Below are 72089 nucleotides of genomic sequence, written 5' to 3'. Positions count from 1 at the left end.
AGGAGTTTAGTGTTGGATTTGTGAAGGGGGTTTGAGATGAGTTTGAAGTAGATCTAGAATGAGAGGGTTCTCTCTAGGGTTTAAAAGGGATGGTGACTCTAGAAAGGCCGCGGGAATGAAAAGAGGAAGAACATCATCTCCTCAATGTGGTACGAATCTTGATTACATATGAGAATAAGAAAACTTACAATATTTTAGTGAAGTCTGCATCGAATATAAACTTAGAAAGAATTAAACAATCAAACTCAACCCTATTTAAGAGTCAGAGTTCAACAATACTAGAAACTATTTGAAGTAGAAAAATATACTAAAAATAATCTAATTTAATCATACAAGACGATTTCTATCATGGTTAGAAGTAATTTCTAAAAAGAAACAAAATACTAAAACTCAAATATGGAAAAAAATACACTTAGTTCATTGGCAACCCACAGGGCATCAATCTTCATCTGTTAACTGATGTTATGGGTATACCAGAAATTTCAAGGAGGCTATTCCATGAAACTAGGCATTTTGGCATATTTTGTAGGTTAAGAGATTTCTACGTGTATAGAAAATTCTAGAGTGGTAAAAGAATATATTGTAGAGACTACGTAGGATTATCTAGATGGTTTCTAAAGTTTTCTCAGCCGCAGGATGACATCGTAAGCCTTATCTTACCTATCCATGTAAGGTACCTAAAAGGATTTTAGGTCTACACAAGGAAGATGAGTCCTCATTTATAACTAACCAAATAAACCGCATTCTTCAGTTCTAGTATAACAAATTCGCTTACCTTGAAGGCTCTCTTATGTTACTCTCCTCTCCAAAATAGCATGACTACACTATGGTGGTAGGCTGATTCATTTGCAACAAGGGTGTGTGCGAATGCTTCATAGTCTGCACTTAGGGAAGTATTCAAGATATGACACACTAGGATCCAGGAGTCGGCCATGGCGGAGCCTCACATTGACTACCATCGCATCTTGACATGGTCCCATCTAGTGCTAAACCCAACACAACTATTACATGTACACCTCAAATGGTAAAGCCGAGCAAGCAAATTAGGCGATAGAGTCAAACAAGTTATATCATGTATATACAAATATATATTTTAAATCTCACTTTCTTTACAGTAGGTTTTAATCAACGAAGTATAATTAACCCCATTCGGCAAAATACCATTCTCACCCATTAACAGCAAAATGTCTAATGCAACTTCTGTCTTACCCAACTCACACCATCCATCAATCAATGAATTTACAAGTAACCACATTTTAGCTCAAATCCCTTATCTTCTACACCTACAACAAAGTCAGCTGGCCTATGCATCATCCTATTCTTAAAGCAAACATTCACCATCGTTGTAAAAGTGAAAAGATCAGGCATGATGCCAACTCAAATTATTTGATCATACACATGAATCGCTACAAGTGCTTCACGGCTCCTAACCAAACTATTGAAGAGACTGTTATAGGATCTCAAAATAGGCGTCATCTACACCTCTCCATATTATGGAACATGTAGAGTGCATTCTTTGACATGCCATTTTCCACATATACCTCAAAAATGTTTTTAGTGGTGGGAGTTCAGTCCTCACTTTGTGGTTCACTTCGGCCGTCTATTTGTTTGGCTCATACCCTAAAATAATTCTGAAAAACTGAATGAATGGCATGGATACAATCCATATATGACATTGGCCCCACAAAGCCCTTGGATTTGAGAGAGGTGAGTGAAATAAGGAGGAAATGGGTTGGGATTTGGAAGCATAAGGGCTTGTTTGGTTAGTGGAATTGAATGGTGTTGAATTGTATTAGATGAGATTAACATCATTATTTCACAATGATTGCATGTCTGGAAATACCATGGTATTGCAGCCATCCAATCCCATGTTTGGGACAAAAAAAATTTTTGCCACGGAAAACACCGGATTAAGCTAAATCATGTTTGGTGGACCATGAAATTTGTAATCAGCAGACCAAATTCACAACGGATGTCGTTCATTTGTACACGTATATAATCAGAATGTCACATGTAAATGGTGCATATGGATGGATGGCATGGTTTAACACATGCCTCAATATAGGGCCTACATGTGTAGTAGACTTCAAAATCCATGGAATTCATGCATGGGATCAAATGCAATTTCATGGAACTAAATGCAATTCCATCCCACCTAATCTTACCCTTTCCATCCTCTTCAATGTTGGATGTAATTACACAGACCAAATGCAATTTCATTCCACCTAATCCTATCAAATACCATGTGTTAAACACCCCTTAAGGGTTTGTTTGGTCAGTAGAATTAGAGCCCCCTGGATTTATAACCACCAGGATTCTCCCAATGTGTTTGGACAGTGGTATTAAGTAGTATCAAATGGGATTGCATTACTAATCCCACTTTAAAATTGGAAATGACATGTTTGGAAGGAGTTTGAGATGAGATTAAAATTAACTTTCTAGGCTGTGGAAAATGAGCCTTGTGTTAGAAAGTGTGAGATGGGATTACCAATCCCATGGATGATGGATTTTTGCTTCATCTAGTTCAATTCAAGTGCTATTTAAAAGTAAATCCTTGCCACTTTAGCTACTAAATTATTATTATTATTTTTTTTATAATTTTTATAGTGATTCATTAATAATTTAAATTTTGTTCTACAAAATTTTATTTTTATTTCAAGCTTCATAAAAATCATGAAAATTCTAGAAGTATCAGTCATCCAATACCAATGATTTTCTATTTGTTTCTAAAATACCTCTATTTCTGGTAATGTCTTTCATATTTATAGTAACTAAACTAGTTTCTAAATTTTTATAATAAGTTATCAGTAAGTTTACTCACATATTACAAAATTTCATCTCATTTTGAGTTATAGAAAAATTATTAAAACCCTAAAATTGACATTTGTCTAAAACTAACAATTTTTTGTATGATTGCAAAAATGTCTCTATTTCTTACAAGGTTTCTTATATTTTAACTAACTAAATTATTTTAAATTTTTTTATAATATTTTATCATTAAGTTTAAAGATAACTCAAAAGATTTTAGCTCATTTGGAGTTGTAAATAAATTATTAAAATTTAAGGAGCAACAACTGTCCGAAATTAATATTTTTTTGGATAGTTGACAGAACATCTTAATTTTAACTACATAATAATTTTTTTTTATTTTTTCTTATTTTTCTATAAAATCATACTCATCAAGCTTTAATTTGGTTTTTGAATCATTTAAATTGAAGTTGTAACGAAGGAGATATGAATTTTTGAAGTTAACCCAAATTTGTAGGAATTTCAGTGGGGGCAACGCGAGTGGGCGGGGGCCACGCGGACGGGCGGCGGGGAGCCTGTGGACGGGCAACGGGGAGCCTGCGACTTGCTGGAAGGTCGGCGGGGAGCCCGCGGATGGGCGGCGGGGAGCCCGCGGACGGGTGGCGGGGAGCTCGCGGGTAGGTAGGGGCTGTGGCGGGGGTACTTTGCAACGGGCATATCTCGCAAACCAGAATGAGTTACGCGATGTGCCATATATGAATTTGGGGTAAGATGATCTGATCTACGCAATGAGCCTATTTATTTCATAAAATTCCTCCCTATTAAGGGCCAAAATCATATTTTTCATCAGTTTCACTATTTTTGGTGAATTTTCGTTCACCCCTAACCCTTTACCCCCAAATGGGTCAAAACTATCAAATATGGCCCAATGCTCACTCATTTGATCTAGGACGATGGTTTTGACCGTCAAATCGTTCAGTCTACGGCTCGTTTCTATCAACGTCCTGGAAAGACTAAAGGATAGAGTGATGGTAAGTGAAGATTTTAAGGGAATAGGTTGGGGAGAGGAATTTGGACTTAAGCCAGTTTGGCCAGTGATATTAAGCTGTACTATCTGGGGTTACAATGTCAATCCCAGCTCAAGATTGGGAATGACATGTCTGGAACGAGTACGGGATGGGACTCAAATTTATTTCACAGGCTTTGCTAAATGAGCCATGCGTTGGAAGGTGTAATGTAGAATTTTCAACTCCCAAGATGATGAATTTCTAAGTATAGTTGGGAAGGAAGACCCGGGGTTTACCCTTAATTGAATACATTCCAACGGGGCATTATAGAACATGGCATGCACTCATCCCAGGGACAATACCTTACATGTGCATTTATCATTACTCTAAAATTCATTTCACCCTAATCCCACCTATTTCAGTTGGCCCAACGGGCCCTAGGAATTTGGTGGATTAAACTAGCTAAATCTCCTTGTCAATCATATCGAGTCTTGCTGTCAGGTTTCCAATTTCTTGCCTGAGAATGAGTCGTGGCACTGTAAGACTCTCGGATCTCCTTCTCTAGCGTCACTATTCCCTCTCTCGCTACCCATTCCTAACTCCTTGGAAGTCCTACCCTCCGTCTACAATTATTGGTTCAGGGTCTGAGATGCTTCCTAGCGTTCTAAGTCCCTGTTGTGTTTTCTAATACGTATCCTCTCAAGTCAGCGGACGCGTTAGTGAGTTCATGACTCATGGCCCAAGGAATTCCAAACTATTGCTCTGATACCAACTTGTAATGCCCTGAAATTTGGGGGTTGCGCATACGCTCGACTCCCGAGTTCCCGAGAGTCACTTTTAACTGATTTCATTAATGCATTTAATCAGGTTTAGTTGCGCAGCCTGGAAGTTCTGGAGCATGAAACATAACCACGCTAGTCTACTGAAATGAGCGAAAAACAAACTTACATTCATATACATGTCCAAAAGTATGAAAGGGTGCATATGATGCTACTCTACAAAATTTCAAAAGAATGACAAGCCCAAAAGAATAGAACTGAGCCCCCTGCTCAGTGATCCAATCCCGCCTCTCAAGCTGGCGGTGAACCCTCCATCAATTGGAAGTAGGATAGCTCGTCCTCCTCGTCGAAGTTCGCCTCACCAGGCTCCTCTGCCCCTGAGTCACCTGCATCTATAAACGGGTCTGGTTGGTGTTTTAAAACACCGTCCCAGAGTGGGAGTGAGTGATCAAATTAGTGGGTGCTATTAACCTCAAGTTATCACAGGCATCAATTATAATATGATCTTAATGAAAAGCAGACAATCACATACGTCTAAGTAATCTTATTAATGCGCATGTATGCAGCATGACATGATGCATGCCCTCACCACAACGCTCCCTTGAGCGACACCATTTAACGATCGCAAATGACAACACTCCCTCAGTGCGACCTCGACTGCCGAGTCGCAACCCTAACTAGTGCGATGCAATGCGATCATGTTAGCCGAGTTATTAGTTAGGTCCATTCATCCAGCAGATTTGAAAATCTGGTACACCCCACGTATGAATGCCCTAAACAGGTTGCAAGGCCAAGACCTCCCAATGCGTGAGGCCGAGACCCCGTGGTCCGTGATCCCGTCGGGTTCCTCATCCCTGACTTCAAGCACATGAGGAGTGCCGTGAGAAATGGATCGCTCGCGGTCACTACGGTAGGCGCGGTACCCCAGCATAGGCCGACAGGTTGGACACAGTGTCTCATTCCACCATGCCCGGCTCACGAGGCTGTGGATCAATTTCAAGTGGGTTATTGATGGGCTACCACGGTTGTAGGGTATTCCAGGTTCCAAACATGTGTGAGCAAACAGGGTTATCAATCAAGGTTTGTCAGACGGTAGGTTAGACTTCACGAGTCAGGCGAGCGTGAGGCGTGTGACATCGGGCACGAGGGTCCCATGTAGTCGAACTACAGCCACCCGATCACACCCACCCCAACCTACAAGTCTAGCCATAGCGTAGTCCTACCGATGGGACTACCGTCTCTCCTCAAGTTCCTGACCAACTCAAGGGTAGGAATAGTGATTCATAGCATGCCAACAACCAATGCAACATTAAGAAAACTCAACACCATGTTCTCATGTTGCTCATCATACAATTCAAATTTCTCTAACAAGCAACTATTAATATCATGAATAAAGTGTAGGTGTGTGGTGTGGGTTTGTAAGGAAGTTATACACTTCCTCCATCTCAAGAAATCATATGCGCAAGGGTAATAAATCATACACACAATGAAACACCACATGTGAGGAAAAGAATTAAGCAAACATGGGCATACTATCATCCATACATCAAATCATGTGAGAGACAAGATCAACACTATTTGAGAGCTAACATGCACATCCATACAATTCCAATGAACATATAACTCCTAGGGTTTTCTCTAGAGTTTCAAATACAACATCCGAGCAATCAAAATCATTAAGCTCATACTAAAATTGGTACTAGGCCACCTAAGAGTAATAGTCCGCACCTATGGATCGTTGAGATCTTGGAAACGACCTAGGAATGAGGGCTTTTGGGGTCGGACGGCCGGATTCCCTAAAACAACCATTTGCATGTTAGAAATTCATGAAATCCCTTCTCATCACAAGGGTTTTAAGGAAAAAGGGGTGATGGGTCTTACCTAGACGATCAACAAGATGAATGGGAGGTCGTAGAGGAGGGATTCTTCTTGGAGAAGAGGTAGGGAGTTGTTGGGTTTGATTCTTTGGGCCCCACCTCGATCTAGGATCCACCTTCACTCCCTTCTTCACTCTCCCTCTCTCTTTCTCCTCTTTTCTCCTCTTTCTCTCTTTCTCTCCCCTTTGTTCCCTAGGGCAAATTCGTATGGGGGAGGGGGTGCCCCAAATAAGGCCTTTATATAGTACCAGGTTTGGTGTAAATGGCCCTAAGGGATAGGTTTTCACTATACTAGCCCTAGGGGAGTGTGTTTCTACCATTTGGGGGCCACTACGGGGCATAGGAGTCAGCACCCACCGTTGGATAGTTAGCCCTAATGATGATCTATGCATGGATATGATCAGCTCGCCATTTGGATGCGCCGATCGACGGATATGACTAGAAGTCTGTTCAACGGTCACCGGTGGTCGATCGGGGCCGCGGTTATACGGATATTGTAACAACCTTAAATTTTGGTACATTATTAAAAAACTAAATTAAATATTTAAAGATTTTATTTTTAAATAAAAAATAAAAACAAGTCAATAGTTGAGTTGGTAGCGAAATTCTTAGTTGAGAGAGAGGTTTAGGGATCGATTCTTGAAATGGTAATAATAAATTTTTTTATTAAATATCATAAAAAAATTCAAATTCAAGATAAGGGAGGATGTGCTCATCCTATCTTATGAGAATTTTTTTTTAAAAGGGATACGGAAGGTTTCTGCATTAAAAAAAAGGAAATAGGAAGCCCTAAAGTAGAAGGAAGAGAAAATTCTAAGAAGGCTCGATCAGGTAAGTTTTAATCGTTAGATCTTTTTAACTTTTTATTATGTTGTTAATTTCTTCTTAATCTATACAATGGATGGCGTGGATCATCCACACCATCATTGTATAGGTGTGTAGAGTCAATTTTAATAAAGTGATATTTTTATGATTTTGGTCTAATTAGTAATATTTTAGGAATAAATTAAATGGATGGAATCTGATTGTGCTAAGATAGATCTGTACGGATCATATGATCCTTAAGGCCAAAATATACAAGGGCCATAATTTTTAGATCAATCTAACAATCAAATAGGCCACATTAGTCAGATCTAAAAGTGTTTAATAAAGGAATCTTAGATTTTTTGCGCAAGTGTTGGTATCACTTGGCGTAGAAGGTCGAGATGGGCCATCGGTATATGTGTGGTTAGATCCACACCATCCATCTAATGTGTAGAGACAAAACATGATAATACCTCAAGAATCTGAATGATCTGACCATCCGATGGACCACCCCGATCAAGTAATTATCATTCAATTTTATAATCTTAAAAAAAGAGAAAAAAATAGAATAGAAATTTTAATTATTTGATTATTTTGGATCTGGCCACCTAGGATGTTAATCAGAGGTGGGCCCCACCATGTAATAAAAATATATGAATAATAATGTTGTTGATATAACTGATAGGATTTCTGAATTCAAACCAACATAATTACCCTGTGGATTCTACACTACCAGACTCAGGTGAGTAACCCAACTTGTCTCATAATTCATTAAAATTAAAATAAATCATTGTGATTGTTTGATTGATTTACTGGTTTGAATATTTTGATATGATAATTGTACGATAAATTTATATGTGAATATTTTAATCAAGACAACTATGCCAAATATGAAAAATATGCATTTACATATCATCCTTCATTCATTGCATTGCATAATGCATGGTCGATCCTAGGGGCCCTCCTTGGAAGAAATGTCGATCCTGGTAGAGCGTTACCAGATGCGGGTTATGCCCAAGCCTACCGAAAGGTGGAAGCCTACCCAACGGGTGGATGCGGGTTGATGACCTCCAACCCAAGAAGATAGACGATCTTCCCATCTGATGCATTCATATATCATTTTACATTCATATCATTGTATATGTATTTATGTATTATTTTAATTGCTATGATTATGAACCATGATGGGTTATATCACTAAGCCTGGCCAGCTTACATTTTTATTGATGGAAAAACCGTACAGAGAAACCATTAGCAGATGATGTGACGCAAGAACTGGAAGAATCTACTGTACCTGAACACGACCTGCCTGAAACATGGCCATACTTATCCAAGGATGAAGTGGCGACATTAGAAAATTTTTAATTATATGCTTTTTTTTGTTAGCACAGTTTAATTAATGAATAATGCATACTGACATTTATTTTGAGACTTTAAGCAATTATTTAGATTTATTTCTTTGTAATAATGTTAGCATGGAATAAATATCATTATATTATAATGGTATAATAAATGAATGATTTTAAGGTTTATTTTATTTTAAGAGTTGTCAAGATTTATATATGTTTAGTTGATTGATGCTAAGTATTATGCATGTGTAATTGAGATTATGATGGACCTTATATTGAATATAATTATCATCTTTGATTAAACTGATTAATGAATTAAATTAGTACACTTTGTGTACGAGTTACGAACTGAAACTCGGGTCTGAGGGTGCACACTTTGTACCCGAATTTCGGGGCGTGACAGATATGAGCAGGGAAATATCCTTACTCCATGAGTGAAGTTTGGTCGAAAACCGACGGTCCGAAACTCTCAACTTTGCATAAGAGTGGACGACCCAATTCACTTAAGTTTCAGCCTCTTCCTTTAGGGTATTTGCACTTCTCATGCACTCGTCCTTTAGCTTAAGTTGAGCGGTTCTGGACAGTACCCCGGTCCGACTCTCGCGATAGATGTCAAGCCCAGATGGACATTATTCTATAGTTTTGAAACTAGTGGTCCACCAATGAGCGGTCTAGAGCTTGTTTGGAGAATCGGGGTAGTTCTGGTGGCCCTTTGGCCATGAAACTTATAGGATAAGTGCTCCATGTCCCGATGAAGGGTCATGCAAAATTTAGGGATGATCAGATATGGGGTTTGGTCACACGGGTCTGATTCGTGATCAACGGTCACCGTGGCACGATCGGGACCCAGATTTTATGGGCGGGCGTAGAAAAATATATTAGACCTTTACCATAAATTTGAAAGAAATCTGACGGCTGAAATGCCTAAAATCTCAATTTTATTTACCTGTATCAGATTCCAATTATGGCATTGGTGGGGCGCATCTGGCAAGTGCCAGATTCCACTTTTGCATGTCCACTGGGTCCATGGTCGGCGATGGTCCCCAAGCCCAGTGAGATCTATGCTCCCCTAAATTTTTATAATTTTTTGACCTTCCCGTGTCGTAGTATAGCCTGCACAGGCTGTCGCTAGGCGTTACGGCCATCTGGCTTGGAGACCCGCACCAGTTTCTATCAGGACCCGTATGACTTATTCAATTGGGCTAATCTTAGTCTAATTTATTTATGATACCTCACTACGAGTGACTTAAACGAACGGTCGTGTGGCAAATCCTATGTGGACGCCCCAAGACACTGTTCTGGTTGGGCGAGACGTTACACTACACCTAATGTTCAAGTGATCGGGGGGATTCATTGGCTTCCTACGGCTGATTAATTGGACTGGTGCAACTCTTTATTGGTACCACCCCTGTATACACTGACATTGAGTGCTAATAGTTATTAAGTAGTATTTAGGTTAATTAAATAAAATTAAAAAAATAAAAATTGATGGATTTTTGAAAATCCAAAACAGTGAAAACCCAGGATGTTACAATTTAGTATATCCATACTGTTCATCCATTTTGCAACATCATTTTAGATCGTGAGCCTAACAATGAGTCATATCTAAATCTTAAGCGGACCACACCACAAATAGCAACGAGACGATAATTCTTACCATTAAAACATTCGTAGGGTCCACAGTAACATTTATTTTCCATCCAATCTGTTCATAAGATCATACAGACCTGGATGAAGAGGAAAAACAAATATCATACTGATCCAAAACTTTTGTGACCCCCAAAAAGGTTTCAATGGTAGACGTTCAATCCCTCATTGCTTCTTACGGTATGGTCCACTTGATCTTTGGATCTGTCTTATTTTTTGGCTCAAGCCTTATGATGAGCTCGCCAAATGGTTAGATGGTTTGGATATAACACATACATCATGATGGGACCCACAAAACTTGGTGACATCAACACACCAAGTTTGTGGTGTGTGGTACACCAGCCAATCCGCTTCCATATCCAATGGCCCTCATGTGGAGCCCACCTTTGATATGGATTGTCCAATGTATGGGCCCCACTCTTCAATATGGGCCATCCGTCATATGGGGCCCGCTTTGGATGTGGGCCATTCATCATTATAGGACTATCTTTGATGTGGACAATCCATTATGTCGGCTCACCTTGGTGTGGGTCATCCATAATGTGGGTCCCACCTTTGATGTGGACCACCCATCATGTACCTCCTTTGCTATCGACCATCTAGTACATGGAGAGAGAGAGAGAGAGAGAGAGAGAGAGAGAGAGAGAGAGAGAGACGTAAAAAGTCAAAAAGCAAGAAAAAAAAAACTGATTAATAACTTTTATGGCATAAGTTAACTTTTACAATGGTGCTTACCAAACAAACTTAAGTTAAAAAAGTACCTTATTAACCTAGCATAAGAGGTTATTTATTGGTTGGTATCCAAATGGACCCTAAGTTTTTGGTTGGTTAAGTTATATATAAAAATAAATTTTTTTTTTTTAAAAGTACCATATTAACTTAGCATAAGAGGTTATTTATTGGTTGGTATCCAAATGGACCCTAAGTTTTTTTTTTGGGACCATCTTATCTTACATGAGATCATTTTGAATATATTTATTCCTCTTTTGGGTGTCTTTAGACTCTTTGTCAATGAAAATGAATCAAAAGTAGGTGGTGTATTCCCATCTTCCTAAGAAAAGAAATTAGTAGATAATAATGAAGTTAGTACGAATGCTAACGGTGGCTTTCCTCTTCTTTTCAACCTTCTACTTTTCTCCTGTGAGTGTAACCCACTTGATAATTAGATCTACTTCCATTTATTTATTTGCTTAGATCTTTCACATGTTTGCCTCTGTCACCTATTCAATTTTCCTTAGTAGACAATACGCTAAAATGATGATTTTGCGATGGATTTGGTCTGTCGCAAAAAAGGCTTGGTCTGAACTTCGAGGGTTGAGCAAAACTCGACTCCCAAGATTCCGGACATCACTTATGCTTTACGAAAATCAACATCTTGATTTCTTTTACGTTGGACATTTGAGCATGCATAGAATTATACTAAACAACGTATCATACTCTAGGTTTAATGTGATTAAAGCAGATGTGTAAATCAAAACATACATATATTGTGAAGTTTTTTCTAGAATATGGGTCCATGGTTGGGTTTAATGTATATATACAATTCAAAAAAAAAAAAAAAACAAAATGTGGTAATGTAACATTCAGCTAAGCATATATGTCCAGCGCTCCCTGCCTAAAGGTACATGGCCTACATCGGCTCATTCAAGATCTGAAAATAGGAGAACTCCTTATCCATGGATGCCTACTCCAGTGCATCAGCATCAACGGTACCTGCATCTACACTAGCGTCTGGTTGGTGTTTTAAAACACTGTATTAGAGTGGGAGTGAGTGATCAACTTAGTATTTCCATAAAGCAAAGGTTATACATGTTATCAAGTCAATCAATACAGTAATGATAAGGCAATATAAAACAATCACTTCCTAACTACCCTTCTTAATGCGAGAATGAGGTTTATGAAATGATGCATGCTCTCACCAATCGACACTCCCTCAACACGCGACTCCGACCACCTGTTTCACACATGTCAACAATTCCTCAATATACGACTTCAACGCCTGTTTCGTCACTTCTAAACTAATGCAATGTAATGCATGATCATGTTAGCCGAGTGGTTAATTATGTCTATTCATCAAGCAATTTGGGGAAGTTAGTATATATCCCTCTTAAACATCGATCTCAACTGAATCACTAGACATGAGACGACCACAGTGGTCATACGTCTGTGTTCTTGATCCGTTTAGGTTCGTCACTCCTAGATAAATACATATGATAAGCAAGTTGTAAAAAAAATTTAATACTTGCGGTCATTATGGGGAGGCTCGTCACCCCAGCGTAGGCTAACAACACGGATACAGTGTCCCATACCACTATGCCAGGCTCACGAGTCTTGAGGATCGCGGTACCATGGTTAATAATGGATCTTCACAATGGTGAGGAGGTATCCTACATTCAAACAGTCGCAATCATACATGGTGGACATACGATAGGTCAGCCAGTTCTTTAGACAATTTCAGTTATTATAGGTATACACTAACGTAACCAGCATGGAGCGCATGAGGGCCCCGCGTGGCCTAGCCACTGTTGATAGTCAACCTCCGACCCGTATCATTCCAACTTACCTAGGATAGCCAACCTAATTCGGCCACCCAAATGTGAGAATATACCGGCTACCTGGACTACCCTCGTAGTCTTATTCCTATTTAAATTATGTCAATCAATATTTACAATACATGAGTTAACATTTAATAATCAATTTTGATAAACTACTCACTTAGCCATTTTATCAAACACATAGATATCATTTCACTACAACTTGCGATTAATTTAATAGAGATTTAAATATACCTAAGATAACAAGTAAACTCTACATTAGCAATCATAAATTATTAACTGGAATGGTAGTATTGATAAATCGCGACCTAAGTACTCATAATCCGCACCTTTCGGTAGCATGCCTGACTCGGACTCGCTCGTAGGAATATGTTTCTAAGGAAGAATCGTCGGCCGCCTAAACGAGCACACGGGTTAGTTAGGGTTGGAGAAAACTCATTTGAAGACCTACATATATATATATATATATATATATATATATATATATATATATATATATATATATATATATATATAATTTTGTAGTCTTTACCCTAGGTCGTAGTCGAAGAAGTTCCGGTAGAAGAAATGATGGTAGTTAGGTTTGTGAGTCAACGGAAGAGAATCACCCTTCATAGCAAGCACCCCTTCAATCTCTCTCTTCCTTATCTTTCTATTTTCTCTTCTCTTTCTCACCTTAGGGTTCCCAAATTCGTATTTGGAGGAAATGGAGTAAATTGGGAGCTATTTATAGCTTCAGATGGTGTGTAAATGACCTTAGAGCCACTTTATTTGGTATTTATATCCTATGGGCAGTACTGCTTTCTAACTAATGGGGCCCCCAGGAGGGCCCGTAGGCTCATCTATGTCATGGGGTTGGTTCCCTATCAATGGATCAATACTAGGACAATTTCGGCGCAATTGGATAAACAGATCGGCCGTGGGAAGCCTGTGTCAAATCAAAAGTTAGTAATGTTCAATTGGGGCCATGGTTATACGAATGTGTGTGGAGAATTTTCCTTACCATACGTGTGATGTTTGGTCATAAACCGACGGTCTGAAATTCTCAACTTTGGGTAAGTGTGGACGATCCAATTCACTTAAGTTCTAGCTTCTTCTTTTAGGGCATTCGCACTTCTCATGGACCCGTCCTTTGGCTCAAGTTGAGAGGTCCTACACACCATCCAGGCTTGAATCCTGCGATGGTCGTCGAGCCTAGTAAGACGGACATTACTCTATAGTTTCAAGGCTAGCGGACCTCCGATGTGGGGTATAGGTCCTTTACGGAGTTCCAGGGTACTCCGAGAGGAGCGGCTCCTCGGAATTTCACTCAGGTTATCAGATGGTAGGGCGTTAGTGCACTACCCTGGATTACATTTATTAGTAGGAATGGTGGTCCGAACTTAATTTCTCTAATGCTAAGTATTAACGCACACCTAGTCATTGCTTGCTAGTCGAGTATGACCCTCGGACGGTCCTATCCGTGGTTGAACTCGGGTCTTAGTACAAAGTTTTCCAAGTCGTTACAATCATAAGACTATTTATCATTTCGACCACTCATTAGACAGCTATGACTAAATCATCCATCTAGTGTGCTTATCTCAATCATTTCAACCGTCCATTGGACTCTTCCATTTCAACCGTCCTTATAAATGTAAATGGATAATAATTATTTACTTAGGTAATTACCATATCTTTTCCCATGTAACACTTACTGCTTAATTACTTTTTTAACATCAAAACCATTGAAATTGCCAAATAGATGTGGGGCCCGCCGTGATATATGTGGCTTATCCACACCATCCATTTATTATGCTAGATGAATTTAACGCATGAGCCTAAAAACGAGATAGATCCAGAGATCAAGTGGATCACACCACATGAAACTGTGCGAACCGAACGCCTACCATTAAAAACTTTTTGCACTCAAGTTTTGGATCAAGCTGATATTTGTGTTATCTCTTTATTCATGTCTTCGTGACCTTATGATCCTGTTATATGACAATTAAACATCAGTGTAGGCCTAGTGAAGGAAACAACTTTCAACCATGGATGTATTAAGGCCATTGTTTCCTTTCGTGTGGGTCACTTGACCGTTGGATCTGCATCGTTTTTCAGATCATGCCACCAAAGTGTTCTGATAAAACAAATGAACAGCATAGATAAATCATATATATCACAGCGGGGCTCACAAATTTAAGCCAGCACTTTGAAGCAGTTTTTGAAGCAGAATTTCTCACCTATTTTCAGACCATGTGAAAAAATAATTACTTATATATCTACAAGCCATTTACATTAGGCATGGAAATTAAAATCAAATAGGCCTGATTTGAAGGCATGTTTATTAAGTTGGGATATGAATGGCCTGCAATGAGGATGTGTGGGGGATGGAAAAATGCCACTTGTGCCATGAGATGCCGGAGTCCACAGTAAAAACAAGGGCGAAATCGTCTGTGGAACATGCAACTTAAAGGTATATGCTTGCTTTTTCATCGGATCTCATCTCGTCCTATTGCAGGAACCCGGGGCCCCAGTTGCAGCCAATCCATGTCCATTGAAGGACGATCCTACAGTCAGAAGTCAGGTGGGCCCCACCACATTGTATAAAATATAGGAGAGGACAAGGTAGAGCCAATGGATCTAGAAGATGATAGAGACATCTCTCACGGTATAAGTGGCAGTTCGATACGTAATTGGGACCATCCACCTAGTGGGCCCTGTCGATCATAGATGACTCGCGTTTCAAAAATCACACATATTATACAATCCTATCCATCACTTTTCATTTTCAATAACTAAATCTCTACCATTCAGCTGTATTTGTTATCTAGCGTTGCCTTGAAAGCTGCTGAATAGATGGCTAGGATCAACACTTCGTCTATATTCCTAACATTTTTCAATCCATAACAGGGACCACAAATGAACGCTCCCGATGTACATACCACAACGTGAACATCCCACAATGTGAACCATGATATTTTTCTTTCATCAAATCCGTTAATCAAGTGTAACTTACCATTATGAAGTGAATAGTCGAAAATCAACCTGTTTGAAAACTTATGCGAGCCACACTGTATCACTTAGTGGTTTTCAGAGCAAATTTATATTGTTCCCATTGGTGTAGCCCATCAGAGTTTTCAACTGGTGATATGTTGTATTTTTAGTTAAAATAAGGTTTCTCTCACCTGATGGACGGAGTGGATTTACATATACAAGGTGGGACAATTCAGTCCCATGATCAATATGCAAAAGGCACCTTGCTCGCTTGTCCACGTCAATGCGATCAGATCCTGCTTTAATCCTCTATGATTGCGACTATTTCCTAGATTAATTACGGTTGCATTATTGAAGTTGTCCTTTAATCATCTTTGGTTGGGAATGATATCATGTAAGTTGTTCCTGTGAACCATACGAAAATTGAAGTACCACCGTTAAAACCTTCCTAACATTACTGTAATGTTTGTTTGCCATCTAACCTGTTGATCAAACAAAACTTTAGAAGGGAAAACACGAATAGCAACATGATCCAAAACTTTTGTGGCCCTCCAAATTTTTTATCGGCAGGAATTCAATACCAAACGTGTGGTCAACCTGAGATTTGGATTTACCTCATTTTTGGGACCATGTCCTCCAATAAGCTGGTAAAAACAATGGATGGTGTAGATATACAAAACATGCTATAATAATTAGTTGAAGAGATGGATTCTTGTGGTGTCTTGCATGATACATCACTTTAATTGTATCTCAATATTTTATTTACCCATAGCCACTTGGAGAGGTTTGGATGATACATTACTTAAAATGAGTTACTTACGCTACAAGAAACTTACTTTATTTTTTACCTACTAAGCAGATAAGCATATTTGATATGTATGTTTTTTTTTTCTTTTTAAATGATTGTCCTAGATAGCATATTTGATATGTATGTTTTTTAAAACGCTTGCCCCGTTAGCACGTTAGGTAGTTGAAACACGTATTCTAGTAATGCCCTGACATTGGGGCCCACCTTAAAATGTTAATATATCTACTCCATTCATCCATTTTACTAACTCATTTTAAGGTATGGGCCCAAAAATGAGCCAAATCCAAACCTAAAGTGAACCACTCCACAGGAAACCGTGGTCATTGAATTCCTACCATTTAAAACTTCCTAGGGCCCACCACAATGATTGTTTGCCCTCCAACCTGTTGATAAGGTCACATAGACCAGGATGAAAGGAAAACATAAAATATCCACTTGATCCAAAGCTGTTATTGCCCCTGAGAAGTTTTTAATGGCAGGTGTTCAATCTTCATGTTTCCTACGATGTGGTCCACCTGAGATTTGGATATGCTTCATTTTTGAGCTTATGCCCTACAATAAGTTGGCAAAACAGATGGACAACATGGATATTCAACACATACATCAAAGTGGGTCCACCGTCACTGCGTGAGTGAACAGGCTGTTACCCTGGATGAGAATGCTGATACGCCCAATTCCATGTGCCTAGGGCCCACCGTTATGGATCCACCCGGTCCATCCATTTTACCAGATCATGTTAAGAGGTGGGCCCAAAAATAAGGCAGATCCAAAGCTTAAGTTGGCCACATTGAAGGAAATGATGAATATTGAACAACCATCATTGAAATCTTTTCGAGGCCCACCGTGATGATTGTATGCAATCCAAATCGATCATAAGGTCATTCCTACCTCATAATATCATATGAAGAAATAGGTGAACAAGCGGATATTTCAAAAAAAAAAAAGAAAAAAAAGTCAGCTTTTAAGTAAGGTGGGCCACATGAGTGTTGGATCTGCCTCATAATTGGGCCCACGGTCTAAAATAAGCCAATAAAAATGGTAGACAGAATGAATTTCTAAACAACATTACGGTGGAATACTTCAATTTTTTAAACTCCTTTTTTCTAAGGTGAGAGTTTAACAACACCCTTTCAAGCCGTGTAACCGTGAGTCTTGAATGGTCATTATATTCGGATACACCAATTAAAATGAGCCGAAAAAATTGGTGGATTGTAGTATATTTTTCAGAACCGGCATGGTGGGCTACACGACAACGGGCATACTTTCAACAATGGGTGTTCAATACCACTATTACAAATTGTGTGGCCCACTTGAGTATTGGATCTACATCATAATTAGGTCCATCTCCTAAAAATGATACGAATAAAATGGTTGACAGGGTGGCTTTGTCAAAAACATCATGAGATGTATTTCTCAACGTAGCATATCCATTCATCAAGCTCCTGCATATGCACACGCACTACTCACATTTGCCTCGGTATAAGTTGAAAAGTAGAGGTGTACGTACACGAACCGAGATAGCTTGGTTAGCTTGCTCGACTCAACTCAAAAAACCTCGCTTCAACTCAGTTTGAGCCAAGTCGAGCTGATTTTTTGAGCTCGAAAATGAGTGGTACTCTCAGGAGTTTCAACAGGTGCGTGTGTGTAAAAAAAAAAAAATCTAGCATATGACCCCTCAGTGATGTGGGTGCTGGAAAAGCTCTGTGGGCCCCACAATGATGCAATTGTTTTATCCACACCATCCATTAAACCTGAATGAAGGAGAAACACAGATAAGAAGTTTTTAATCATGGTCATTCAATCCCTAATCTGTAGGTCACATGGGCGTTTGGTTCTGCCTAATTTTTAGACTCGTACCCTAAAATGACTTAACAAGATAGACGTGGGCGGATAAAACACACACACCATAGTGGAGCTTACATAGCTTTTCCAGAACCCACCATTAATACTAGCTTAGATAAACGTGTCGATGAAACATTCTCAAAAGGAAGGAGGGAGAGAGAGAGAGAGAGAGAGAGAGAGAGAGAGAGCAGGCTAGATGAGTCGCGCAGACAAACAGTAAGTTTCTGACATGCCAAGTGAAAACTGTTAGAAATGGAACCACGCTAAACAAATTAGGTGAGTCCAGGTAATAGCTTAATTAATAGGTGAGTCCCTAACCGTGGGGCCGACCTTGATATATGTGTTATTTATCCACTCTATCCATCAGTTTTTCTGATCATTTTAGCACATATTTCAAAAATATGAAGCAGATGCAAATCTCAAGTGGACCACACCATAGGAAACAATGTTCTTTAAATGCCCACCATTAAAAAATTCCTAGGGCCCACCATAATTTTTATTTTCCATTCAGCATGTTGATAAGGTCACACAAACCTGGATGAAGGGAAACCACAAATATCAACTTGATCTAAAACTTTTTTGGCACACAAAAGTTTTTAATGATCAATCACTACTTTTCTTGTGATGTAGTCTTCTTGAGATTTAGATCTGCTTCATTTTGGGGATTATGCCTTAAAAAGATGTTAAAAAACAAACTGATGGATGGAGTGAATATAAAACATCTACATCAAGTTGGGCCCCATGGCTAGGGACTCACCTGCTAAGCTATCACGGTTCACCTAAACCAGGCTGGGCCACTAAAAGCATGTTTGAAAGTGGTTTGGATGTCACACGTGGTGCTGGCCCTATCAAACCTTGCCAGGTCAAGGCCTTACAGCATACTGCCACAAAAAATTCAAATGCAATGTACAAAATCATAGACGCCATATATATATATATATATATATATATATATAACATGTTTGAAAGTGGTTTGGATGTCACACATGGGGCTGGCCCTATCAAACCTTGCCAGGTCAAGGCCTTACAGCTTACAGCCACAAAAAATTCAAATGCAATGTACAAAATCATAGCCGCCATATATATATTAAAAGAAAGGCATTACCAAGTCCATGAGAACAATCTTCTCTTTCTTTGATGGGAATGACAAACTACTCATCCACACAATCTACTTCAATGGACCATGCTGAGATTAGGGCTGATGGTTCCCATCTCAATGAGCCACTCCTTAGTACCGAAGAGGGAGAGGTCATGGAGTCCTCCAAACGGGCACAGCCCGGCACCACCTACTTTAGGACTTTGCTCAATGGCCTCAATTCCTTGTCAGGTCTCTCTCTCTCTCTCTCTCTCTCTCTCTCTCTCTCTCTCTCTCTCTCTCTCTCTCTATATATATATATATATATATATAGACACACACACACACACATGCATGTGGTATGTTTTTCTTACTGTTAAACAAAATTCCATAGAAAAAGGAAAGAATTTGTGATCATTATTTAATAATGATATCCCAAGGGATCAAGGATTTTAAGGAATTTTATTTTACTAGTATGTTCAATTTCCAAATGAAAATCTATAACTTATTGTATAACAATAAAAGTCACTATGAATATTATGATCGAAAATTGTAGAATTGAACAGTAAGGTGATTTCATTATAGGGTTCTTGATTTTCTTAACATATCAAGTATTAGGCTTTTTTTTTCTTTTTTCTTTTTTTTAAATTTTATTTTTCGATTTAGTGCAAAGGCTTGGTACCTTGTGAGTATACCTACATGGGGCCATGTGGCCCAACTAGGCCCACCCATGGTCACAATAGACAAATATTAAGGGTTCAGCTTATATAGATAGCCCATATATGCCACTGATGTCATCCTCTTGGGTTGATCCCGGACATTTAAATATGGCTTGACAAATGGATGGTGAAATTTTTTTCCATACTTTTTACTATGTATTTCACAAAGTCCATTCCTCAATCCATTTAGGGTGGATTGCTCCTATAGTCTTTAATTATTCACTTAATCCAACCTTGGAATTTACATTTTGACACGGTCTCAAGAATTTTCTCCCCATCATGGCTCTTGCAGTGTTAAATTAAAACATGAGATTTATGTGCTGGTGGGCTAGAATCCTCTCTAACACCTATTTTACCTGGTTCATGAAACACCCAAGTTTACTCAGCCCCATGTTTAACTATTCACTCCCTCTGCCAGGTCCATTCCTTTGATATTTCAAAGCCATAAGCTAAAAATTAGCTAGACCCATGACTCAGATGGATCACACCACATGGAACAATGGCATGAGATGCCAACTATATAAGCTTGTGTTTGGGCCCACTATGGTGTGTATCCCTCACCAAACCTATTTACGAAGTGCTGAGTAGTGCGACTTTCCATGATGAAGGACAAAGAGAAGATACAAAAATCAGCCTATCAACAGTACTCAAGCACGCTACAACCCAATGGCGTGGCTTGCATGAGCTTTTAATAGGGCTCTACTTCTGTATGTTCAGTCCAAATGATGATTATCATCATTTTGAATTTTAGACCTACAGTAGGGTGGATCAATGGAGTTTGGGTGTTGCGTGGTGTGGAAAACGGGACATAGATTGCCTACTGCTAAAACTCTATATATAGGCCCATGGCCCACAATGATGTATGTATATTATCTATGCTGTCTATCTATTTTATCATATCATTTTACGGCCTCTTCTGGTCCATTGAAACATACTGGTGCGGCTTCAGTGGATCCCCTGATACACTGAGGTGGCCGACCGTGGTGTACATATGTGATCACTTATATCAATGCCATTCATCCAATTTGAAAATGCATTTTAGGTCATGATCTCGTAGACACCCCACCTGGCCAAGCACAACTGGCGGTTGTATGAGAACCGCCGGTATTGGCAAAACCCATGAGTTGACAAAGGCCACCTTGTCTGGCCAGTTGTGATGGGACCCCTTCCCTGTCTCATATCTTGATTCTTGGCACCTTATCTTGCTGATGCCCCATGACCCTAGGCTAGTATACAGAAACCAACAGTTAGCATCTTACCGTAGTTTCATGCTTTAAATACACCCCATTGGAGGAGCCAACCAAGGGAGAGTGTATGGAGAACAGAAGGCCGTGTGTGGAGAATGGAGAGACGAAGTGTGAGATAGAGGTAGAGAATGGAGGTTCACATATCTTAAAATTGAAGCAGATTCAAATCTCAGGTGGATTGTAATAGGTAATTAACCATTAAAAACTTCTACCGAGCCATAAAAGTTTTGGATCAAGTTGATATTAGTGTGGTATTTTCATCCAGATCCTTTTAACCTTATCAGTACGTTGGATGGCAAATAAACATTCCGGTGATTCATGAAATTTAGTGAGGATTCAATTGTGACTGTTTCGTATGGTATGGTCTACTTAAGATTTGAAATTATACCCTAAAATGGGCTTTCAAAATGAATGAACGGTGTGGATGTAAGGCACATGCATCACAGTGGGCTCCAAAATTAGGATCCACAGACATCGGTGAGTCCGGGAATCGACCCCAAACCGCGCCCGTGATTTTCTGGCGGTTGGTGGACTTCTCAGTTGCATCGTCACATGCGAAACGACTTTATTGAGATGGAATGGACTACAATGTCGGACCGTCCATTCATAATCTATCCCATGGAATGGACTTCTCAGTTTTGGATCATGTGAACTTGTCTTCCTCCGTACGTACACTGACCTACAGCAATACGGATCAACCAAAACGTAGACGTCCACCTTTAATTTCTTTATGAAGTGGACCGTGATGATTTTTATGTAATCTATCCCATCCCTCTGTTCACTTCTCTCACTAAAATTATGCCTACGGCTACATTGATTTATTGAAGCAACACCAAGGAAACAGCTCGTAGGGTATATCCCTACATACTGTTTTTACTTGTGTGGTCCAAATAAATCATTAGTGGTTGATTTTTGAACCGTAGGCCAAACATTAGATGACACATGTGATGGATGGAGTGGACTTTACATATACATTACGGTGGCCCATCTGAACCCACCCACACTTTGCTTGCAAGTCACACATCACGTGGTGCTAGAAAGGCTCTGCGGCACTCACCATGATGCATGCGTTTTATCCGCGCCCGTCCATCCATTTTGCCCACGTACCCTAAAATGAGGTAGATCCAAGTTTTCTGCTGGATGTGTGCCACCTTATTGCCTAATCTATTATATTTGAGACCTCTCCCAAACGAACCAAACATGGTCACTAATGAAAAAAATTAAAATCTGTCATGATAACTTTTAATCCTTACCCAAGAAACAGGCATTTCTAGCACGTGTGTTCTGAGGTAAAGACGGCTGCGGACAGTTACATGGCCAAGATGGATCAAAAAAGGCTTGGTCGACTGCAAAAGTGATTAGGACCATCGAACCATCTCACAATCCGGAATGAGTTATCGGACGTAAAATATATGATTTTGGGATAGAACCAACCCCGCTACACTTAGTTACGCAAGCCGGATTTGTGAAATACCACCAAATAGATGGTCATTTCCCTATTTTAATTCTATTTTTATTATAAATAGTAAGTTTAGTTTGATTATAATTCTTCTAAAACGTAATTCCATTGGGCGCAACTCCTAGAGCCCAATGGATAGAGTTATAATTAAACTAAAACTTGCTATTTATAATAAAAAATGGAATTAAAATACGAAAATGATTGGTGGTGGTATTTTGCAAATCCAGCTTGTGTAACCTGGCATAGCGAGGTCGGTTCTATCCCAAAATCATATATTTTACGTCCGATAACCCATTCCAAATTGCAAGATTAGCCTAAAATAAGATTCGATGGTCCGGATCACCTGTGTCGTCGACCGGGCCTTTTCTGATCCATCTTGGTCATGTAACTGTCCACGAACCTCTCTACATCATGTTCCCTGATAGATAATTCCATGTCTACCAAACAGGCCCCTGTACTTTGACTAGTAGCCTGTTTGTTTACTGAATTCAGTCAGCTGACATTTTTTATTTAATCATCTGCTAATCGGACAATTAGGACATTGGATTAGTGCAAGGTTTCATCGATGACCCATCTAATGTGGATCCAGCAGTTTGAGCGGTTTAAATTGTAGAAATTCGGGCCATCTGGAGTGGACACAGATTAGCCAATTTGGGTTAAATCGGGGAAGAAGGAAAGCCGGGTAGGGTTTTCCTAGCACAGTTGATCCAAACCCTAGCAGAGCATGATATTTTATACACACACCCACAAGTCGTACACGTGGCATGATATTTAAATTTTAATTTGTCTTGTATTCTATTGCATTTTGAAAATCTTAACATAGTTTAGAGTCATGCCAAACTGTCTAGAGTAACAAGTCAATTTATTAAGGATTTGTTTGATTTTTCAAATTTATTAGAAATATCTTGTAAATGGGTAATAATTATTCTAGTAAGTAATTTCTACATAATTCACAATGCTTGAGTTGATGGGTTTGCTTTTTGAACCGAGAAGGTACAATTCAAAATAAATGTGGGGCTATCATGAAGTATATGGCTTATCCACAACGTCCATCCATCATGCCAGCTCAATTTATTGCAAGAGCTAAAAACTGAGGCATATCTAAAGTTCAAGTGGACCACACCATAGGAAAAAGAAACTGAACACCCACAGTTAAAAACTTATTGAGACACTATTCCTTCTTGAGTGTTGGATTTATCTTATTTTTCTATTAATGCTTGAAAATGTTATGTTAAAATGGATGGATGGCACAGATATACCGTATATATCAAGGTGGAGCTCATAAATTTAAACCAACCATTTTGGATCCGTTTTCCAAGTGAAAGTACCCGTGTATTTTCAGACGGAATGAAAGTGTAATAATTACTTATTTAAAGGGATTTAGAAAATCAAACACGCCATAAGTTATAGAACACATGGGTACTGGAAAAGAAAAGGTTCTCATATATATCCAAATTGGTTTTCTAATTTCCTAAAAATATGTATTACATGAGTCATTATCATCATTTATGAGTGTTTGTTTAAATACGAATTATGGCTTATGCATCAAGAATTAGATACATTAAAACAAGTGGGTAAACTCTAATTATTACATTTTCACAACATAAAATTTCAATTTTCACGTAAAACAAACAAAGAAGGAAAAACATCATTGCAGTCAAATGTAAGTGCATGTCATCCAACAATTATAAGAGTAAATTACTCATTTACAATTATTTACCGTTATAATTGAGAAACCAAACATGCCCTTAATGGATCTCTATTACACGAGGGGCACATGGATCTATACAGTGGATAAATGATGCCCAAAAACCTTCCAAATTTAATTATTACATCTGTAATGTGTACAACTTGTCACATGGACAGCTGTTTTATTATTTCCCCAACTGTTTCATTAATTGTCCCTTATTATTAACAGTTGAGGATCTAGAATGCATCCGCTGGGGTGAAGTGTCTACTACACCTACATATCTATGATTAAATGAGGCAACTCCATGAAACTTGTTTGGCCCAGAATCAAATAGCAATTTGTAAAGTTGGGGTGACTCATGGTATCAAATTGGATTGGATCTGACCCAATCCAAGCTGATTAGGACAAAACTGATCAGTCCTAAAGCTAAGCTTTCACATGAATTACGTTTTCCACAAGGGTGAGGGTTACTTGGCTGACTGGCTTTCTTGGATTTAAAAGGGTACGAGTCCAGATGATTGATGTTCAGTGAATTGACTAGACGCCTACATGATGATTATACCATCCAAAAATTAAGCTGATCTAATCATCGGGCGTATGTCTACTGACATTTTTGTTTTACCACTATTAATAAACTAATTACGACATTGGATTAGTGCAATTTTTAGTCGATGGCACATCTTGAGCAGTGGATCTTACAATTCGAGCAGTTTAAAATGCAGAAATTTGGGCCATCTCTTATGGACTCAAATTAGCCGATTTGGATTAAATAGGGGAAAAAAGAAATGAGGTAAGGTTTTCACAGCATAGTAAATACGTAGAGATAATGGCATACAGCCATAAAAGTTCTTATATTTTGATTGAATTCCAAAAATTAAAAACTTTATTTCAAAATTGATGTAGGGAGGGTCGTAGACAATTACATGGCCAAGATGGATCAAAAAAGGCCCAGTTGACAAAAGAAGTGATCCGGACTGTCGGACTTTAAATCAGGTGTATCTCACAATCCGAAACGAGTTATCGGACATAAAATATATGATTTTGCCGAATTTGCGAAATACCGCTAGATCGGTGATTGTTTCCATATTTTAATTCCATTTTTACAATAAATAGTAAGTTTTACTTTTATTATAACTCTTCATCTGTTGGGCTTTATGAGTTGCGCCCAATGCGAAGAGAGTAAAGAAAAATTAGGAGAATAGATTAGGAGAGCAGCTTTGTGAAGCCAAATAGGACCGTTACTAAAGTTTATGCCATTGGCCAAAAAACTGCTCACTGTCTCATACATTACATATTCTATGCCTTATTTTTGAAAAGACACTTTTATGATCACATAATCTTGTATGAAGGGAAAACATAAATATAAGCTTGATCCAAAATTTTCGTGGCCCCTAAGAAGTTTTCAACCATTGGTTTTCGGTCCCCACTGCTTCTTGTAGTGTGGTCCAATTAAGCCTTCAATATGCCTTCCTTTTGGGTTCATTTCCTAAAATGATATACAAAAATACATGGACGGCGTGGATAAAGCTTAGACGTCATGGTGGGACCCATAAAGCTCCTTATATGACCGTCCGTCTCTAGCTGCATACCGGTGCGCTCGGTTCCGCACCATATTTCCTGCGAAAAGGCTCCAGCAGGAAGTTACTGCGGCACTTGAATGCTAGGTGGGGCCCACTGTGATGTTTGTGAGTAATTCACTCCGGCCATTCATTTTATGAGCTTATTTTAGGGCATGCGATAAAAAATAATCTAGATCTAAGAGTTCAGTGGACCACAGGAGAGGAAAAAATGGGAAAAGAAATGCCTATCGTTGAAACCTTTCTGGCCCCACCTTGATGTTTATATGCCCTCCAAACCGTTTACAAGGTCATTTCCATTGGATGAACTGTAAATAAATAAATAAATAACCTATTATAATACAAAACTTTTGTGATGATACAAATGTTTCGCAAAGTATTTGTTTAATCCCCAATATTTCCTCTCCTCTTGCCCACTTCAACTCTTGATCCCACTCACACTTCAACTCTAGATCCCACTCACTTTTAGTGAGCTATTCTAAAATGAACTAAAAAAATGAATGAATGGGGCAGATGCACACAAACATCATGGTGGGCCCCGCTTAGCTTGCTTGCCTAGAACTTTCTGCCAAAGGCTTTGGCAGGAAATCTACGCCTGCTGATCCTCCAAAACAAACGGGAGCAGAATAGCGCTTACTCTGTAACAGTTCAGTGGGTGTTGCCCCAACCTTGTGGGTTTACTTGATGTATCTATTATTATTATTATTATTTTTTATATTGACACCATTCATCTGTTTTACCATTTCATTTTAGGATGAGATGGCAAACCTTAAGAATATATAAATCTCAAGGGAACCATACCATTAGAAATAGTGATGAATGACCTTTAAAAACTTTTTACAGGCCACATAAGTTTTGGATCAAGTTAATCTTTATATATATATACTCTTCATCCATGTCTTCTTGACATTATCAATAGATTGGATGGGAAATAAACATTAAGAAAACATTACAATTTCTTCCTTTGAAAATTTTAATGGTGAGTCACTCAATCATCACCGTTTCTTGTATGGTCCACCTGAGATCTTGATCTACTTAATATTTGTTACCACGGCCTTAAATGATATGATATGAAGAAATGGATGAGCAATGTCGATATATAACAAATCATCAAAGTGGGCCCCACGGTAAGGGTAACATACACTAAGGTATTATCTAGATAACACCTAATGCACACCCCAAAAAATCTTCCCAAAATAAATTCATGTGCTCCCCTAGTTTCGGGGTCGAAGCCAGATCCAACAACACTACCATGTGGTGGAAGTTACAAAAGTCGTGGACTCTATCTTGATGTATATGTAGTACATGAATACTATCCATCCATTTTTAGAGGTCATTTTGGAGCATGGCCCCATATATGAGGTGGATTCAAATTTCAAGTGGACCACACCATAAGAAACCAAAGGATTAAATGCCGACTCTTGCTAACTTTTGGGGTGCCAAATATGTTGAATGGAAAAGAAGAATTATGATTGGGCCTTAATTTAGGTCCACATTAGCTTATCAACAGGGTAGATGGTAAAAAAGAATTACAATGGGACATAGAAAAATTTTAATGGTAGAATTTAATTGGCATGGTTAACTATTGTGGGTCCACATGAGCTGATTTGGATCTTTTCATTTTTGAGCTCGTGCCCCAAAATTATAATCAACAAAGTAGGGACAACATGTATCAAACAAACACATCATTGTGGGGCCCATGACATAGTACGCTGCCGGAATCCATTCCGAGAAATTTACAGAATTTTGAAATTTAAGCAGGTTTTAAGAAACAATTTAAAAGCAAACCTTTTTTTTTGTGGGAAATTCAATCGAAACTTAAGACATTGTCTCTAATAGATACTTAGAATTTGTAAACTATGAATGAATTAACTCAAATTAAGTGTTCAAAATAATGTGTCTATTGTAGATACATCAAGATCTGGAGTTGATATTAATTGAATGACACTATTCTTTGATTAATGTCCATTTGTGTTTCCGCTGCCAGGGCCTTCTTTACCATTCTTTGCCTATTTAGGGATTGTGTGCAGTTGCGGGGCTGCAATGTTTTACTTTCTGCTTTTAAAAATAAAAAATTTTAAAAAAAAATTAATTTTTATTTTTAACACCCATGCACTTATGTCATAGTGGGATTTCACCACCTATGGATACTCGAACCCCGGCAGGGTGTTGAAACTCATAAGGGGGTGTTTGGAGCTTGGGATTAGATGGGTTAAAGTGGGATGGAATTACAAAATGTAATGATTACACCGTTTCAAGGATTATCCTCTAATCCCATGGCTTGGACGCCATCCCACTTCATGTTTGGGTAACGGATTGGCCACTCATCTTGCCACTATGTCTCTGTGGGCCCCACCATGATGTATGTGGTTCATCTATGTTGTCCACCCTTTCTTCCATGTCATTATATGGTATGAGCCCGAAAATGAGTTTGATCCAAATCTCAAGTGGGCTACATAATTGGCCCTAGGAGGTTTTTAATGGTGTACTTAAATTACTACTATTTTCGCATGGTGTGGTCTACCTGAACTTTATGTCTACTTTATTTTTAGGATCAAGCCCTAAAATTATATTTCAAAATAGATGAATAGCATGAATAAAACACATGCATCATGGTGGGGTTTACATAATACCCACTACTAGTCACACGAAATCTAAAGTAGGATTGCAAAATCCTTTGCCTTATATTATTTTTAAGAAGAGCTTCACAACCCATACCTCATGTTTGTTTCAAATAAGTCATTACAAGTATCCATGGGATCTTAAAACGTGAACCCATGCACCAAACACTCCCGGGAGTCTAATAAGGATCCGTACTTTCTACTCTTCTAGCCGTGTCTTTTTCTAATTGGTCTCACTGTCTCGGTACTTTCAACTTTTTATAGCCGTTTCTTTTTCTAATTGGTCCGTACTATTTTGTTATGTTTTGTAGCCATCCTCTGTACGTTTTTGCTCCGTGCTAATAAGTTCTCGTTTTTCAAAAAAAAAAAAAAGGATCATCTGCTAGTTGAATTTGGACCATTGCCTACTCGCATCACAATGATGCAAAAAGTGTCTACAAATCATACGGGTAGAAAATCATATCAAACTAGTTTTTAGAGTACGGACAATCTAAATTAGGACCCACAATATGTTAGTTTAATCTTGAGTTAAATATTGCATGTGTTCAATTTTTTTACTGCCTGCCTATCAACCATTGCACTTGAAATTTTATTATTATTATTTTTTAACGAAATTTGTATCCACAAGGGTATCCAAATGGTGCCCGTAAGTTTAGAAATCTAAAGTAGGGTCCACAAGAAGATTATTCAAAGACCCCTAAGTATACAATCACGTGGACCAAGCAGAAAAGTCACAATTGAACGTAACTCTAGTGTATGCGGATTGGTTAGCCGGACTTATTGGATGGCAGGCCCTTGATAGAGATGGGCGCCAGACAGAGTACCCAAGGGAAATGACTTTTAAATGTGCTCCACGTGCCCAGACTGAGTACCCAAGGGAACGACTTTTAAATATGCTCCACGTGAACTTCATTTGTGATAGTGGCATGCTGCCAAGAAAGTCCCCTTAAATTTACGCGGGTGAGCTAAATACCCAATCAGCGTCCAACTCTCACTTACATAAACCCAAAAGGCCACAGAAAACTCCGAAGCAGGGTATAAAAACATAAACAGCCATAGATCTAAAAGAAAGGCATCGCAAAGCTCGTGAGAACCATTCTCTCTTTCTTTGAAGGGAATGGCAAATTTCTCATCCACACATTCTACTTCAACAGACCATGCTGTGGTCAAGGTAGATGGTTGCCATATCAAGGAGCCACTCCTCGGTACCAAAGGGGGAGAGGGCATGGAGTCTCTGAAACACCCACAATCAGGCACCACATTCTTTAGGACTTTGGTCAATGGCCTCAATGCCTTATCAGGTTTCTCTCTCCCCTTCTCTGTCTGTCTGTATGTCTGTCTGTGTTTGGGTGTGCCTTTTAGCATGAGATTGTGATGGCATTGTTTAATGATGATCTCCCAAGGTACTACTAGAAGCATTTTAGGTAATTTCATTTTAAATGGAATATTTGGGTTGCAAGCAAAAAAATTTAATATCTTATTGAAAGGTTTATTTAAATTTTGAGCTCGAAAATTATAAAAGGGAGAAATATAATAAATTCATCGCAGACACTATCATTTTCTTTATAAATCAAGTTAGAATAATGGCATGTCAAAAGAATGTTGGTCTTTTCTTATTTTTACTTTTTGCAATTGTTGAGCTCTTACTGGCTCTTTTTTGTTTTGGTTTTTTTCTGTTCGTGACTTGATGAAGAGGCTTGGTAACTTGTGAGAGACCTACATCGGCCATGGGGCCAAATGGGCCCACCCATGGTCACAATAGACAATTGATATTAGGGTTCACCCTCAATTGGTGGGCACCCATGTTATACTCTTGGATTGATCTCAGACATTCAAATAAGGCTTGTAAAATCGTCTGTGAGATCTTTCTCCTCCTCCTCCCCCTCCTTTTTCTTTTTCTCTTTTTATACTTTTTTATTTTATTTTTTTACCAAGCGGTAATTCACACCTCTTTAATTCTTAGGTCGTGCGCCATTCATCTATCCTCTTATCCTCTTTGTTCAACTAGGCCCCACTTGGGAATTGACATTTTGATACGGCCTCAAGAATTTGTTATCGAGCATGGTTATTCCTTTTCCCTCTATTTTTGATAAAATGCCCCGTTTATCTCTTTCCATTAACGATGCAAGGCAATTATTACAATCTTCCTGCATTTGGTGGGTGAGATTAAAACAGTAGACTTACGTGCTAGTGGACCACCATGTTATCATTGTGAAAAATGCCATCTATTAAGTTCTGCCCTTTGCTATTAGGCACCAAGCCAAAAATTGGCTAGATCCACAACTCACATCACACCACATGGAACAATGGGGATGAAATGCCAATCATGGGCTTGTGTTTGGGCCCACCATGGTCTGTGTATCCCTCACCAAACACGTCAATGTAGTGCGAAAGGTGTGACTAGCTGGGATGAAGAGAAACAAAAATCAGCCTCATGCAACACTCGGGCAATCCACAACGTCTGATCTTAGCCTTTAGTTGGGAATGGTTTTATACTGCTCCCATTGGCATGGCTCATCTGAGCTTTTAATAGGGATCTATTTTTATATGTGGGCCCAAAAATAATAGTTCTCACCTGACGGACGGTGTCAATTTTATATATCACATGGAGCTTGGATGTTACATGGTGCATAAAACAAGTGGCGTAAGCTAATTGGTCCGTTACCTACTTACAGTAGGTGTACTTTCCCCATTGCAGCGGCACATGTGAAATGAGTTTATGGAGATGGAATGGATTACACATTTTGTAATCTATCCATTCAAAATAGCGGTGGCTCATCTTTCTCCCTCGTGACACTGACCTACAACAATCCAGGACGTCCACCGTTGAACTTTTACTGGGCCCACCGATGTTCTTTAATCCACTGCCTCACTACAATTTATGCCTACGGCCACTGTGATTTATGTAAGCAACACCTAGAGATATAGTTTGGACGGTGGTGTCTACTAAAACATTCTTCCCAACCGTTTGTTCCACCCGTATCATGGATTTGATTGATTTTTGGGCCTTGGGCGTAACATAAGCTGACACGTGTGTTGGTTAGATTGGATTTCACATACATATCTTGGTGGAGCCCATCTAAGCCTATCCCCACTTTGTTGTGTGCGCAGAGGGCAATAAGTTCAGTGCTCTAATTTACATTAGGACACTTAGTCCAATCCTCTGGTCTAGACTATTCATTAGGTCCAACCCATATTGAATATGACTACCATGAAAAGATCACACCATTCAGACCAATATAGATAAATGATCAATGGCTAAAAATGTTTACACAAAGATAGGTCAAGTCAATAATTTGATACATTTATTTGTTAGGGCCATCATGAATTGCTTATGATTCCAAAGAATTACTTTCCTTAGGCAATAATAACCATCTGATCCATGGTATGGAAAATTGATAGCTATAAATAATAATGCCAAACATGAATGATTGAACCATCTACTCAGCGCAACAATATCACTGTGAACAATGAAATCTGTCATGAACTTAACAGATTGTTCAGATCAATCGATTGGACTTATAGTGCCCAGAACAGTAGAGCATTCCTCTCTCTCTCTCTCTCTCTCTCTCTCTCTCTCTCTCACACACACACATATATATGGAAAATGGTATTATAAGGTCAGCACACCATGCATTTGATGGGTCCCCTTTAGGTTATGGGATAAATCAGCCGTATATGAAACTCAAGTGGGCCATACCATCTAAAACCATGTGAAGACATGCCTAAAACATATAAAAGTACTTGGTGGGGTCCACCTGAGTTTTAAATTCGGCTGAAATTTGATCTGACCCCTCATCCAAGTGGGACACACACAATGGATGGTCTGGATTTGTGAACCACATCTAGGTGGCCCCGATAAATGATTATGAATGTTTTAATGGGAGGGTAACCCCTCTCAACTATTGCATGTGTTGTGCCCAACCCAAGTCATGAATTGACTTGATTTTTAAGCCTGTGGCCCATCATGGAATGGTGTATCTAATTGATGGGGTAGATGGTCGACGCACATCATTGTGGGGCCCACACATCTCAACCTCATGGGAAAAGGTTCTATGTAGTCGAGCTCATGGGAACTACCCGTGAGGTTGAGATGTGTGGGCCCCACCATGATGTATATCAACACCGTGCATTTGATGGGTCCCCTTTAAATTATGGGATATCCCAAAAATCAGCCGGAACTCAGGTGTGCCATACCATCTAAAATCATGTGAAGACAGGCCTAAAACATATAAAAGCACTTGGTGGGGCTCACTTGAAATTTTGATACATCTGAAACTTGGTCAGACCCCTAATCCAAGTGGGACACACATAATGGATGGTTTGGATTTGTGAACCACATCTCAGTGGGCCCAAAAAATGATTATGAATGTTTTAATGGAGGGTAACACCTCTCAACTTTTGTATGTGGTGTGGCCCACACAAGCCACGGATTGACTTGATTTTTAAGCCCTAGGCCCACTATGGAATGATGCATCTGACTGATAGGGTAGATGTTGGACATACATCATGGTGGGGCCCACGCAACTCAACCTCATGGGGAGTTCCCATGAGCTCGACTGTATAAAACAATTTCCCCTAGAGAGAGAGAGAGAGTCTCATCCAACCGGTTGGACAATAAGTTACTATCCAACCAATAAAATAACTCTCCAACCACACCATGACCATTAGGTTGGCCCCTCTACAAGGATTACTTTGTGCAAAAATCAGCACCATCTACTTAATTGGGTGGATCACATCATAGGTAATAATGTATAGCCAATGATAAATAAAATTACAAGTGTTGTTTTCCTGATGAGTGGATGGAGCAGATTTTAGCACCAGGCGATCTTCATGGTGGGGCAAACCTATTGCATGGGTTAGATTTGACACCACGTGATATATTGAAAGTTTTCAGCCACTTTTATATCTAATTATTGTCTAACCTATTGGTTGTGAGCACTTCTCTTCCAAACGACCCCTGAATGAAAAATGGTACCTAATGAAAAAGTCTATCAAGATAGCTTTCAGTCATTACACAAAAAACAGGCTTTTCTTGCACCTGGTCCCTAATACATAATTCCGTATAAATGAGAGTCAAGGCATTTCTAGCTGTCTGCCAAACAGACCCTAGACTTTGACTAGTAAACTGTTTGTTTACTGAATTCGGTCAGCTGACGTTTTTCATCTAATTATCTACAATTAGGGCATCAGATTAGTGCATTTTTAAAATTTAAAATTTAAATTTAAATTTAAATTTTATTTAATTTTATTTTTTTTTGTGTGGATAACCAATCTAACGTGGATCCTACAGCGTGAGGGGTTTCAATGGTAGACATTCGGGCCATCTTAAGTGGGCTTAGATTAACCAATTTGGGTTAAATCGCGGAAAAAGGAGAGCCGGCAGAGTTGACCAATACTTGATATTTTATACGCACACAATCACAAATCATACATTTGGAATGAATTAACTCAAATTAGATGGTCCAAATTGTGGGTCTATTGTAGATATGTCAAGACCCGCGATCGGTTTTAATCAAAGGATCCCATTCTTTGATTAGCGTCCATTTGTTTGTTGAATTTGAACCATTGACCATACTCATTTCAACTGTCCAAAATGTGTCCACAAATCCTACTTTTAGAAAATCATATCAACCTAAGTTTTAGAGTACAGATCATCTAAATTAGGACCCAAATGGACTGAATTTTCAAATCTCTGAAAATGCCCATTTTAATTCATAAGTTTTACCACACGCCGCCTATGTCAAATGTTTGAAATTGTGCAAATCTTTTTATTATTTAAGATTCCATAAATCGAAATTAGTACCATTTTTTAATTGACCCACCACGATTTAAGGAGTAGCAATTTTTATTTATTATTATTTTTTTTATTGACCTCGATTTAAGGGTGCATACATTAAAATTTGTACCCACGTTTTTGCAAAGAAGGTCTCAAGTCCAATCCATTAGACTGCAAGCTACCGTACACACAGTTAGTAACTTCTAACCTTTAAATGTGCCTGCAAAATCGGACCCATTCAATAGGTTGGGCTCAGCATAAGGATCACCTTGTGCAAAAAATCTGCCACATCAACTCATTGAGTGGTCAGTTTGTATTTTGATATTTATAAATAGCTATATATTTTCTATGGTGCGACTCTATTTGATTTTCGGTAGAGTGTGCTGACTATTTGGATTACGTGATCGTCACCTATTTGGAAGGTTTGGATTTTGTATGCATTTAATAGGTTGGGAGATGGGGCGCGGATTGCGTCCTACCCCTGCCCGTCTTTAGCCACGAACGGGCAGTTAAGCCCACCGTGATGTATATGCTAATCCACGCCGTCCATACCCACTCTCACATCATTTTAAGTCATGTGAACAAAAATGAGGCAGATCCAACGATCAAATGGACCTACCAAATAATAGGCTTGGGTTGCATTAAATGCTTAAAACATCGTAAGGAGGTTGCATCAAATGCAAGAGTCATCTATGGTGTGTTCTACTTGAGTTCTGGATCTGCCACATTTTTGTTTTAATGCCTTAAAATGCTGTGAGAGATGGGATGGACGGCATGGATTAGCAGATACCTCACGGTGGGCCCGCCCACAAAACTGCCCGTTCGCGGTTAGAGACGGGCGGGGGTAGGACGCAATCCGCGTCCTGGGAGATGCCCATAGACGCCATGGATATAAAAAGACAGGCATCACAAGGCTGGTGAGATCTGTCTTCTTTTTCTACGAAGAGAATGGCAATCTACTCATCCGCACAATCTACTTCACCAGACCATGCTGAAATCATGGCATATGGTTGCCATATCAATGAGCCACTCCTCAATCCCAAAGAGGGAGGGCGCATGGTGTCCCCAAAACACCCACAGCCACAGTCAGGCACCACCTTCCTTAGGACTTTGCTCAATGGCCTCAATGCCTTATCAGGTCTCTCTCTCTCTCTCTCTCTCTCTCTCTCTCTCTCTCTCTCTCTCTCTCTCTCTCTCTCTCTCTCTCTCTGTTTTCAAGAGCCTATTTGATTAGTATGATTGCATGAAAAAAACAAAAGAATCTGTAATGATTATTTAATGGTCTCCCAAGGTATTACTTCAAAAGGATTTCAAGGAATTTTATTTATAAGTGAAAATCTCCTATTCATTATATTCAGTGAAGAAGAGTCGTTTTGAATTCATTGCACAAGATTCTTGGGAATTGTAGAAAGGAAATTATGTACAATGGCTTCATCATAAAGTCCATAGTTCATGTCAAAAGAAATGAGCTTCCTTTTCTTTTGTTCCGTTTTGCTACTGATTATTAAAGAAACCCTTTCTTTTATTTTGTTTATTATTATTATTTTTAAAAATTTCGGTCTGTACGAAGTCCTGAACCTCGTGAGAATTCCTACACGGAGCTATGTGGCCCAAGTGGGCCCACTCATGATCAAAATAGATAATTGATATCAGGGATTCACCCCCAGATTGCACATGGCACCAATGTCATCCTCTTGGGTTGATCCCAGTCATCCAAATAAAGCTTGTAAAATTTATTTATTTATTTATTTATTTTTTATAAAAAAAGCTTTCATCACCCACGCAGTTCCCACGCCTTTAATTCTTAGGTCATGCACCATCCATCCATCTTTGTTGGATTTCTCCTATCCGACCGTCTTCGTTCAGTTGGGCCCTCTTTGGAATTTATATTTTGCAGGGTCTCAAGAATTGGCTGCCAATCATGGTTATTCTTTTACTCTTATTTTTTTTGATAAAACGCTCATTTGCTCTTCATAAAAGATGCATGACAATGATTACAATCTTCATGCATTGGGGCGTGGGATTAAAACAGATGGTTTACAACACCAGTGGACCTCTCTGCCAAGTATTTAATTAACCCACTGCTTCCCAAGTAATTTGTGGAGTCCAAGCTTGGAATTAGATTAGATGGAATTGCACTGGGTCCGTGCCAATTCCACTCAATGTTAGCAAGTTGTGTAGGTCCCACCATAATGTGTGGGCTATATCCACACTGTCTACCCTTTTTTCAATATCATTTTAAAGCATAGGCCAAAAAATCAGGTAGATTTAAAGCTCAAGTGGACCCCACCATAGAAAGCAGCAGGGATTGAATACCTACCATTGAAAACTTCTTTGGGGCCACATGAGTTTTGGATCTGCCTCATTTTAATTTAGGCCTGTGCCATAAAATGAGGTTACAAAATAGAAGAACGGTTTGGATATAAGACGTGTTATTCTCAATAGTTTCAAATGATGGTAGGTATATCCCTTCAATGTACCATCATATTACAAACATAGCATGAAATTAAGCTTATCCCATGGTAGCGAGACCGTCCCTGCCATATGTAATAATTATGTTTTTTTTTTTATTTTAATCCCTTCCCACCTAATCCTTCCCAATATCATGTGCCAAACACCCCCTCATGTTGTATATGTAAAAATTTATTTTCTGATTATTAGTTTCTGCCCGTGGGCTAAAAATTAGCTTATAAACTATAACTCAGATGGGCCACATCACATGGAACAGTGAGGATGAAATGCCAATCATAGGGTTGTGTGTGGGCCTATAGGATATGTATCCCACGTTAGAACCGCTAATAAAGCTTGTGTAGTGTGAATCACTAAGGAAGAAGAGAATATACAAAAATCAATTTGATGCACTGATGAGGCAGGTTACACCATGGGAACTTGCTTCTTTTGGGAATAATTTTACATTGCTCCCATTGGAGTGGATCATATAATCTTCCAGTAGAGATAAACTTTAGCTTGTCAGTCCAAAAAATAATTCTCACCTACTGTGAGTGCTATTCCAATCCCCAGCCATCTTAAGTGGACTTTTTACATTGCAGTCCCACGCGTGAAAACGACTTTACAGACGTGGAGTGGACTGCACATGCTATAGTCATCTTTCTTCTAAAAAGGGAGTTGGCTTGGGTACTGCTTCTGCCAGTAATGAGCTCGGCACAGGACTCGGTGAATCCAGATCCACCAGGGTGGGTGGATCTTGACTGTGGAGCCCACCATGACGTATTTTATATACATCTGACACCTTCCATACGTTTTTAAAGATCAATTTAGGTCATAAAACAAAAAATGAATCAAATCCAAATATTATGTGGACCACACCATAGGAACCAGTGGTGATTGAATACCCACCATTAAAAACTTCTTAGGGTCCATTGGAATGTTTATTTACCGTCCAACCTATTGATAAAGTCAGAAATATATGGATGAAGTGACCAAACAAATATCAGCTTGATCATAAATTTTGTGCCCACATTAAGTTTTTAATAATTAATAACAACTTTTTCCTGTAGTGTGGTCCGCCTAAGATATAAATCTGGTTCATTTTTGGGGCATTGAGATAAAATAATCTTTCAAAATGTATGAACGGCATGGATGTAAGGAAAATACATCAAGGTGACCCCACAGTCGGGGATCCCCCCACCTTGGACCCACCTGAGCACAGGTATATGACGTGGTGGGATGTAATTGGACAGTAGTTGTTGTCGGGTCTATTCCAAATCCCACCGCATCGTACCTGTTCCGAGGGGCAATACCCAATTTGAGTCCTTGTAAAATATTCATGCCTTATCTTATCTCTGTACAGAAATCTAAATTGTGGACTCTACTTCGGCCATGCCTTATCTTATCTCTGTACAGAAATCCGTATTTAAATTGTGGACTCTACTTCTTTCAGAGCATATGCCAAAATTTATAATAATCAATTAATCTTAACCGTTCAATTAATTCTTAACAATTGAATGGTTGAATGTAAAATAATGAGCAGTCCAAATTTAAAAAGGTCAAAAAAAAAAATCAAATCGGTTAATGTTATCTTCTCAGTTAAATTTTAGATTATGCTTTATTCACCGTTTGTTCGGTGTTTAGATGGCCAGGATTGCTTTAAAGCTACGCCAACTATACGTGGGAAGAGTTGCTACCATTTTTAACTGGTACGTAACCGACACAGGAGTCTTGCTCCTTATTCTCCAGAGTTGTGTGGGAACACAGAGATGGCTGTGACAAATCTAATGAGTCCATCAGTTTTGGACGACCACAGTAGAACACGAATCTAAAATTTACGCATATCCAAAACTTAGGTGGGCCACATCAAACGAGACATTTGGAATGGAAAGTACAATATACATGGTGGATGGTATCCTCTATTTAACCGTCGTTCCAATGGACGGTTTGGATCGTTTTACTAAAACTCTAAATTATATACGAAGAAATACCCGGTGCTACTGGGACTCTGCACAAGTGGCATGTTTATAAAATCTGGGCATTCATTTTCCACGCCCTATCGTCGATGGGTCTACCCAAAAATAAGATTGGTGAGAAATACTAGTCATTGATAGGACGAATTTCAGATCAAGATTAGGCAGTGAGGAAAACCAATGTAGTATGTACTATCCAAACGTTAGGTCCAACAGATAAAGGGTTGTTTTCAATGATCCAAACGTTTAGACTGTGGCCTCTACTTTTTAGAAGAAGATAGCCAAAATACAAAAACTGGTGTGGAATATTTCAGCCGGAAGATAATTCGACTCGTTTCCTATGAATATAAGGGGCTCTGAACAAAAAAAAAAGAAAAAAAGGGGGATTCTCTGAAACCCTTTGAATAATCAGAAGATTAGAATATCCATCCCGAATTATTATTATTATTATTATTATTTAATATTCTCCATCCATAATAAGGTTCATCGTATAAGCAGCTTTGGGTCATTGAAAAGGACCCTGTTGAATGGCTGGAGGGCAGTTTGGGTCATTGAAAAGGACCTTATTCAATGACTAAAGGCCCAACGTGTTCTATTACAATACGTCAGTATATATTCTAGCAAACCTGATCTATATCATCATTCATCTTTTCTTCTATATCATCATCACCTTTTCTTCCTTATTCCAAGTTGTGTACCTAGTTTTTTAATCATCCACAAGCTTACAAAAGACAACATCATTTGATGGGACACCACTGTATAGCTGGAACTCTTTTAATCCATGCTCTTTTTTTTCTTTTTTCTTTTTTCTTTTTTTCCCCTAATAGAATCCTATTTAAGCTTAAAGGAGACTGCATCCAAATGGAAAAATTATAATATTAAAAAAAAAAAAAAAATCTATTTAGCTGAAAGAAGGATTTTCTTTAAATTTAAAGGTAGAAATTCCTTACAGAACAATAAAACTTTTTTTTTCATCATTGTCATCATCATCTAAGCCTTATCCCAATTAATTAGAGTCAGCCACATGAATATTGTTCCATCAAATCTCTTCACACTACTGATGCATGTGGAACGCTAGCCATTTCTTTTTTCTATTGTTACTTTGATGGCTGCTAATAAGTGTAATTTTAATCACCAACTGTCTACAACAGGAAGAATTACATGGACAGTCAAGTACTGTGTCACATGCACTGGAGAGTAACTTTGCAGTATTCTGATTCATGGTAATGTCGCTCTATGTGTATGTGGGAAATGTTTCTATAAGGTCAACTTTAATGTAGGTTAAGTTCAAGCTCTATGGGCCCCACCATAATGTGTATATGGCATCAAATCGTGTATCGGGTGACTTCCCTCCTAAACATGGGATGTCCCAAAAAATTAGTTGTATTTGGAACTCAGGTGCTCAAACCATTTGGAATATTGCAAAATATGACTAAAACATATAAAATTACTGTGGGGCCCACCTGAGTTAATGAATAGCCTAAAATTTGGTGGAACTCTCATCTAAGTGGGACACAATGGATGGATTAGTTATCTAAACCACATCTCGGTTGGCCGCTTAAGTGATTAGGAAGGTTTAAATAAGTTGGCGTCCATTCTCAACTATTTCCTTCAAGCATGGCCCACCTAAGTCTTGGATTGAGCAGGACTTTGGGCTCTAAGTCTGACAGGATGGAAGAGGTATACTGGTGACACTTGAACGTTGACTAAAGTAAATGCATGTGACTCTCATAATCTACCAAATATACTCACACTAACACCAAAAATCACACTTCTCCAATTCCCTCTCCTTTCACCTAAAGTCCCATTTGGTAATCTAGTCGAGTGATTTATTTATTTATTATTATTATTTATTTATTTATTTATTTTTTTGTGATAGAAGTATTACAAACTGATGTTTGATTAAATGGTTTTATTTTTTAGGTGTTGGGATACTATCAGTTCCCTATGCACTGTCAGAAGGAGGTTGGTTGAGCTTGATACCTTTTCTATTTGTATCAATAATATGTTGCTACACAGGATTACTCCTGCGAAGATGTATGGATGCAGACCCACGTATCAAAACCTACCCTGACATTGGCGAGTATGCATTTGGCTCAAAGGGAAAAATCACAATAGCAGTATTCATGTATCTCGAATTGTATTTGGTAGCGATTGAGTTCTTGATATTGGAAGGTGATAACTTAGAAAAGTTGTTTCCCAACACAAATTTAGAGATCATGGGTTTTGAAATTGGAGGGAAACAAGGGTTTGTTCTATTGACTGCCCTTATAATTTTACCTACAATGTGGTTAAGGAGCTTGGGTCTACTTGCTTTTGTCTCTGCTGGAGGGGTCTTGGCTTCCGTTGTCGTGGTGGCTTCTGTTTTTTGGGGTGGTGCAGTTGATGGTGTTGGATTTCATGGAAGAGGAGCCTTTTATAGTTTGAGTGGACTTCCTACTGCTATTAGCTTATATGCCTTCTGCTATTGTGGGCATGCAGTTTTCCCCACCATATACACGTCAATGAAAGATAGGAGTCAGTTCTCTAAGGTAAATGAATCTAGGGTACCCTCCCATCCCTGGCTTTCCATTTTATTTTTATTTTTTTGTTGATATATACGTATGTATGACGGTAGCTTTGATGGTTTAAAATAAAAGTTTAAATTATTAAGAAGTAGATTCAAATGTTTTTGTACTTCTCATGTATTTCATATTTAGACTACCTCGAATTTTATATTTAAATTTTCAAAATCTAGCTTATGAAATCCTTTTTCAAGTTTAAATAAATCAACTTTCGATGGTTAACAAAACATTTTGGAACAATATGATGATTGTCAAAATGTTGGTGACCTAAAGTGATACATTATGTGGCTCCATAACTAAATACACGTACCATCTTTTTCTATGGAAACATCCTTTTTTTAAAATAAAATAAAATAAAATAAATCAAGAGCATTGAACAAGGAAAACATTATAACCACCCATGCAATGGGTATTTATATGTATATTTCTCATGAGTGACACGGATTTTATAACCTAAGATTTATATAATAAGTCGAATCACTTATGCAATTTCTAGATGTTTTATTAGTTTGCTGATCTTTTCTTTTATTGCCTTGCCTTCTAGATGTTGATCCTCTGCTTTGTTCTCTGCACTTTCAATTATGGAGCAATGGCAATTTTAGGCTACCTAATGTATGGTCAAGATGTGAAGTCTCAAGTGACATTAAATCTCCCGGTTGGAAAGATTAGTTCAAAGATTGCAATATACACAACATTGATCAACCCCTTTGCTAAATATGCACTGGTGATTACGCCGATCGCAGGGGCCATCGAAGATCGGTTTCGCATCAACAACAACAGAACTATTAGCGTCCTCATTAGGACTTTATTGGTGATAAGCACTGTTATTGTGGCCTTGATAGTTCCATTCTTCGCGTATCTTATGGCATTTACTGGGTCATTTTTAAGTAGCACGGCTTCAATGGTATTGCCATGTATATGTTACCTAAAGATTTTCAAAGCTTCCCGGAGTCATCAGACCGAGTTTACTATTATTGTGGGGATTATAGTAATTGGCATTTTGGTTGCAATCACGGGCACTTACCATTCTCTAAGAGAAATTTTCAAGCATTTGTAAATTTGTAACCAGAGGTCTTGCTAGAACTTATTGGATAGGAAATGCCAAACACGTTTCCAATCTCTTCTCAATATATTGCTCTGTAGGGCTATTATTGGTGATAATTATTGGGTTTTCTCCTACAGATAATGATTCAAGAAGATTGCTAATGTGTAACCGTGTAATGATAAGAAGATAGGATTGTTGTCGTATCTTATATGTAGTTGTCCATTCTATTATGAATATATTTTCTACTCCCCAAAACGACTATATATGTTGGGGAGAGAGGTTCCGTATTCTCTGAGGCCCCATTTGGATTTGTAAAAGACAGGAGAAAGGAAAGCGTTTTCTTATTTTCAAGAAATCACGAGCTTAATTATGACAATTAGCATGAATGGGATATTAGAAAATAAACAGTAGCACATGTGGCATACACAGTATATATAGAGCACTTGAAGTTGAATTGTGGCACATGTGAGGCGTTTAAAGCCGTATGGTGGCAAATGTAGCATAATAGATACATTGACATATTTGACATTTGACTTAACAGGGGTTATAGGGACCAAATAATACGTCGGCATATGTGATGTTATAATAGCATTGTCTAAATCACATGGACTCTATCACATTAGGAGTTACATTAGCACATGTGGCACATGTGAGAATATTCAAGGTGGATGGTGACACATATAAATTTAACTCTTAAAAATTCAATTTATTTCTATCGTGGGAAAATATGTCTTCTTAGAAAGAGAGGCAAAAAAATTAATTTAATAATTTTTCAAAAAAAAATAAGAGAGTAAATAGTAAATGGTATTTCTCACAAATTCTTGTAAAAAATGACTTAACAAACAAAGGAAAGTTACTTTCATAAGAAAAAGTGTTTCCTTTCCTTTCCTTCGTATGAACCCGAACGGTCCTAAAACTCTTCAATGATGCCATGTACTCGTTGTTGTCGAACCTTAAGTCTAGAGTCTAGATGAATACGAGTTTCCACAACACGTGCCATTGTTTCGGCAACACAAAGTCGTGTGGGGACTATTGCAATGCCTGTGTTAAATCCACTGTGTCCATAACTCCGCCAGCTCAGATTACAATAAGAGCCCAGAAATGAACCGGATCCAAACTCAGGTGTATGGCCACTATTGAAACCTTATTAGGGCCCACCGAAGTTTTACATGTGGCTGATATTTGTATTTTCCATTCATCCTTGTAGGAATTGCTATGTATATGAATGGGTTGGATGGCATATAAACATCATGGTAAGGCCGTGAATGTTTCAACATTGAAAATTTCTATCCTCCTTATTGCTCAGATGTGACTCATTTTAGGCCTTGGATCTACTTCAATTTTTTCATCATATACTAACATGAGCTTGCAAAAAAAGGGGGAAAAAATGTTGAGGATTTGTGCTGCGGAATCACACAGATCTAGATCTAGGATAACAATTTAATAGTAACAAGCAATCTCAAAAGAACACAAAGTTTTAATGTGGAAAACCTTTACAAGAAAAAACCACGGCACAAAGCGACAGAAATCCACCATGAAATAGAAATTACAAGAGAGAGGACTTATCCGATTCGAACAAACTCGAATGTTACCCTTGCTACACCCTTTGATAACCCTAGAACCCCTTTAAAAAGCTTTAAAATACCTTAGAATAGCCTTAAGGACCCCTATTTATAGTTTATGACACTTCACTTTTGCACTCTTGCGAAACCGCCTCAGATTTCCGCAGTCCGCACAAGATCCAGACTTGAATCTGCTTAACCTCGATTGGTCGAAGGATGGCCACGACTGGTCGAGCAACCCGCTCGACCGGTCGTGCAATCCCCTCGACCGATCGAGCATCCCAGACACCAAAAAACTGAGCTCCCTGGACTTTGAGTCGAGCGGGCCACGACCGGTCGTGCAGCTCCCTCAACCGGTCGAGCATGGTAAAAACGTTAGATTTAAGACATCTGACAACAATCTCCACCATGTCTTCAATCTTCAACCGTGTAGCTTCTTGACCTCTTTTCTTACTTTTATATTGCATCATAGCTTCAATCAACGCTTCTCGTGCATACTCCGTCCTTCTTTTATGCCATCACCAAGCCCAGAGAAGTTGCACAGAACTTGAACTTGTCTGTAGGAACGACCTTGGTGAGCATGTCTGCTGGATTCACGCTGGTGTAAATCTTTTCCAGTGTGACGCCTCTTTCCTTAAGTACATGTCGGATAAAGTAGTGACAAACATCAATGTGTTTAGTACGTGAGTGATAAACAGAATTTTTAGCCAAATTGATAGCGCTCTCACTATCACAGTTAACCGGCACGGCCTTCTACTGAAGTCTCAACTGATTTATCATGCCTCTGAACCAAACACCTTCTTTAAACGCTTTTGTCATTACCATATATTCTGCTTCGGTCGTGGAAAGAGCCACCACGGACTGAAGCTTCGACATTCAACTGATTGGTCCACCCGCTAGTACAAACGAGTATCTTGAAGTAGACTTCCTGGAATCTATACTGCCTGCGTAGTCGGAATCCACATATCCTACCAACTTTGTCCCTGTTTTCTCAAAAGCTAAGACGTAGTCTTTCGTACCTCGAATGTATCGAAGTAGCCATTTCACCGCTTCCTAATGTTGCTTGTCGGGGTTTGACATGTATCTGCCCACAACACCGACTGCCTATGAAATATCCGGTCTCATACAAACCATGACATACATTAAACTGTCAACCGCATTCGAATAGGGCACATGAGACATAACCTGCTTTTCCTCATTGGAATTAGGACATTATTCTGAGGAAAGCTTAAAGTGAGCCGCGTGGGGAACGCTCACCGGCTTTGCCTGATCCATCCCATACTTGATCAATACCTTTTCAAGGTATTTTGCCTATGATAACCAAAGCTTGCTCCTCTTCCTGTCTCTATGAATATCTATGCCGAGAATCCTTTTTGCAGCCCCCAGATCTTTCATCTCAAATATCCCTGATAACCTAGTTTTCAATACGTTGATTTCAGACATATCATGGCAGGTGCAACATATCATCAACATACAGTACTAGGATGATGAATTTTTCATTACTCAGTGTCTTGTAATAGACACAGCGATCGTATTCACTCTGAGTAAATTTCTGACTCACCATGAAAGAATCAATTTTTTTTACCACTGCCTAGGCGACTGTTTCGGGCCGTAAATCGACATCATTAACCTACAAACATTTTTCTCTGCCCCTTTAACTTCGTAGTTCTCTGGTTGCTTCATGTAGATTTGTTCTTCCAATTCTCCGTGCAGGAATGCAGTCTTCACATCCATCGGTTCCAGCTCGAGATCGTATTAGACAACCAGCGCTAACACGAATCTGATAGATACGTACTTAACCACCGAACGCGAATATCTCTGTGAAGTTGATTTCTTCTCTCTGAGCATAACCCTTCGCAACCAACCTTGCTTTGTATTTATCCTGTTTCCTTTTGAATAACCACTTGCATCCGATCGCTTTTCGACCCACGAGAAGCTTCACCAGCTCTCATGTGTGATTTTTGTGCAATGAGTCTATCTCATCGTCCATAGCCGCCTTCCACTTTTTTGCATCAAGCTCATCTAGAGCCTCCTGAATAGTAGACAGGTCCCCCTCATCTGTAATGAGGGTATATGCAATATTAGAATCGTCCATGTATCTTGCCAGTAACCTGCGATCACACGGTGGATTCCTTCTCATAAGTGGCTGCTCCACCTGATCATGTACATCTGTCTTCGCATCTGTCTCTGCTCGAGTATCATCTGTGTCAATCTGGACGTCTACGATCACCCTTTCTAGTTCCTCTTGCTCATTTTGATAATTCTTATGAAATAAGGACCTTTCATAGAATCTGACGTCACGACTAGTGATGACCTTACGTGTGACTTTGTTAAATAATCTATAACCTTTCACACCAATGTCATAGCCAACAAAGGTATACATTTTGGCTCTATAGTCTAGATTATCTCTCTTAACCGACGGTACATGAGAGCAAGCCTCACAACTAAATATACGTAGATCTGAGTAGTCGATTTTCTGACCACTCCATACTTCCTCTGGTATTTTACATTCAATTGCCGTTGAAGGAGACCGGTTCACCAAATAACAAGTCGTGTTAACGGCCTCAGTCCATAGGTCCTTGCCCAACGCAGCATTACTTAACATGCATCTGACTTTCTCCAAGAGAGTCTGATTCATTCACTCAGTCGTACCGTTTTGCTCAGGGATGTGGCGCACTTTGTTGTGCCTAATGATCCCTTCATCCTTGCAATAATCATTAAACTCATTGGAAGTAAATTCTCCACCATTATCAGTCCTTAAAATCTTTATTTTTCGCCCTGAATATTTTTCCGCCATTGCCTTCCATTGCTTGAATATAGTGAAAACTTCGGACTTACGTTTCATGAAGTAAACCCAAACTTTCCTAGAGTAGTCGTCAATGAATGAAACAAATCATGATGACTCCCCAATGGAAACTTCTGGTGATAGTCCCCATATGTCAAAGTGCACATAATCAAGCACTCCTTTACAAACATATTTTTCAGATTTAAAAGACAATATAGATTGTTTACCATATATACAATGCTCGCATATATCTAAATCAGAATTTTTAAAAGCTGGAATCAAACATCGATCAGAAAGTACCTTCATGCCTCGCTCGCTCATGTGGCCCAAATGAGCATGCCACATACGTAGAGACGTGGAATCTGCAATAACTACTGCCACTCCCCCTGCCGAAGTACTCTCAATCAACCTGTAAAGGTTTTCGTGCCTCTGCGTTCTCATAACCACGAGTGCCCCTTTTGAAACTTTAAGGATACCATCAATACCGGTGAACTTACACCTTATAGCCTCAAGTGCACCGAAAGAAATCAGACTTTTCTTCATATTAGGAACGTGCTTGACGTCAGTCAAGGTACGGTCTATCCCATCAAACATCTTGATGCTCACCGTGCCAATAGTCACAACATTACAGGCATTGTCATTACCCATAAAAAACTGTTCACCATCGCATTCCTTATAACTGGCGAACTAACTCCGATGAGGAGTCATGTGATATAATGCTCATGTATCTAGGATCCACTCATTTACATAATTGTCGTCAACATGTCTGATCATGGACACAGACAGAACTTCACCACCACTTGTCTCTTTATCAGATGTAACAACATCAGTTTCCTTGGAAGAATCCGCTGAATTTTCTTTCTTCACTTTAGGATTTCTACAATCCTTCTTCATGTGTCCAGACAACCCATAAGTCCAACACTTTAATCTTCATTTGCCTTTGTCATTAAATTTGGATCTAGGCCTTGAGGATCTTGTACCCCGCTTAGAATCTTTGCCCCTCGTAATCAGTGCATCGGAAGATGCCCCCATGTCGCCGTTTAACTTTCTCATAGTCTTCTCTTGATGGGCTGAGATAACGGTGTCAACACTTAGGGTTTTATTTGCGGTGCACATCGTGTCCCTGAAAGACTCATATGATGCAAGAAGAAAATTCAACAATATACATGCATATTCCTCATCTTTGACTACTTCCTCCATATCCAGCAATTTGCATATTAATTTATTAAAGTTGCTGATATGAGCTTCTAGATCTCCACCCTCTGCCATCTTGAAGGTATAACACTATTGCTTCAAGTGTAGGCGATTTTCAGAGGACTTCTTTGCATAGATGTTCTCTAACTTCGCCCACAAACTAGCCGCAGTTTTCTCCCTTAAAACATTATAGAAAACCTCATTCGTGAGACATAAACGGATAGAGGCTAAAGCATTACTATCAAGGTTTTTCCATTCATCATCTTTCATGGTAGATTTTCGCTCCTCAAGATCCTTAATCTCACCTTGCTTGGTTAACAGACTAATCATCTTAACCTTCCACAACTCAAAATTATTTTTGTCTGAGTACTTCTCAATATCAAACTTGTCGTTTCCCACTATTACTAATCCTGCAGATTCAGATCTGTGCCCCAACGATTGGTCTGATACCACTTGTTGGGGATTTGTGTTGCGGAATCACACAGATCTAGATCTATGATAGTAATTCAATAGTAACAAGCAATCTCAGAAGAACATAAAGTTTTAACATGGAAAACCCTTATTGAAAAAAACCACCGCACAAAGCGGTAAAAATCCACTATGAAATAGAAATTACAAGAGAGAGGACTTACCCGATTCGAACAACCTCGAATCTCACCCTTGTTACACCCTTTGATAACCTTAGAACCCCTTTAAAAAGCTTTAGAATACCTTAGAATAGCCTTAGGGACCCCTATTTATAGTTTAGGAAACTTCACTTTCGCACCCATACGAAACCGCCTCAGATTTCCGCAATCCGCACAAGATCCGGACTCGAATCTGCGTAACTTCAACTGGTCGAAGGATGGCTACGACTAGTTGAGCAACCGCTTGACCAGTCATGTAATCCCCTCTACCGGTCGAGTATCCCGGACATCAAAAAACTGAGCTCACTGGACTTTGGTCGAGCGGGCCATGATCGATCGTGCAGCTCCCTCGACCGGTTGAGCATGGCAAAAATGTCAGATTTAAGACATCTGACCAAAAATAAAAAAAAAAGCTCACGAAACTGATATACATAATGGATTTCACATAGACATTGCGGTGGGCCTCATAGGGATTTGTTTCACAGAAACTCTCGTCCATTTTAGACAAGCAAGTCTTCTAGGTCAGCGATTGCACCGTAGAATTAATGGACTTCAGTATGAGTTTACCACACCCCAAAAATTTTCCATTCCTAGGCAAGGATGGGTAGTTTTTTTTTTCTTCACTACACCAAAATCGTTAATCTAGTACGGTTGAGAATTTGGTTCAAAAACGGCTCTAAGCCGTTCCTGATTTGACACGGTAATCAACCCTACAATGACTCTGTTATGTGTTGTTCTTTCTACTTTTTTGTTGGTGTGTCTCAATTGAGCTTTTGATTTTCTTATTTCTTAGTATTTTGTTTTATTATTTTATTTTGAAACAGATGGACGAAATGGATTCGATTAAAAAACTCTGAGTGGACCCCACGAGGCCCAAGAGGCACGTTGCTCTATCTGCCACGGACTACCGATGGGTTTTAAAACACTTCCTTGCGCCAAAAGCCCTGGAATGCCTCATTTCGCATCTCCATCGCGTCTCCGTCTCTGTCTCCCTCTCTCAATCTCCCTCTCCCTTCCTATCTCAACCCTCTCTCTCGATCTCCCTCTCACTCTAACTCCCTCTTTCTCGATCTCCCTCTCCCTCTATCTCCATCTCTTTCGATCTCCTTCTCCTGATCTCAACCCTCTCTCTCCATCTCCCTCTCACTCTCCATCCCTCTCTCGATCTCCCTCTCGTTCTGTGTAACAGATGTGGAGCCTCTAGCACAAGTGGTGAATGCGCCAGCTGCTGCAGATCAGGGCCAAGCTGCTACTCCAGCAGTGGTCGCAGTGGTCATTGCTCTAGGCCTTGTGCTAATCTGCTTGCAGCTGCTAGGGCGAAGAATCGTAGCCATCGAGTTCTAGAATGGCATCAATGACCTCAACAATGTCATCTTTCCGGAGGTCCTTGGAAGCTCTGCCAAGGTATTTTTGTAATTCCGCCATCTTTCCTGCCTTTTTGTTGTTGTAATCGGTGATTCAGGAGTTAGGAAGTCAAATTCGCTCTCAAGGTTCACCAGGAATGAGTTCAGGTCGACGATTGGGGTCAAGTTCGCAACTTGGAGCTTGAACGTCGATGAGAAGGTCACCAAAGCTTAGATTCGGGGTACGACTGAGCAAGAGAGGCGATCTTCTTCAAAACCCCTCTGTTTACATTTTTCTAATCAGTGTTTTTTTATATCTTGGCATGATTTTGTCTATGTGAAGTTGTATATGCTGATTTGGGTTGGCAAGAAATGTTCTTTCTTTTAAAGTATTTAGAGTTTGAGATCTGTAGCATTTTCCTGATGTGGTTTTTTTGGAGTATATTTTTTCTTATTTTTTTTAGTTATAAAATGGTATAGATCTGGAATTATTAGTTGATGCTTCTTCCATGTGAATTCTTTGGAGTATATTTTTCCTTTAGTTTTTTCTTTTTAGTTTGATAATAGTTTGTTCTATCAGTTCTTGATCTAGATTAGTTGATTTCATAGACACATTTACATTTGCTAGATTGAGTTCCTCACCTTTGTGACTTTTTTCTTTAACGTACTTGATAACTCATGTTTGATCTGTATGTTGGGACCTCTTTAATTGATATGTATGTAAAATGTTGTTAGATTAATGATGCACACATATTGTTCGATAAAATGCTCATGAGAGATGTTTCTTCCTGGAACGCTCATCAGATCAAACTTTGCACGTCTTTATCATGTTATGGCCTTTAATCCGAAGTGTTCTCTGGAGCAGATCTTTAGTTGGGTCCCATTTGCCACCCAATGATGAGTATTCGTAGCTAGATCATTAAAGCATGATCTAGCCCTAAGCTTACTCCTTGACACAACACAGCGTAGGTCTATAGGTGGGTCCTGCTTAGCATCAAGTCAGCGTACTTAAGTCACAATCTCAGCTTTGAGCTTCTTTTCAACTGGGCCTCATGAGATCTCAATTCCATCTTTCATAAGTTGTTTCTTACGTGATATCACTTGAGTCTTTCAGGAGTTGTTTCTTGAAAACAAGATTCTATCTTCAACAATATGCAGTTCATTGTCAAACGGGTGCTCCTGGAACAATAATTCTTTTAGCTTGTATCAAAGGGCCCTAGCCCTACACTGACCCTGAATCTGTGCCCCCAGAATGGGTCGATGTCTATATTAAAGCTCGACTTGTGGCCATTGGCACGCCTTAAATCAAACTGTCCCGATTAGATTGATCATCATCCAAGAATCAGAGTGGTTGTAGAATCCTAACCTTTGGCTAGTGAACACCAGTTTGAAATAGTCAGATCACTGGATAACATTTGCTTTAACAGGCCATTAAATTGCCGTCTGCATAATTCTCAGTTTATTGTCCATCTATCATAATTTGGACAGTTTCGCCGATTTGGCCACTAGTTGCCATGAGATCTCTATGAGTTGGGGCTGGCAGATTCCAACCTTTTATAACTCCAAAAAACACCCTGAGAATTAAAAAAGAAGAAGAAGAAAAAGCATCTAATGCTTTGAGGCAATGAGACTAGCAAGATTGCCTAAAAATCTTAGAACTTCCTCTCCTAGTGATGAGATTAGTTCAGATTTTAGGATCCGCTTAATGCATGGCACGGATCTTGTGTAAGTGTGCCACAACTCACCTCTTAAATATTCCAAGGTATAATCTTTTTGGATTCTTATTCATGAATAAGACTGATAAGAGTGGTTGAAATTCTTATTTTGGTATAATCTTTTTGTATTAGTAGCTATCATATGGTTGAAGGGGTGATTGGAGCTTGGCTGGTGGATGTGTTAGTAGCTGTTATGTGGCTGGTGGATCTATCTATTTGTAGGGTGCTCTTCAATCTTTTTGTATTAGTAGCTTAGGTATGCTGAAAGCAACCCACAATATGCTGAATCCAGCAATTTCTTGGTCAAATTCCAACAACTTCAGGTATTTACCTAACAATAATAACAACCAAATTATGAAAGAGTTGATTGTATGAAAGAGTACTTGAAGAATCACTTTGTCATAAGCTCCTTTCTATTTTCTTTTTCAGGCTTAAGCAGTAATTCATGGCAATGGTGGTAGTAGAACTTCTGTTTCTTAGGGCATGGAAGCATTTGCCATTTATATTCACTTTGAGGCAGCAGCGGGTGAGGTAATAGATCCTCTGTTTCAAGTTGACTGCTTCATGCACACATTAGCAGGATACCACATGCTAACCATGAGATGGCTGCTTAAGTTATACTTTTCTTTTCCTTTTCTTTTTCCGTTAGCTATTTGAGCTGACTTTATTGTTGGTTGGTTTTTGTCCTTTGCAATTAGCTTTTCTTTGTTGAGTTTTATTCATTGTATTGAGATCATGTTTCAGATTAATGAGGTTTTTTCCCACCATTTTTTATGATTTCTATAGCTAATTGATTACACGTGTGGATTGAGCAATTTTCTTACCTTGTACATTTCAAATCTCACTTCCACAAGGCACATTGGCATGTGCAGGAAAGTAGAATTCAAAATTGTACTTTTGCAACTGTATGTAGCCAGGATAGGGTTTTGCACTTCCAAAACTATTAAGTAGTGTTTATTGGTTGACCTTTCCAAGCTCTGAGTGATCTCATGACTAGTGAATTATCTTGTTGGTTTTATGATATTTATAAGCAGGAGTAGGATTCAATCTTGATATATCATATTATTAATTATAATGTTAAAAAATGGATTATAAGTGGGAGTAGGATTCAATTTTATGATCGATATTACGTTTTTGGCACCAAATATCAGTTTGTAAAGGCAATAATGACAGGTAAAAGAAAATCATTAAAATTGTTTAGGTAGTACATAAGTTTTCTGAAAAGAAAGAAATTTAGATTTTTTGCTAATGGTTTGTGTCCTCTGTCTTTATGCAGCCCTGTATGAAGATTCAGTTTAGAGTCTCATCTTTTGCAATTCACTTACTTGAGAAGGGAACACGGGTTAGTTTTTTCTTCTATATCACATGATTCTACCGATAAAAAATCAAAAAAATCAAAAAAAAAAAAAAGACAAGCTGATATAGATGCACTCAGAAATTGTATGTGTCATATGTAGGCCCAAAAAATTTCAATGACATTAAATTCACGTAAAAATAACAATTTCAATGACATCTAAATTCAAAAAAAATTTAAGGTCTAATGAACTTGAGCACACTATCTTCTTTCTTGTTGGCCCGCTTTTAATCAGTTGAGCTGTTTTTTTTTTTTTTTATTGGTAAATGGGTAGTAGGCAAATCATAGAATGGGGTTCTTCTATTCCCGAGTGCTTGCACACAACCTTTCTTGAGGTTATGCCTTTGGATTTTTTATTGGTTTTTCATATAAAAAGATATTTTTCTCTAAGATTCTTAAATTTGTTGGTTTTGGGTTTTCTATGAAAATTTTTATTGTGTTTTGTTTTACTTTCATTTTGTCTTCTAGTGGCCATCCTTTTCTTTTGATTCTTACATGTTTTGTACATGGGATTTCAGATTTTTATTAGTAAATGTGGAACTCATGAATCCTGACTCTCCATCTAGTGAGGCCAATCTAGATAGGCTCACAATTACTGATCATCCTAGACATCACTTTTCTGCAGATTTTCCAGGCTGAACCTCAACTATTAATCATTAATAATTTTTAGCATCGGAAATTTTTTTGCTGATTTGCTTACTGCGAGTAAATGAGGAACTCATGAATCTTGGCTCTCCATCTAGTGGGGCCCATCTGGATTGGCTCACAATTACTGATCATCCCAGTTGTCACTTTTCTGCATGTTTCCCTGCCAAACCTTGACTGTCAACCAACGTACATATTTTTCTCCCATCTGAAAATTCTCTCATCTGATTACCTTCAGTAAATTAGGATATATATTGCATGATACTTATGCACTACTTTGATGTCCCACACACATGCTAGATTGGCACATGTGCTGTGTGAAACAATGTGTTTGGAGATAGCAAACTTTTCAAAATCTGAGTTCGTACATTTTTACTTGGCTTCTTTTGTGAGCAGAACAAGTAGTTCTTTTATTAGACATGGGTTCCAACGAGTCACTAAGCGATTCATTCGATGGGGCCTGCTTGGGGTAAGTGTGTCATCCAAAGAGCCATTGGCTAGTGACTAATGGTAATTTAATATTGTTTTTATTGGAAAAAGGTGTCGGTGCCAACACAGCCAATTCAGTCATCACTTTTTTCTTTGCATGTTTCATGTATTAATTTTCCCTTTAGACCTTGATAGAGATGTTTTTGCTGCTGATCTTCTTTTATATGGTATTCTCGTGTTGTGAATTACTTGGAGTGGTGCATATGCAGTATTCCATCAAGTTCTGTTGACATATTTGCATTCTGTTTTTAATTGTGATCCAATCTAGCTAACATATGCTCATTTGAATTCTTTATCTGCCATTTTTGCAGGATTAAGAAACACATCATGTGCAGGTTAGTTCTCATTACACAAACTGTATATGTAAGGCAGTAAATTTTGTTAACTTGACATGTTCGACAAAATGCTAGTCTTCTGCTAGTTGTAATAAATAAAGTAAGCTTGATTGTGAACATTGTACATTTATTCTTCTATAGACATGAACACATAGTTAAATGAAGTTTGCTACTAGCATGCTTATCTGTGTCCTTTTTTCTTTTTTCTTTTTTCCTTCCACAGACAAGCACACAAATACTATATTAATTTATATATATTGTCTATTGAAACCTCTAACAGTCTTTCGATGATCACAATACATGTTTAGACTGTCAGTCCACAATGTATGCTTACCTAAGAATGGGTTCCTTTTCAACAAATTTTGAAGAAGAACCTCGCTCCTGACTTTCATTGGGCCTTGCAATTCCTGTATATTGTTTGGAAGAACCATCAACAACTTTCTTCATGATTGCAATTGTTTGATTTTCTAATGTTTCTCTTCATATTTTCCAGTTGAGGGAATGTGCATTTTCTAGTTGAGGGAATGTCCATGCACGCCTGGTAAAGTGTTCAACTCATTGACTGATTACTCCTGTAGATTATAAATGTATAAATTTTGCTATATAGTTGACTTGGATATATTGATCAATCAAATGTTGTACATAAAAGATTTAGCAACTCTGCAAATGGAAAAGAAAAACTTATCACTTTGACCGCACCTGACACTGCAAATTCTATTGCCATTGTTTTCAGTCTTGTCAGCTGGTTGGAGCAATTTATTGGTTTCCTGAAATCCAATGACAGAGAGTGATCTAATTGAAAACAAAGTCTTGTTTATCTTTATTTCTGTTCATGCTTTGGTAACAAAGAAGTAGAACTAGTGAATCATCATCATCAACATAATTTCATCCCAGCTAAAACATTTTATGATGTTTCCCTCAATTTTTATGCCACTTTTGATAGATTTACTTGTACGCTTCAGGTCATTGGAGTTTCGGTGCAAATTTTGCTTGGAATGAATACATCTTTAATTATATATTGGCAACATACAGGGAAATTCAGGTAATACATCTTTAATTTTGGCATTTTCTTCATGGTTACTCTTATTGAAAATTGCATGTTTAGGAGTGCAGAGTCCAGTTCTGTTTTTCTTTATCGTCAGTTAGACTGTTAAGTCAGCAAGTCTTTTCTCACACGCTCCACTCACATCCTTCTGGGCCTTCCTATTGCCTTTTTAGAGCCTTGAACCAACTCTCCTAACAGGTGCAGGAGAATCTTCCCATGGCGGGGCTGATTTTGTAGCCATGGACACAAAGAAGAGGGGGTGGGAAGGTGGGCCAGAAGCAGCCACTTCATAGGAAGTCCATTGATACATTTGGGCCGAGAACATCACGGTATATAGGTGTTACAAGGTCAGTAGGAGCCCTCTCTCTCCTCTTGTTTTTTGGTTGAGTTTTTTTAACAAAGGAATTGCATTTATTTACGATACGCATCTGAAATCTTCTTTTCTTTTTTTTTTTCCTCTTTTGGCAGTGGTGGTTTCTCTGTCTGTTGAAGATTTCTCCGCTTCCGTAGGCGATATTTTATAAGATAGACGAAGAGACGGTGGTAATGACAGGAGAAAACGGAGTAAAGAAATAGTTGGTTTTTCCTCTGTCACGATTTAGGTGCAGCGTCTGTCGCCGCCCTCGGAGGCCCACAAGATGAGTGTTTCAATCATCGGAACCATTTATGTTCTGGAATGTATGATAAATGAGCCAGATTAAGAAACTTACACAGAATGAGTGTTTGTGATTGTCCCAGTCTATTTTTGAGTTTAGAACAATGAAAAAATGATTTTCAATTGGTCACATTTAACTCTAAAACTCAGGAAGTGGATTGCGTCCTATCCCCTCCTCGAAGATAATCTGTCTAGACAGGTCTCTGTAGGGCCCACCGTGATGTAAGGGTTTTATCCATGCTGTCCATTTTGCTGGATATGAGCCCAAAATTGGGAGGATGTAGATGGTTCCAACTGTATGAGGCCTCAGTTCATTTTGCGCGATTCATGATCATTGCCCGTCGCTGCCTGTGGGCCCACATGCTGGGTGTTACGATGATTGGAACTGCTGATCTATTGTCTTGTTCTTCTATTTGTGTAATTATCTAGCATATAATTACACAAATAGATTACATACCCCACTCTCTCATACAATGAACAAAAGGGTTTAAGAAAAATTTGTTCTTAAAATTGTGTCCTAAAATTTGACCATTGGCAACATTAATAAGAATTCAAAACTGTTTCAAAAATTGTGCCTAAAATGTGATCGTTGGCACCAGAACGGTTTAAAACCGTTCCTAAAATTCTGTTTTTAAAAATTGAAACGCTACCCAAAACGGTTCTCAACCGTTCCTGTTTTTCTGCGACGCCTCATTTAGGAACGGTTTGAAACCGTTCCTCAACCATTTAGGAACGGTTTTAAACCTTTCCTAAATGACGATTTTGGTGTAGTGCTTTTTTCTTTCCTTATTCCATCTAACCCTAAAAGTATGGGAAAATGGATGGAGTGTGCGGATTGATGTGTGATTTTCAACACAGACAATCAGCAATCCCCTGCTTGCTTACAATAGATGAAGAATTCTAATATAAATATATTAGTATTTTCATTCTTTCCACTGTAGGACTAAACCCAACACTCAAAACTAGAATGAAAAACCAAAACAACAGAAGAAGGGAAAAGTATTTTTTTCTATTTTTTAAATCCATTTTTTTTTTCTAACACAATATATGCATGTGGGCTTGTTTAGCATGTGTTTATGCCAAGTGTACAGATGAGTCCTGGCATCCTTGTGAGGTCCCTTTGCTGAATGGCCTGGATCTTGCAAGCGTGTGTAGAGAAGCACCTCCCCTTTTCTCTCCACCAAACAATGCTTTGCAAGGGATCATTTAAAGGTGGTGGGTCTCCTATGTATGGTGGGCCTAAATATAGTTCCGGCTGGTCTTCCTAGGTAGGAAAGTCTATCAGTGGGGTCATTGGTCTGACAGGTTTTGAACCCCAGACCGATATGATCATGCTCGGCCATGTAACATAGGCCCCCAGGTCGTGGATGGGCCTGATAGCGAGTCCCACTTGATAGATGGTTCAGGTTCAAGATCTTTAGTAGGCTATGATGGATTGGTAAATTGATTGCACACCTATTACAATTTGAATGAGCAGATTACATGGCCCACCTAGGTGTATATGATGGTAGTCCACAATGGTAGTCCACAAGGGCATTTTCATAAAAATCTTCCAAACTGAATGGTAGTTAGAGACGTCAATGGTTCAGGCATGGGGTTTTCTTGTGTTATGATTTTGAATTTGTTGGGTCGGAACTCTCAGCCGGCCCACTCAAAATTCATTTTGGTTGTCTCGGACCTGGCCTATTGACAACCCTAAATTGGATTAACGGTTTGTATTTTAATTGACACTGCACGAATGGGTGCGTTCCATAAAAGATTGCATTGGGTGAGACCTGTGTGGGTGAGGGTTCATTGCTAAAAAAAACTCTTATCTAAGTCCTTAGTCACAAACCAGATCCAATCATAGAGTTCCTCAAAATCCAACTGTCAAATTTCATTAATCTCATTCGGTTGGTTCCATATATAACCATGGATCTCATTGCTAATGTCCAGTGATCTTAAGATTAACAGGTTGGCCACTCGATAAATGTGCCCTACAAGATTGTCATGTATGATTAATATCTATTCGTGTTTCCGCTGCTGGGATCTTCTTTAATGTTCTTTGCCTATTTAGGGACTGCGCGTGGTAATCATGCGTTAGGTCAGGTTGGGGTGCATTTGTGGGGCTGCAATGTTTTAGTTTCTACTTTTCTAGCAGTGCCTTTTTCTTTTTTGTCCTCAAGTGTTTTTTTTTTTTTTTTGTTTTTGCTTTACTTTGTACCTTTTGGTTCCGTGCTAATAAATTCTCGTCTTTCAAGAAAAATAAATAAAAATCCATTTGTTAGTTGAATTTGGACCATTCCCTTCTCTCATCTCAATGATGCAAAAAGTGTCCACAAATCATTCTAGTAGAAAATCATATCAAACTAGCTTTTAGAGCACGGACAATCTAAATTAAGACTCACATTTTGTTAGTTTAATCTTCAAGTTAAGTATTGCATTTGTGCAATTTTTCTACTGCCTGCGTATCGACCATTGCACTTTGCTTAAAATAAATAAATAAATAAATCGAATTTTGTATCCATAGGGGTATCCAAGTTGTGCCTGTAAGTTTAGAAATCTAAGACCAAGTATCCAAGTGCGGTCCACAAAAATAGTATTCAAAGACCTCAGGTATACAGTCAATGGACCAAGTAGAAAAGTCTTAATTGACCTTAACACAACTCTAGTGGATGTGGATTGGGTACTGCTTAGCTGGACTTACTAGATAGCAGGATCATTGTTAGAGATGACTGGACTGAATATATAAGGGAATGACTTTTAAATATGCTCTACGTGAACTTCATTTCTGACAGTGGCCTGCTCTCAGCCAAGGCCCCTCAAATTTGCACAGGCTGGCTAAATAACTCGAGGCACTGTGTTGATATCTTTTGAGCCGTTCGTACAATTGGGATGTGTTGACGTGCTGCAGCTGAAACGTGATGTGCACGGAAGTGCTGCTATTGATGTTAGCAAGTTCTGTGGGTATGATCATGAGGTATATGTTATATCCAAACTGTCCATCCATTTGGCGAGGTCGTCTTAAGACTTGAGACGAAAAATAAGACAGAACAACTATCAGGTGGACCACACAAAGCAGTAGGAGATTGAATGTCTACCATTGAAACCCTTTTTGGGGTCATAGAAGTTTTGGATAAATATGAAATTTGTTTTTCCTTTTCATTCAGGTCTTTTTGACCTTATGAACAGATTGGATGGAAAATAAACGTTATGGTGGGCCCTACCAATTGTTTAACGGTGAAAATCATTATCTCCACTGATATTTGTGGTGTGGTTCAGATGATCTTTGGATATGATTTATTTTTTGGATAATGCTTTTAAATGATCTCTAAAAAATAGATGAACGGTGTAGATATAATAAATACATCACTGTAAGGCCCATGTAACTTTGATCTCCTTTGAACCGTTCGGATAACTTGGAGCTCGAGAGGCGCAGTGCTCGTCTTTGCACGTCACGTGCATACAGCAGCTATATAGCTGGTGTGTGGTACACCAGCCAATCCGCTTCCCCTTGTTGTCGGAAGTTGTGTGGGCCACAGAGATGCCTGTGCATGATGGTCCAATCATGCATATATATGGTGAAAATTCATATGTGCATGATGGTCCAATCAGAGGCGGTAACATTTGATGACCGTGACGCTTTGAGTATGTACTATCCAAACGTTTAGACGGTGGCCTCAACATTTTTGGATGGAAGATATCCAAAATACAAAAACTGGTGTGGAATATTTCAACCTGCTGATAACTCGACTCATTTCCTTTGAATATAAGGGTCCTTACTCTTACTCCGGTGGTAGACTCTCAGGAGTTTCAACACCTGGTTGAGGGTTCGAGGAGTACCCATTGGTGGTGAAATTCCACTAAGGCGTGAGTGTGTGGTGGTGTGTGTGCGTGTGTTTAAAAAATTAAAAAAATCGGAAGATTTTAGAATATTCATTCCGAAAATTGTTTTGAATAATCGATCTCCAGGTTCATTGTATAAGCAGCTTGGGTCATTGAATAGGATATTGTTGAATTGGTAGAGGACAGTTTGTGTCATTGAAAAGGACTGAGGGCCAACCTATTCTATTGCAATACGTCGGGATATATTCTAGCAAACCTCCAATACAGTAGTACATACTCCGTGTCATCATCATCTTTTCTTCATAATCTAGTTGTGTACCACTTTTCTTAATCAACCACAAGCTTACAATAAGCCAACATCATGTGATGGGGCGTCACTGTATAGCTGGAACTTTTTTAATCCATTTGATGCATGCTCCCTTTTTTTTTTTCCTAATAGAATCCTATTTAAGCTCAAAGTAGACCATATCCATATGTAATAGCTGCTCTATGTCTCAAAAGTTCACCTATAAGACAATCCTATCCATAAAATCTCTTCACACTCCTGATGCAGGTGGAACATTAGCCACTTCTTTTTTATATTGTTACCTTGATGGCTGCTAATAAGTGTAATTTTAATCACCGTCTACAACATGAAGAATTACATGGACAGTCAAGTACTGTGTGTCACATGCACTGGAGAGTAACTTTGCAATATTCTGATGATTCATGGTAACGTCGCTCTATGTGTGTGTGGGAAATGTTCCAATAAGGTTGACTTTAATGTAGGTTAAGTTCAAGCTCTATGGGCCCCACCATAATGTGTATATGGCATCAAATTGTGTATCGGGTGACTTCCCTCCTAAACATGGGATGTCCCAAAAAATCAGTTGTATTTGGAAGCAGGTGGTTAGACCATTTGGAATATTGCAAAATATGACTAAAACATATAAAATTACTCTGTGGGCCCACCTGAGTTAATGAATAGCCTAAAATTTGGTGGAACTCTCACCTAAGTGGGACACAATGGATGGATTAGATGTCTAAACCACATCTTGGTTGGCTGCTTGAGTGATTAGGGTTTAAATAAGTTGGCGTCCATTCTCTCAACTATTTCCTTCAAGCATGGCCCACCTAAGTCTTGGATCGAGCAGGACTTTGGCCTCTAAGCCTAACAGGATGGAAGAGGTATACTGGTGATACTTGAACAATGACTAAAGAACGTGCATGTGGCTCTCATAATCTACCAAATACACTCACACTAACACCAAAAATCACTCTCCTCCAATTCCTTCTCCTTTCACCTAAAGTCCGGCCCATTTGGTAATCTAGTAGAGTGATTTATTTATTTATTTATTTATTATTATTTTATTTTTTTGTGTGTAAAAGTATTTCAAACTGATGTTTGATTAAATAGTTTTATTTTTAAGGTGTTGGGATACTATCAATTCCCTATGCACTGTCAGAAGGAGGTTGGTTGAGCTTGATACCATTTCTATTAGTATCAATAATATGTTGCTACGCAGGATTACTCTTGCGAAAATGTATGGATGCAGACCCACGGATCAAAACCTACCCTGACATTGGCGAGTATGCATTTGGCTCAAAGGGAAAAATCACAATAGCAGTATTCATGTATCTTGAATTGTATTTGGCAGCGATTGAATTCTTGATATTGGAAGGTGATAACTTAGAAAAGTTGTTTCCCAACACAAATGTAGAGATCATGGGTTTTGAAATTGGGGGGAAACAAGGGTTTGTTCTATTGACTGCCCTTATAATTTTACCTACAATGTGGTTAAGGAACTTGGGTCTACTTGCTTTTGTCTCTGCCGGAGGAGTCTTGGCTTCTGTCGTCGTGGTGGCTTCTGTTTTTTGGGGCGGTGCAGTTGATGGTGTTGGATTTCATGGAAGAGGAGCCTTTTATAATTTGAGTGGACTTCCTACTGCTATTAGCTTATATGCCTTCTGTTATTGTGGGCATGCAGTTTTCCCCACCATATACACATCAATGAAAGATAGGAGTCAATTCTCTAAGGTAAATGAATCAAGGGTATCCCCTCATCCCTGGCTTTCCATTTTTTGATTTGTTGACATATATATATATATGATGGTAGCTTTGATGGTTTAAAATAAAAGTTTAAATTATTAAGACGTAGATTCAAATATTTTTGTACTTCTCATGTATTTCATATTTAGAATGCCTCAAATTTAATTTATATTTAAAATTTAAAAAACTAGCTTATGAAATCCTTTATCTAGTTTTAATAAATCAAACTTTCGATGGTTAACAGAACATTTTGGACCAATATGATTATTGTCAAAATGTTAGTGACATAAAGTGATACATTATGTTGCTCCATAACTAAATATACATACAAACAACATACATGGTTACCATCCTTTTCTATGGAATCCTTTAAAAAAAATAAAATAGTAATCAAGACCACTGAACAAGGAAAACATTATAACTACCCGTGCAATGGGTATTCATATGTACTTTTCTCATGAGTAACATTGATTTTATAACCTAAGATTTATATAATTAATAAGTCGAATCAGTTGCGCTATTTGTAGATGTTTTATAAGTTTGCTGATCTTTTCTTTTATTGCCTTCCCTTCTAGATGTTGATCCTCTGCTTTGTTCTCTGCACTTTCAATTATGGAGCAATGACAAATTTAGGCTACCTAATGTATGGTCAAGATGTGAAGTCTCAAGTGACGTTAAATCTCCCTGTTGGAAAGATTAGTTCGAAGATTACAATATACACAACATTGATCAACCCCTTGACTAAATATGCACTGGTGATTACACTGATCGCAGGGGCCATCGAAGATCAGTTTCACATCAACAACAACGGAACTATTAGCGTCCTCATTAGGACTTGGTGATAAGCACTGTTATTGTGGCCTTGATAGTTCCATTCTTCACGTATTTTATGCCATTTACTGGGTCATTTTTCAGTAGCACGGCTTCAATGGTATTTCCATGTATATGTTACCTAAAGATTTTCAAAGCTTCCCGGAGTCATCAGACCAAGTTTACGATTATTGTGGGGATTATAGTAATTGGCAGTTTGGTTGCAATCACGGGCATGGGCACTTAGTATTCTCTAAGACAAATTTTGGAGCATTTGTAAATTTGTAACCAGAGGTCTTGCTAGAACTTATTGGATAGGAAATGCCAAACAAGTTTCCAATTTCTTCTCAATATATTGCTCTGTAGGGCTATTATTGGTGATAGTTATTGGGTTTTCTCCTACAGATAAGAATTTTGGAGAAGAAGATTGCTAACGTGTAACCGTGTAATGATAAGAAGATAGGATTGTTACCGTATCTTATATGCAGTTGTCCATTCTATTATGAATATATTTTCTACTCCCCACAACGACTATGTTGGGGAGAGGTTCCTTGTTCTCTAAAGGCCCATTTGGATTTGTAAAAGACATCATGAGAAAGGAAAGCGTTTTCTTATTTTCAAGAAATCATGAGCTTAATTATAACAAATAGCATGACTGGGATGTTAGAAAATTAACAGTAGCACATGTGGCATACACAAGATATGTAGGGCACTTGAAGTTGAATTGTGGCATATGTGAGGCGCTTAAAACTGTATGGTGGCAAATGTAGCATAGTATATACATTGACATATTTGACATTTGGGCACTTAAAGTTAGAGAGTAGCACTTATGCACATTGGCATATATAGAGCAATTGAAATTGTACAAAGGCACATGAGTTACATTAGCATATGGGGTTTAAGAGACACAAATTGCTTATAACAACTAATTAATTAAGGAGACCCATTAGCATGTGGGGTATAAGGGATGCAAATTGCTTACAACCCTTGGTCAAAGGGGCCGCCTATAACCCTTGCCATTTAAAAGTTATCAAGCAGGTGTATTAGATGCAGGCTTTATAATGATGATGTTGCCCTTTATATTGTGGGGTTAGCATTTACCGTAAGCACATGATGTTGTAATGATATTGTCCAAATCATGTAACTTGTAATGATAATGTCGATCTTCATGCCATTACAATGATTGCCAAATGTGAGAGTTGCACAGATCAAATGGTACATTGGGCACATGTGATATTGTAATGGAATTATCCAAATCATGGAACTTGTAATGGCATTGGCGATCCTTGTGCTATTGCAAGGCTTACCGAATGCAGGGGTTACAGGAACCAAATGGCACGATTGGCCATTGTGACATTGTAATGGAATTGTTCAGGATAGCCTATCTTCGTGCCATCATAATGACTGACAGATGTAGAGGTTACACTAACCAAATGATGTGTTAGCACATGATATGCTATAATGGCATTGTTCAAATCATGTAACTTGTAGTGGCCATGTCCATCTTCGCTCCATTTTGAGGATTGCCAAATGCGGGGGTTACATATGAACCAAATGACACATTGGTGCATGTGTCCTTGTGACGATTATTTAAATCATGTAACTAGTAATGATAATGTTGATCTTCTTGTTATTACAAGGACTGTCAAATGCAAGGGTTACATGGACCAAATAATATGTCAGCAGATGTGATGATGTAATGGCATTGTCTGAGTCACATTGACTCTATCATGTTAGGGGTTACATTATGAGAATATCGAAGGAGGATGGTGGCACATTTAAATTTAACTCTTGAAAACTTATGTTCTTTCCATCCTGGAAAATTGTTTTCTTAGAAATGGAGGCAAAAAAATTAATTTAATGATTTTTCAATTAAAAAAAGGTAAATATTAAATGATACTTCTCACAAATTCTTGTAAAAAATTGACTTCACAGGCAAAGGATTTTCATAGTAACAATAAGGACCATTGCAATGGTGTGAAATTCACTATGTCCGTAATTCTACCAGCTCAGGTTACAATGAGAACCCAAAAATGAATCAGATCCAATCTCAAGTGGGCCACACCACAAGAAACAGTTGAGCCTAAATGGCCACTATTGAAACCTTATCAGGGCCCACCGAAATGGGGATCAAACCCAAGACCTCATGTTGAAACTCCTCAAAGTCTACCACTAAGGTAAGGACTCGAACCCATCAATACTCCCCTGCTTACATACAATAAATGGAGAATTCTAATATAAATATATTAGTATTTTCATTCTTTCCACTGTAGGACTAAACCCAATACTAAAAACTAGAAGGAAAAACCAAAACCACAAAACAAGGGAAAAGTAATTTTTTCTATTTTTTAAATCCATTTTTTCCTAACACACTATGCATGTGGGCTTGTATAGCGTGTGTTTATGCCAATTGTACAGATGAGTCCTGGCATCCTTGTGAGGTCCCTTTGCTGGATGGCCTGGATCTTGCAAGCGTGTATAGAGAAGCACCTCCCCTTTTCTCTCCACCAAACAATCCCTTGCAAGTGATCATTTAAAGGTGGGTCTCATTAGATAAACAATTTTAATCATAGAAAGTGGGCCTATGTATGGTGGTCCGAAATATAGTTCCTGCTGGTCTTCCTAGGTAGGAAAGTCTATCAATGGGGTCATTTGTCTGACAGGTTTTGAACTGTAGGGTCATGCTCGGCCATGTAGCATAGGTCCCCCAGGTCGTGGATGAGCCTGATAGCTAGGTCCACTTGATAGATGGTTCAGTTTCAGGATCTTTAGTAGGCTATGATGGATTGGTAAATTGATTGCACACCTATTACAGTTCTAATGAGCAGATTACGTGGCCCACCTTGGTGTATATGATGATGGTCCACAAGGGCATTTTCATAAAAAATCTTCCAAATTGGATGGGAGTTAGAGCTAGCAATGGGTCGGGCTTGGGGTTTTCTTCTGTCATGATTTTGAATTCGTTGGGTCCGAACCGTCAGCCGGCCCATTCAAAATTAAAATTTTGGTTGTCCCGGACATGGCCCATTAACAGCCCTAAATTCGGTTAACGGTTTGTATTTTAATTGACACTGCATGAATGGGTGCGTTCCATAAAGATTGCATTCGGTGAGACCTGCAAAGATTATATCCAAGTGTGGGTGAGGGTGCATTGCGAAAAAAAAAAAACTCAGATCTAAGTCCATAGTCACAAACCAGATCCAATCGTACAGTTCCTCAAAATCCAACAGTCAAATTTCACTCATCTCACTCGGTTGGTTCCATGACCATGGATCTCATTGCTAATGTCTGAAAATCAGTGGTCCGGTGATCTTAAGATTAACAGGTTAAATCAATGGTCCGGTGATCTTAAGATTAACAGGTTGGCCATTCAATAAATATGCCCCACAAGATAGTCAAGTATCGACTATTGACGAGCCTTGACTGCTGAAACTATAGGATCTAACAGTATCAATACAATTTTAGGGACCTTTGTGTCAGGAGTACTTCAAATGTATATTTGAAATATTGGACGTAAAGGAGTATATGCTCAGGAACCCTACACATGTTATGCGTATCGTTGTATGTAGTACAATCAGATAAATGCTGCATCAAGGTGCGTAGATGTCCTTATCTTTAAGATAATTTGTGCCCTTTGGTGTAGAGTATTGGTGTATATAAGTTTGCCCACGCTGCTATCTTCTAGGATACAACTCCCTAGCAATGTTTCCACACAGTATACATACGCTGGTAGAAAATCAACACCAATACAACATCACACAACACTGTATAGATTTTCCTTTTGCCCACAAAGAAATCATTCGCACCCCCCTTTTGATTTATACAAAGACACCTGAATTTGAAAGTCTGATTTTCAGCATCACCCTTCATCCAGACCAATGAAGGGTCTGAATGGCATGGATTTTTAATACACTAACTTCTTCTTCTTCTTTTTTAGCAATTGCAAAACATTCCAAATTGGCGATTTACAGCAGAGTAAAAATAGAAAACAGAATACTCACAAGCAACAAGCAGGAGCCAAAGTCCTTACCAGCAGGGAAGGTGAATTGCCAGATCCCTGCAGACTTTAGACATTGCACCTGCGCCGCTTACTATCTCTTACTGGGACTCCCTTAAGGGCGTCCACAAGGTGATCTCCTCCTCTGTTCCTTTGCTTGTAAGTGCCATTGCTGAAAGTTCAGTCGACTGAGATAGTTTGTGTGAGAAGCTCATTTCCATTCGTTGTTGATATTGCAGCCTGGGCTTCCTTGAAGTTTTTCTATTTAATCTACACATACCCTGACCTGCTGATAGGGGCGAAACCAATCATACCTGATCTACCGCAGAAGCTGCTGCCACTGCACACTGCTGGGCTGGAACTAGACAGAATCTGCTTCTATATAATTTGAATTTGAGCACAAACCCAGGAATTTGGATTGCCTTATATTTAAGTGCACAAATCTTGAATCACTGAATCTACTGCATAAGAGAGAAAACCAAGGAGAGCTGATCTTCTTCTTCATTTTATTTCATTTTATTTTTTTGCACTGCCCATAGATCATAAAAACAGGACCATCCTAACCACCCACCCAAATAGAACAATCTTCTGCTGAATTTTTAAGTACTATTTTTTAAACTTAATTCCAATGTAATTCATGAATTTTGATGCAACCAACGCGTCTTTGCCTATGATAAAGGTGGCATGACTGCATTTCCTAGTCCTGGTCCTCATCATCCAATAGCATGTCCACTTCCTGCTCTTCAGCATCATTTTCATTGGCCGCTATTCCATTGTTCAAAAAATGATTGGCAGAGCATCATTGTGGTAAAGGTCGTAATGCCAGAGGAATCATTACCGCACATGGATATACTTCATTTTTGCGCGCTCTCAGATCACAGCAAGTCGTATTGCCTTAGCTACAGTAGGACAGTTAGAGAGTCCAATCTATTAATCTGGACTATTCATTAGGTCCAACACACATTCCATTAACTACCATGAAAACATCATACCATTCTGACAAATACTGATAAGTTGATCAATGGCCAAGATTGTGTACACAAAAATAAGTCCAATCAACAATTTGATACATCTATTTGTTAGTAATTCCAAAAAATTACATTCCTAACGACCATTCCATCCATGGTATGGAAAAGGGTAGCCATAGAAAATAATGCCAAATCAAGGATGTTTGAACCATTACTCAAGGCAAGAATTTCACGGTAAACAAAAAAAATGTTCTGTTACGTATTTAATAGACAGATCACATGCATCCATTGGACTTATGGTGCTCAGATCACTTGAGCAGTTATATATAGGACTCTCTCATCCGGTTGGACGATAAGTTACTGTCCACCTAGGGGTTAACATCCAACCACCATGACCATTAGGTTAGTCACTTCACAAGGATTACTTGTGCAAAAATCAGCACCATATACTAATTAGGTGGGTCACACCATAGACAATATTGTACAGCCAATGATCAACTAAAGTGTAGTCTGCCTGATGAGTAGATCGGGCAGGTTTTTGCACAAGGTGATCCTCATGGTGGGCCAACCCATTGTATGGGTTGGATGACACATGCACATTGAAAATTTTCTGCTAGGAGTCGTTGGAGTGATAAAGTCCCTTGATATACATTGATACACCACACTCCGACAGCTTAAGCTTTTAAAGTAAATAGTTGTTTGAGAGGTGTGTGTCAACTTAATGGCCTAACCTGCAAATGTTTGTTTGACAGGTGTGTGTCAACTTAATGGCCTAGCCTACGGGACGTGAGCAATTCCCTTCCAAACGACTCCTAAGGGCCCATTTTGATACCATTAAATAAGTGACTTATTTCAGATAAGTAATTAAATTTGGTTTATCATGATTAATTATAAGTAAACTTTTTTTAGGATAAGTAACTTATCTTAAGCAACTTACGATCCTAAATGAAACATGATCCTTAATGAAAGTTTATCAAGATGACTTCCAACCCTTACCAAAGAGAAACAAGGAATCTAATACATAATTCCATATAAATGAGATTGAAGGCATTTCTAGCTGTCTACCAAACATATTAATGAGATTTAAGGCATTTCTCATTTAAGGCATTTCCAACTGTCTACCAAACGTATAAATTGATTAAAGGCATTCTAGCTGTCTACGAAACATGCCTTGTACTTTGACTAGTAAACTGTTTATTCAATGAATTAGGTCAACTGGCATTTTTCATTTAATAACCCACTGATCCGCCAATTAAGATATCAGATCATTACAGTTCAATCATCACTGTTTCGTGTGGTCTGGTCCACCTGAGATTTGGATATATGCTTAATTTTTAGAATAAGTCCTAAAATGAACTGTAAAAACGGATGGACGGAGTGGATATACAGAATATGATCAAAAGGTAGGCCCTAAGGTAAGGGTAACACCTAATTGGCGTTCTGATTAAAGAGTCCATACATCGATATTAGTACCGTTTTTTTTTTGAGTGCGGATCCTCTACCTCCCGGATTTGGGCAGGAACTCCCTGCCTCCAGCGTTTTCATTGGTCAACGTCACAGTAAGTGCCACCTCATCAACTTTTTAAATGTAATAGAAAAAGTAAATTTAATAAAAACTATAACGGAGACGGTTTGCGCGCTGAGTACCTAAGTACGGTAAGCGTAATGAGTAAAGTCTGTGGAGCCCACCGTTATTCTCATTCGTGCAATGTATCAACTCCATCCATTTTTTTTATCATCTAATTTTAGTGTTTTACAGCAAAAATTAATCATATCCAAGGATCAAGGGGACCACACCACCTGAAACAGTGTAAATTGAATTCTACCATTGAAAAGATTTTGGGGCCCATGGAAGTTTTATATCAAGATGTATTTGTTTTTTCCATTCATCCATGTCTTTGTGATCTTATGTACAGTTTGGATGAAAAATAAAAATCACTAGGGGCTTAGAAACACTTCAATGGTGAAAATAAATATTTCCACTGTTTCCTTTGGTATGGCCTACTTGAACTTTTGATATATTTTAGTTTTGGGCTCTAACTCCTAAAATGACCTGAAAATACGGATGGACTGCGTGGATAAACCACATGAATTCACAATGGGCAATAGAGTTTACTCATTACGATAAGACTCGGTACGCAATCCGATTTCACATTTTAGATATGGATTTCTTGCCAAAGCCTTTTGCAATAAGATGCTACGCAAGGATTACAGATGGGCCCACTGCAACGTTTGTAATAAATCCAACCCGTTCATCCATTTTTAGAAATCATTTTAGGACATCATACCAAAACTAATGAATATACAAAACTCAAATGGGCCACACGAGAGGAAACAGTGGGGATTTAGTGTCCACCGTTGAAATATTTATATGGCCACAAAAGTTTCAGTCTAATATTTTAGCGTTTTCACTTCATCCTGGTAAAAATGACCTTATATATAGTTTGGATGGCATATAAACATCAAGAGGCACAGGAAGGTTTCAACGGTAGGAATTTCTTTCTCCACTGTTTCATCTTGTATGGCCCAATTGAGTTTTTATCAACCTAATTTTTTGTCACATGTCTTAAAATGAGCTCTAAAAATGGATGAATGGATTGGAATTCTTATAATTACACGGTAGACCAACCATACATCTAGCGCTGGAACTTCATGCAAAACGCTTTCCCCAGTGAATCCGCATCCACGGTTTCCATTGGAAACGTATTGGCTACTCCCCTGCCACTTGGTGCTATGTGGGCCCACCATGATGTATGTGTTTCATCCATGCCGTCCATTTATTTTTCTAGATCATTTTATGGTCTAAGACCAAAAATGAGGTATAACCCAATCTCAAGTGGATCACATTGCATGAAACAGTGTTGAATGAACGTTAAGCATTAAAAACTTTTTGAGGACCATAAAAGTTTTGGATCGAGCTGATCTTTGATTTTTCCCTTCACTTGGGTCTTTATGACCAAACCAACATATTGGATGTCAAATAAATAGTACGGTGGGCCTTATGAGGACTTTAATGATGGATATCCAATCACCATTGTTTTCCTGTGGTATGGTCCATAGGAGATTTATATTACTCTCATTTTTGGGATCAACTCCTAAAATTATATGTAAAAATAGATTAACGGAATGGATGAAACACATACATCATGGTGGGGAAGTGATGTCACCCATTTATATGGGTCCCACTATGATGTATGTTTTGTATCCACACCGTCCATCCATTTGGAGATATCATTTTAGGGCATGAGCCAAAGAATGAATCAAATCCAAAACTCGAGTAGACCCCACCATAGAAAACAGTGGAGAGAGTCACGCCCACCATTTATTACGACTGAATCCAATCCAAACCTCGTCACTTTGTTTACTGAACCCCGTCACTTTGAACCGCAACCCCGTCACTTTGTCTACTGAATCCCGTCACTTTGTACTGCAACCTCGTTACTTTGTCTAGTGAACCCCGTCACTTTGTACTGCAACCCCATCACTTTGTCTGCTGAACTCCGTCACTTTGTACTACAACATCATCACTTTGTCTATTGTACCCCGTCACTTTATGTTACAACCTCGTCACTTTGTCTACTGTACCCTGTCATTTTGTATTGCAATCTCGTCACTTTGTCTAGTGACTCCGTCACTTTGTACTACAACCTCGTCACTTTGTCTACTGAACCCTGTTACTTTGTACTGCAACCTCGTCACTTTGTTTACTGTAACCCGTCACTTTGTACTACAACATCATTACTTTGTCTAATGTACCTTGTCACTTTATGCTACAACCTCGTCACTTTGTCTACTGTACCCCATCACTTTGTGCTGCAAGCTCGTTACTTTGTCTAGTGAATCCCGTCACTTTGTACTGCAACCTCATCACTTTGTTTACTGAACCCCGTCACTTTGTATTGCAACCTCGTCACTTTGTCTATCAACATGTTATCTAATAGAACCCTGTCATTTTGTCTAATGGAACCCCATCATGTGCCGCAACCTTCTCACTTTGTCTAGTGAACCTCGTCACTTTGCATGCAACCCCGCCACTTTGTCTAGTGAACCTCGCCACTTTGTCTAATGGAACCCCCCTTTGTACTGCAACATCGTTACTTTATCTAATGTACCCGTCACTTTATGC

General features: G+C 38.7%; 1 protein-coding gene, 1 long non-coding RNA gene and 1 pseudogene across 3 annotated transcripts; all 3 read left to right on the top strand.

Moving 5' to 3' along the window:
- Positions 1–19488: 19488 nt before the first annotated feature.
- Positions 19489–63555, top strand: LOC131231374 (amino acid transporter AVT1I-like; annotated as a pseudogene).
- On the top strand, positions 29819–42789 carry LOC131231357 (amino acid transporter AVT1J-like). Of its 2 annotated transcripts, none has more exons than XM_058227531.1 (3): positions 29819–30078; positions 40901–41508; positions 42086–42789. In XM_058227531.1, exons 1-3 carry the CDS (start codon positions 29895–29897, stop codon positions 42596–42598), a joined length of 1305 nt encoding a protein of 434 aa, XP_058083514.1. In that variant the 5' UTR covers positions 29819–29894; the 3' UTR covers positions 42599–42789. The 2 variants fall into 2 exon arrangements, with proteins under 2 accessions (XP_058083514.1, XP_058083511.1); XM_058227528.1 differs by lacking the exon at positions 29819–30078 and adding an exon at positions 35291–35694.
- Positions 54998–55676, top strand: LOC131231394 (uncharacterized). The gene is made up of 2 exons (XR_009164342.1): positions 54998–55175; positions 55597–55676. It is a non-coding gene; the product is annotated as an uncharacterized LOC131231394 (long non-coding RNA).
- Positions 63556–72089: the final 8534 nt, after the last annotated feature.

Source organism: Magnolia sinica, chromosome 2 (assembly GCF_029962835.1).
Source record: "Magnolia sinica isolate HGM2019 chromosome 2, MsV1, whole genome shotgun sequence".
NCBI classification, from domain to species: Eukaryota; Viridiplantae; Streptophyta; class Magnoliopsida; order Magnoliales; family Magnoliaceae; genus Magnolia; species Magnolia sinica.
Note: the sequence above shows the minus strand (reverse complement) of the source record. Positions and strands in the feature narration are given on the sequence as shown.

Bases quoted from the DNA above. Each gene is read 5' to 3' on its own strand.
- LOC131231357 (XM_058227528.1), top strand. From the start codon at position 35,505: ATGGCAATCTACTCATCCGCACAATCTACTTCACCAGACCATGCTGAA. The intron at 35,695-40,900 runs GTCTCTCTCTCT...TTTATTTTTTAG, and splicing joins TGGCCTCAATGCCTTATCAG to GTGTTGGGATACTATCAGTT. The intron at 41,509-42,085 runs GTAAATGAATCT...CTTGCCTTCTAG, and splicing joins ATAGGAGTCAGTTCTCTAAG to ATGTTGATCCTCTGCTTTGT.